Below are 72,089 nucleotides of genomic sequence, written 5' to 3'. Positions count from 1 at the left end.
TCCTCATATTTGGCAATTGCTCCGCCTCCACACCAATAACGTCCTCATACATGTCGACACACACGTACCGACACACAGCAGACACACAGGGAATGCTCTATACGAAGACAGGACCCACTAGCCCTTTGGGGAGACAGAGGGAGAGTCTGCCAGCACACACCAAAAAGCGCTATATATGACAGGGATAGCCTTATGATTAAGTGCTCCCTTATAGCTGCTTTTATATTAATATATATTGCCATTTATTTTGCCCCCCCTCTCTGTTATACCCTGTTTCTGTAGTGCAGTGCAGGGGAGAGACCTGGGAGCCTTCCTGACCAGCGGAGCTGTGACAGAAAATGGCGCCGTGTGCTGAGGAGATAGGCCCCGCCCCTTTTTCGGCGGGCTCGTCTCCCGCTATTTAGTACATTTAGGCAGGGGTAAATATCTCCATATAGCCTCTGGGGCTATATGTGAGGTATTTTTAGCCTTTTTAAAGGTTTTCATTTGCCTCCCAGGGCGCCCCCCTCCCAGCGCCCTGCACCCTCAGTGACTGCCGTGTGAAGTGTGCTGAGAGGAAAATGGCGCACAGCTGCAGTGCTGTGCGCTACCTTAAGAAGACTGCAGGAGTCTTCAGCCGCCGATTCTGGACCTCTTCTTGCTTCAGCATCTGTGAGGGGGCCGGCGGCGTGGCTCCGGTGACCATCCAGGCTGTACCTGTGATCGTCCCTCTGGAGCTTCATGTCCAGTAGCCAAGAAGCCAATCCATCCTGCACGCAGGTGAGTTCACTTCTTCTCCCCTCTGTCCCTCGTTGCAGTGATCCTGTTGCCAGCAGGAATCACTGTAAAATAAAAAAACCTAAGCTAAACTCTCTAAGCAGCTCTTTATGAGAGCCACCTAGAATTGCACCCTTCTCGGCCGGGCACAAAAATCTAACTGGAGTCTGGAGGAGGGTCATGGGGGGAGGAGCCAGTACACACCACCTGACCTGTAAAAGCTTTACTTTTGTGCCCTGTCTCCTGCGGAGCCGCTATTCCCCATGGTCCTTTCAGGAACCCCAGCATCCACTTAGGACGATAGAGAAAATGCATGGTTCTGATGAACTTGCAAAGATCTTACCTAGGGGCCAGATGTACTAAGCCTTGAAAAGTGATAAATTTCATGGTTACAAAGTGCCAGCCAATCATCTCCTAACTGCCATGTCACAGTCTGTGCTTGAAAAATGACAGTTAGGATCTGGTTGGTTGGTACTTTATCACCGTGAAATGCATCACTTTTCAATGCTTAGTACATCTGGCCCAAGTATTTCTCTCTCTCCCATTATGTGTCATCAGTTTCAAGCACTGCCTACTCTGCCCAGTGTAATCATATGTAGTGCACTTAACATGGCTGCCTAATCTGGATCCTTCGAGGGTAGGATGAATATAGTCTACTTGGCTGCCCCATCGTTTCTATTATATCCTTGGTCTCTATTTAATGCACAGCTAAACTTCTTTAGTATGTCCATAGTTTGTGTTCTGTACTTTGTTCTTACTATCTTTTAAGTGTTTTGATGGTAAACCAATGAGCCATGGGGGGTTTGCCACAGAGGGAATAGCTATGGGTTTTATGCCTGGAGCTATTCAATAAAACTGTCTTTTCCCCACATTATAAATATTGATTCTCATTGAAGCAGCAAGGAAGAGTACACCTTTGTTGCTTAACCCGCAGAGTGATCCCCACTAACTGAATCTCCCAACATGGGTAATTGGCTATGGGGTAAACCCTGTGGCTAACTGATCCCCTCCCCTCCCCCGTGAGTCCTATTTGAGAAAGAGTGCTATATAAATACAATTATTATTATTATTATCATCATCATCATCATCATCATCATCATCATCCATTCGCAGCATGCACCAGGGTTTGATTACCTACAAGCAGGGGCGGATTGGGAAAATTTGTACTAGTAGCACCACATGGGCAGCACCAGAGGGGTAAGGTCTAGCCATGTGCCATGGCAGCAGCACCCTCCCCCCAAGACTTTTCAGATAGTGGGCATGTCCAGCATCAAGGGGGAAGTTAAAAGGAAATAAAATTAAATATTATGAACACATTATATGATACACCTTCAGAATTTAGGAAACTATATCATTCTTTAGAAAGATATATTTTCATGCTTATTACACCAACCGTATCCCAATCACTATTCACTCAATCTTATATGTCAGCCAAGCAGGCAGACAGAGCATACACTAGATCATCTGCAATCACAGGATAAGTGGCAAAGAAATTTTCATATAAGCAAATTATTTTGCATCTTATTCATTATGTCTATAAATAGGACCTCATGTCCTCAAACAAAACAGGCCCCACGGGTGCGTCGGCCCACCGGGGATCTTCCCTGTAAGCCCTATGGCCGATCCGCCTCTGCCTACAAGTCAGGTGTATCTGTAATGTAAAAATGCACAAATGTGCAGAAAGAAAACTAATGCAAGTTGTATAAGAGTATTGAGATTCTTCATTTATTATTTGGCCAGATAATGTAGCTCAAAAAAGCATGTTGTCACAACCAACTCTTTTGCTTGGCTGATTTTTTCTAGAGAATTTTAAATCCGCCACTTTATCAATCAGCCAGTTGCTATTCTTTACTATTCATAATTCAGGACAGTGATTTGTATTGCAGCAGTTCCAAACTTTAAAATGTCTGTTTTTTACAAAAAAGCCAGAAAACCGCAGAAGAAACAATAGTTTTTGCAAACCACCCTTTAGGGGGAGATGTACTAAGCAGTGATAAAAGTGTAGAAGTGAGCCAGTGGAGAAGTTGCCCATGGTAACCAATCAGCATTCACGTAACATTTAGTATTTGCATACTATAAAAGTATACGGAGCAGCTGATTGGTTGCCATAGACAACTTCTCTACACTGATTCACTTCTCCACGTTTATCACTGTTTAGTACATCTCCCCCTTTATCCCTTAATGTGTTCAATGGCACATCATTATTTCTCCCCCCCCACCCCATCCCCCCTTCCCCACCCCACCACCCACATTTACCTTGAAGTTTTGGCTCCTTTGGACTGTTCCTTTATTTTTCACACACACACTTTTTCCCAGTATTATTTTTTATGACTCATGCAATTACAAATTGTTATTATGTTACTTTGTTTATTACAAGAATCTTTATTAACCTTAATTAGGGCAAGATGATAAGTACTTCCTTTTTAGTGGGTGTTATAAAACATATCACTTAAGTTATAACCTAGTTTCCAGCTAAAATAAACAATCTAATGTAACATCAATAGATACCTTCATCTAGGAAAGGGGAAGTAATGGGCAACTGACGGAGAATTATTTGTGCAGCTGAGTTATTATGTCTGGAGGAAGGTATGAAACAACAATATTACTGACATTTTAAGAAAATGACAAGATACTGCATTGTATTGCAGTTCCACCTTACTCCTTGCAATTGTGTCTTTGGTGTTAAAGACTCTCTGGTACTGCAACATTTCTAATGTTTCATACAAATTAGCCAGGGTGTAGAATTGTTTCATAACATTGGAACAAATAGCTGGATTAAGAAACATGCCCTTACACACATTGGCCCTCATTCCGAGTTGATCGCTAGCTGCCGTTCGCAGGAAGTGGGTGTTTCTGGGTGGTAACTGACCGTTTTCGGGGAGTGTGTTTAAAAACGCAGGCATGCCAGATAAAAACGCAGGAGTGGCTGGGGAAACGTAGGCGTGGCTGGGCGAACACAGGGCGTGTTTGTGACGTCAAAACAGGAACTAAACAGACTGAAGTGTGATCACTAGCTAGGAGTAAGTCTCGAGCTACTCTGAAACTGCACAATCTTTTTTGTAGCAGCGCTGCGATCCTTTCATTCGCACTTCTGCTAAGCTAAGATACACTCCCAGAGGGCGGTGGCTTAGCGTTTGCACTGCTGCTAAAAGCAGCTAGCGAGCGATCAACTCGGAATGAGGGCCATTGTGCATACAGTGTTCACTCTGAGTGATGTCAATTAAATAAATGGCAGATTGGCAGGTGTCTAAGTGGTTGGAAGAGGTATCACAGATGTTCAGTGGCTAGGTGATAGATCCTTTCCCCAAGATGTTTTCCCCCATACCTTGTTCGTTGTATCTGGTTCAGAGAGGTAGGATAGATTGATACATAACAGTGATTCACTGACAGCAATCTCCAACAGGAGTTTCTTTATTAGGCCGCAAAGACTTTTGGATTGAAGATGGTCATTAGTTATACAGCAAGAACTGGGTAATCACAATAATGAAAATGGAAGAAAACATTTAGAAAGATTACAAGAAAATCAAATTTAGATATAGCTCACAGTACACTCGGACATTCAAAAATTCAATGGTCTCAATGAATCTAATCACAGATATATGTATATTCCGATAAAAATCATACGACAAGAAAAACAGTGAAGAAGGTGATTAAGAATATGATTTTCAATATCAATTGCTATTTTTCTAAATATCCCTAATACTCAAAAATGTCCCAATCTTCACAAGCTATATATACGTTGGAGCTCATAGATCTTACAGTGCCACACTATTGCAATGGGGGCTGTGATGTAAGTCCACTTTTAAGAGAAAGATTGATACTGGGTTTAAGTTAGTAAATGTCACTGTACTCCAATGTTGCATAAGGTTGTAGACAACAAAGGTGTCTTAGAATCTCTATCAAGCACTGTCTCTAGTAATTATCTCTTGAAACAAATAACTTAGGCCCTCATTCCGAGTTGATCGCAGAGATTCATCGCATCGCAAATGTACGAAAACTAAGTGTCTGCGCATGCGCAAAAGCGTGAATACGCATGCGCGAGTACATTCGTACGACATTGGTGCAAAAATACCAAAAAAAAACCCACACGTAACTGGAAAACGAGGAGTGGCAGAGGAGTGGCGGAGGCGTGGCGGAGGCGAGACTTCGCAATGCTCCGACATGGGCGTGAAAGTGGGCGTACAGTGTGGGAGTATGCAACTCGCAATGGGCGTGTTTTTTGCAATTAAACCATGTCGCTGTTAAATCTAACATAGGAAACCGTAGCAACCTTCACGCAGCAGCCGAGTAGGTCTGCAGTTACTCTACATTTGCGAAGTACTGTTACAAGTGTGTATGCAGTAATTAGCTGTTAATTGGAGAGCACATTCATCTGATGGCCAATTACTTGTTAATTACTGCGCAGATGAAAGTTAGCAAACAGCAATTGTCTGAACCCACTTTACATGTTTATTCTACTCACATATAAATCTCACACACTGCCAAATAAGGTTGTTATTTGTGTTCAAGTTGGTGTGTAAACATTTGTTAAAATTGTTTTAATGTGTGTAAGAATAACAAATACAAACAAGTGAAATTTTTAAAAATTTAAATTGAAAGCTGCAACATTTTTGCAAAAGAAACCGACACCCACATAATGCAGCATACACTTTAATTTTTTCAGAAATGTAACATTAATATTTGTTTATAATATCTGACAATGTTTTAAATGATGTCCTGTTGACCATAGATAAATCTAAAAAGTGTTGTGTCAGTTTACTTAATATGGACATTAAAGTGTGGTGCAAAGCATACCTGTATTTTTTGGATGATGCAATTTTTTTGTATAAATTGCAAATTGGTCCACAAGTGTCTATATGCTGACCTAATCTTTCTTGAACTAAGATTTACCTAATGCATTACCTTGAATAAACTGCACAATTTTTATTTTAATATTTTTTATTACTGTAGTAATATTTCACAACATGAAAACAACATGGCTACACGTGAGTCTCACAGGCAGAGATGGACCAAGCAGCAAGCATATGGCACTGACACAAATGATATAGCAGAACTCAGTACTCTGCAAAATTCAGCTTCTGACTAAATTATAATTTGTAAGCAAAAATAAAACATATTACACACCCTGCCACACAAAAATTTTGACCCAACTGAGAAAGAATTAGGATCCACCACACAAACACAACAATACATAGCACACTAGTAAGAGGAAGATGGCTCTGGTGTTTATACAAAAAAACTCACAGGCTACAATACCTCCAAACATAAATAATACATTTCACTAAGAGGGAGTTATCCATTCTGGCCACACAAGCCAACTCCAAAATAACATAGAGGCAACATGAAAAACATGGGTGCTGCCCATCTGGAGAGACATCACTTTCTTTTTTTTCTCCCCGCCTGAGGCTGTTCTTCTTGGCTTGGTCTGCGGAGCGACCTTCGTTGGGCCTGCCCAGTGGGCTGTTCTTCCTGGGCAGGGGCAGGGGAGGGAGCCGATGTGGGTGGCTCTCTGCCACTGTGGGCAAGGGAGACAGCGATGGCCTGGAGCCCTTGCAAGATGTTATTTGCAAGGCTTTGGAATGAGGAGGCAAGTTGTTCTTGGCCCTGCCTGATCTCTGCCAGACCTTGGCAGAGTTGAGCAACACCTTGCTCAACACTGGTTCGGTGCTCAGTGAGCCGGACAGCTATCTGGCTTACCTCCTGGATGACCCTGTCTTGAAACGCATTTAGGCTCTCACCATACCTAGCGATTTCAAGCAGGATCTCCGGGATAGCAGAGGGTTGGGTGGGGGGGCCAGTAGGAACCTGCAGAGGTGGGATTTGTGGCCCCACACTGGCAGACCCACTAGGTCCCTCCACCTCAGCCTCAGCCACATAACCCTCCTGTGACTCAAACTGATCACCCCCCTGTGCTGTGTTTTGTGGCAAGCAAATAGAAGAATGTGTGGGAAAAGAGTACAATAAAAAATTAGATTTTATTTTATAAATACAGTTTAAATTGCAGACAAATACATGTGTAAACTTACCTGGCAAGTCATGTCCCGTCAGGATCTCAGGCAGGTCCGTGTCCATATTAGACACCCCTTGGGCCTCCTCATAACTGATACAGGGCATCCCCATCTCCTCCAAGTCTGTAAACTCCACAGCGACAGCTGGTCCTCCACCTGTAGCCCTTGAGGCATTCCACTCCGCAGACCTCTTTGCCTTCAGGCGGGATTTGAAGTCGGCCCACCTACATATGTATTGTGAAAGAGGGGCAAAGTAGAGTCTTATTATTTGAGTATGTAAATATATAGGACACATGTTCTGCTTGTGTTTGCTATACATAACATCACATATAACTACATTTTTAAGTCAACTTAGCACAGAAAAAGGACTGGCAAGATGCACTTTCCGTCGTCTAACTTCCTGCGATGTTCTGACGACAGAGCCAACTTCATTCACAGAATGTGTGATGTCCCTCCAGATGCGATCTTTTGTAGCAGCACCCATGTTTTTGGGGCCTCTATGTATTTTGGACATGGCCTGCGTGACCAAGACACGCAACTCCCTCTTAGTGAATGCTGGCTGTCTTTTCTTACGTCTGGAGGTAGCCTGTGAGGTTTCTTCGTGTTGCTCCTCACCATCTTCCTCCTCACTAGCAGCTTCTGTCTGTTGTGTTTGTGTGGCTAATGCTGATTCTCCCTCAGTTTGGCCAGTATGTGTGTGTGGCAGGGTATCCCCACTCAATTGTTGGGGCTCAGAAGCTGACATTTGCAGAGTACTAGGTCCTGACTCTTCAGAATCCGCAGAGGCGTAGTCCAACATCCGTCTCTGGCACTCTAGGCGTTTTTTCGCCAATGCCATCTGCTGCTGTGCAATGCGGTCCATCTCTGCTGCTAATTCCTCACGAGAAGCCATGTTGGAGATGACGTGTGTACGCCCAGGTGTGTGCCTATTTATACCTACGTGCGGCGCGTTCATTCACACAGGTGTACAGTATGGTAATCTTGCTAATGATTGCACTGCTTATTTAAGGGCCTAGTTTGCACGCTGTGAGTGTGTGTTTGGAGTTTGGAGTTTGGATTTTGGAGTTTGTGGCCCGTGCGTGAAGGTGCTATTGTGCTTTTCTGAGTGAGTAATTGTCAAGCATACATTTTCCCGTCTGTTTGCGTTTAGCATATAGACAGTATTGCATACTTTTTGTGAAGTTCCGTTTGTGAGTATTCATGCAATCGTCTTGTTGTTAAATAAAACTCTGTTGTTGCAATGTTTTTTTTTTTTTTACAATATTAAATGTTGTTAATCTATATTAGGATGTTAAATTTATAAAACAAAACATGTACTTTAGTGTTTCTGTTTTGTGGACTAATGTAAAAATGTTGTTCTTAGTGTCATTTTGTGTCTCTTGTAGGTGTCTTATTTTGGGAAAGTTATCCCGTTATTTATTTTGGAATCCATTAGTCTTTATTTGGTTGGTGTGCCTTACAACACTAATCTTCTGTTGCTTTTGGAGGAGCAGGTAAGTCCCCTTGGCCTGTGTTTGTGTCTGTTTGTGTTAATGGGCTCTATGTGTTCTTAGTGTCATTTTGTGTCTCTTGTAGGTGTCTTATTTTGGGAAAGTTATCCCGTTATTTATTTTGGAATCCATTAGTCTTTATTTGGTTGGTGTGCCTTACAACACTAATCTTCTGTTGCTTTTGGAGGAGCAGGTAAGTCCCCTTGGCCTGTGTTTGTGTCTGTTTGTGTTAATGGGCTCTATGTGTTCTTAGTGTCATTTTGTGTCTCTTGTAGGTGTCTTATTTTGGGAAAGTTATCCCGTTATTTATTTTGGAATCCATTAGTCTTTATTTGGTTGGTGTGCCTTACAACACTAATCTTCTGTTGCTTTTGGAGGAGCAGGTAAGTCCCCTTGGCCTGTGTTTGTGTCTGTTTGTGTTAATGGGCTCTATGTGTTCTTAGTGTCATTTTGTGTCTCTTGTAGGTGTCTTATTTTGGGAAAGTTATCCCGTTATTTATTTTGGAATCCATTAGTCTTTATTTGGTTGGTGTGCCTTACAACACTAATCTTCTGTTGCTTTTGGAGGAGCAGGTAAGTCCCCTTGGCCTGTGTTTGTGTATGTTTGTGTTAATGGGCTCTATGTGTTCTTAGTGTCATTTTGTGTCTCTTGTAGGTGTCTTATTTTGGGAAAGTTATCCCGTTATTTATTTTGGAATCCATTAGTCTTTATTTGGTTGGTGTGCCTTACAACACTAATCTTCTGTTGCTTTTGGAGGAGCAGGTAAGTCCCCTTGGCCTGTGTTTGTGGCTGTTTGTGTTTGAACAAAGTGTTTTGCTTATGTTTGTCATCCATCTTTTTATTAAATTTACTTTTTTGTCCCAGGAATGTTCAGCAAAGTAGTGCTGTTCTTGCCTGTAATAGCTACTAAAGGACTCAATTTTGTTTGGAATCTATTTTATATGTATAACCTATTTTTCGTAATTTATACTTAGGTGTTTGTTATGTCTTTGATGCTCTTTTTATGTGTCTGTTTGGTTGGTTGACATATTTGTGTTTGTTTTTAAATAAACTATGTAGGTTTCTCACTTTTAATTTGTGTTTTTCCTTTTTTTGTCTCAATTTCAAATTGTTCCGGAATTGAATCCAGAAAAAATGTCGTATGCTCCTGCAGTAAGTTTACACCCCGTTTATTTTTAAAAGAGTAAGATTTTTTTTATTTTTTATTGCATTTGTCTTATTCACCATATATTTTTTTTTTTTAAGTGTGTGATGTCAGTGTTTGTGGCTGCAGAAGCCCTCCCACCCCAACCCACGGCAGCACTCCCACCCCAACCGCCAGCCCCCCAACCACAACCGGCTCCTCATCAACCAAGGCAACGGAGGCGTGCTAGGCCACCAATTTTCCGCACCCGTGTCATACTTTTTGGGATGCCAGATGATGTGGTTGTGCGTAGATACCGGCTGCCACCACATCTAATCCTAGACACTCTCTCCATAATAGAGAGTGATCTGGAATCTTCAATTCGGTATCCTACAGCAATACCACCATTGACACAATTCCTTGCTGTGTTACATTTTGTGGCCACAGGCTCATTCCAGCATGTGGTTGGAGACCTGGTTGGCATGTCGCAGGGCCAGTTCAGTAAGGTCCTGCGACGTGTCAGCCAGGCTTTCCTAAAGCGTGTGAAGCAATTTATTGCTATGCCTTTGGATGCTGGTGCCCTAGATGTGGTGAAGCGGCAATTTGAGGAAGGTGGTAGTCACTTCCCACATGTTATTGGGGTTGTGGATGGCACACATGTAGCTATTCTGCCACCAAGACATAATGAAGAAATTTATAGAAACAGGAAAATGTTTCACTCTCTGAATGTAATGGTTGTTTGTGGGCCATCCCTCCAGATCCTGTCCCTGAGTGCTAAGTTCCCTGGGAGCTCCCATGACGCACATGTTATTAGACAATCAGGGATATGGCAGAGATTAAGATCAAGTCAACGCCAAGACATGTGGTTATTGGGTGAGTTATTGTATTTTTTTTTTTTTTAAATTGTATAAAGAAATAATATTATCATTCTAATTGAATGTTCTAATCCAACAGGAGACCGTGGATATCCTTGCACCCCCTGGCTCATGACTCCTTACCGTAATCCCAGGCCAGGACCACAGACGGCATTTAACTCCGCGCTTACTGCCACTAGACAGCTGGTGGAGCGCACAATTGGTGTGCTTAAAGGGCGATTTCGTGTGCTCCACCGCACTGGTGGCGATATCATGTATTCGCCGGAGATGGCAAGTAAAATAGTGGTCCTGTGCGCTATACTTCATAACATCGCGGTAAGGAGCCGCGTTGAGCTTCCTGAAACTGAGGAATTGCCAGATGAGGAGCCAGGGGTTGGGCGGAGATTTGGTGGTGGGAGTGTTTCCCGGAGGGGCAGCCAAGTAAGGGCAAGCATTGTCCAGGAATATTTCAGGTATAGTGTTTTTGGTTATCCTATAGTAAATTGTGTAAAAACACAGTATGCTTATGGTCATTTTGACCACATGTCATTTATTTTGTTCTTGTAAGGTCATTGTGTAATTGTTCAGGTGTGTTTTAATATATTATTCTGTTTGTGTTAATGTTTATTTAAAAAATGTAAGCTTACAATGTTTTTTCTCGGAATATAATAATGTGTCATTGGTTTTTTTTTTTTTTCATAAAATCATGTTTTGTTTGAATTTGGGAAAAAAAACATATGTTTCTAAATGATGAACATTTTGTGACTGTGCAGCTGATTATTCACAACAAATGTGGTGAGTACACTGTTTTATTTTATCTATATAAAAAGTGTGTGTATTAGTTTTTTTTTTTTTCTGGTTCTTCCGCGACTGCGTATTTCCGCTCTCGCGAAATAATGACTGTACAGTTCACAGCATTGCAAACATCAATAAAGTTTATTGCAATGACAGCATCGAAGTTACACCAATCGCATGCCAACACACACTATAAATATATGCCCAAAGAAGGAAAACGCCATTGCCATAATGCGTGCTGCCCCATTCACACGGCGGGAACTCCGCGTGCTGGTAGCGGTAATGGACCGACGCGTAGGCCGCGTTGGGCGTTTCATCCCAAACAGGGTAAAACGCGAGGCCTACGCGGAGGTCCGCCGCCTACTACGGAGGCGCCTCCGCAGTCGCAGGAGCATAATCCAGCTTGAGAGGCGGTGGAGCGACCTGCGGAGGCGCACGCCAGACCTCCTGGCGGAGCTCCGCCAACAGATCCGGAACCTACGTGTCCGCAGTGAGTAACATTTTTTGCACAGACAGAATTAACACAGAACCTTTGCATACTATCGTTAAGTGTGGTCGCTAAAATTTGCACAGAGAAAATTTTCATGAGTGTGTGTAGGTAAGTTATGCAGTGAGGCCTAACTCCCAATATGACCTTTTGCAAGAGTAACCAAAAGCTCTGCTTAGGTATTTGTAACTTAATTGGTAATCTCAAGATTTCTATGCACAAAAGATGGCAATCATACATTAAGAGTGAAGTGACGGAGCAGAACATTCTGTCCCTCCTGGCGAGACTCATGTTGGGAGGTATGGTACTGACTGTATGTTGTTGTTTTTTTTAAATGGCTAGATGGTATTTAATATACTTTATTTAGATTGTGTTTGTTTGATAAGGGCAACATCACCATGAAATCTATTTGAGTAACTTAGTCAAATTAACCCTGTTTCTTTAACATGGTACAGAACAGAGTAATAGGAATATTTTTTCATAAATTTTTGGCTTTGAACTAAAAAATAACATATGTCATTATAGGGCGAGCACAACGGCAAGGTGCTGGTGCTGGGAGGACACACCAGCAAGATTCTCCATCCCCTTCACGATCTCCCTCCCCCTCTCCTGCCACCTCACCCTCTCCAGCCACCTCCCCCTCTCCTGCCCAATCCCCCTCTCCTGCCCACACCCCCTCTCCAGACCAAACACCCTCTCCTGCCCAATCCCCCTCTCCTGCCACCTCACCATCTCCATTCACCTCACCCTTTCCAGCCACCTCCCCCTCTCCTGCCCACACCCCCTCTCCTGCCCACACCCCCTCTCCTGCCCAATCCCCCTCTCCTGCCACCTCACCCTCTCCAGCCACCTCTGCATCATTTTCAAAAAACCCCTCTCCAGCCCAAGCCTACTCTATTTCCCAATCCCCCTCTCCAGCCCACACCCCCTCTCCAGACCAAACCCACTCTCTTACAAAATTCCCCTCTCTGCCCCCCTCCCCCTCTGTGTCCCTAAAAAAAACACCACCACCCTCACCCTATCATTCCAAAACACCCTCTGAAAGTTCCTACCCCTTCCATCCTCTCACACAATTTGACCCTCCTTCCCCCATCCTGCCTTCTTCCCCCATCCAGCACCCATCCCCCATCCAGCCAACCTCACCCATCCAGCCTCCATCCCCCAGCCAGCACCCATCCCCCATCCAGCCTCCATCCCCCAGCCAGCACCCATCCCCCATCCAGCCTCCATCCCCCACCCAACAATCCTCGCAGACCGAATGGGCAGCAGAGGCCCCGGAGCCAGTAGAGGGAGGTGTCCAAGTGGCAGAGGAAAGTAAGTTGGCACACATTCCTTATTATTCCTTATTATTATTGGCCGCACAACAAGGTTTGTATGTGAAACATTATATGCAACACATTTTGACCAGAGTGTTTTTTGTGGTGTGTTTTTACTTTTACAATTGAGCTTGGGTCTTGCAATATTTTATTACAAAAGTTGCAGGAGTCACTTTGTTAGCCAGCCTAACGACACAATGATTTGTGTTGTGAAAGTTACACTCACAAAATACTTATTTGATTTATCTTAACCTGTTGGACCTTTTTTTGTTTTAAAGGCAGGCTTTCAGGGAGTGTGGGCATGCTAGGGTATGTTGTCCTTCTGAAGATGTTGATATGCAGTGTGATGATTCCGTTCAAAACAGCACAAAAAACAAGTCTGCCTCATTACAGATGTGAATGAATCCCAGTATGGGGTAACATGTCCTAATTTGGGGGTGTGATTCAAGATTGGATGTTTACCATAGCAAACAAACTATAACAAGATTTTTGATCTTTACAACCTTCGAGACGAGAAGTTTAAAGTGATTGGTTGCTATGGGCAACATCCCATATTAAATATAGCTCCCATTTTGGGAAATGTACATCATGGTGTGGTAGACTTTTACACATTGTAATTTTATAATGACAAACATTGCTGAGTATGCTTTTGTGTTGGTATGCTAGTGTTTTGTCATTTAAACATCCATGATGTATATCATTTTTTACGAAAGTATACTTTGTGAATTTGAGATGTAATAGCTAATGTGAGTTATGTTTTAAATATATTTTTTAATCTGTATTTCAGATGTTGCCATTGGAGATCCCACAAGCCGGGTAGCCATCGTGGCCAGAATGAAGGCCAATTTGGAGGCCATGTTGGCTGATATAAAAAATTTGAATGATTTAGTTTAAAAAAATAACTAAATTTATTATTTAAAAATGAAAAAAGCAAAAAAAAAAAAACAAAAACATTTGTTTAACAAATAAAAAAAAAAATTTGTACCGTTATGCGCTTGTGTTGTTTTTTTTGTCCATAAATTTAAGCATATTGCAAAGAAGAAATTGGTAAACAAAACTAAAACAAAAAAAAACACACGAGTATTAGTCTTATTTATTACATACAAATTAGGTTAGTTAGTAGCTTTTTTTTTAAAACAAACATGTAAACACATACATTCACACACTAAACATCCACACCAAATTAAGCTATTTTCATTTATGTCAGGCACAGTTTACACATCTCTTGCACTTCTTACCAAAAAAAACATGGTAATGTCCAATTATGCCTGCAAAGTGTTCTTCAGGCATTCTTTGCATACTTAATTGGTCATGCACACAATCAATTATTCCACTAATTGGATTTATAATTGATTGACGCTTGCTGAGATAGAGTTGCAAGGTGTCATCTAAATTAGCTTAAAAAAGCCATTGCTGTGCGTTTGATAGCAAAATACTTAGCATATTTAAGAGGAATGCGTATATATACGATGATATCGTGTTATTGCGATGAGGTATGTGTGTATGCGTTGGATTCACATAACTGCGTTGGAATATGGCATACGCCTACCTTGTGCAATACTGCGTACGAAATAGCAGAATTACGTTGGGGGCAGATGTTCGCAATTTAACAACATTATCGCAACTTTGCGAATATGTGGTGCGAACGACAAACTTAGCGATCAACTCGGAATGAGGGCCTTAGGCTTTTACTCTGTAAAACAAGTCAATGGGGTAAATTTACTAAGATTCGTGTTTTCCCGTTTGAGGTCAAAGTTCAATCACGAATGACATCGAAAGTGTAAATATGCAACTTTTTGAATTGATTACGACTAATTTACTAAGCTGCCGTATTCTGCATTTGCGGGTTTTCCGATGTCGATGCCATTCGTTTTTTTTGGCAGTGTTTTACGTGAGTGACTTGTAAAACACTGCCGACTTTAATACAATGAATCTCGGCCGGATCTGAGAGATCCGTGCTGAGCTTCATTGTGCACTTTGTTAAAAAAATAAATAAAGTTTAAATGTAAAATAAAAATTGCGTGGGGTCCCCCCTCCTAAGGCAAACCAGCCTCGGGCTCTTTGAGCCGATCCTGGTTGCAGAAATATGGGAAAAAAATGGACAGGGGTTCCCCCATATTTAAGCAACCAGCATCGGGCTCTGCGCCTGGTCCTGGTTCCAAAAATACGGGGGACAAAAAGAGTAGGGGTCCCCCGTATTTTTGAAACCAGCACCGGGCTCCACTAGCTGGACAGATAATGCCACAGCCGGGGGTCACTTTTATACAGTGCCTTGCGGCCGTGGCATCAAATATCCAACTAGTCACTCCTGGCCGGGGTACCCTGGGGGAGTGGGGACCCCTTCAATCAAGGGGTCCCCCCCCCAGCCACCCAAGGGCCAGGGGTGAAGCCCGAGGCTGTCCCCCCCATCCAATGGGCTGCGGATGGGGGGCTGATAGCCTTTGTGATAAGTGTTTGATATTGTTTTTAGTAGCAGTACTACAAGGCCCAGCAAGCCTCCCCCGCAAGCTGGTACTTGGAGAAACACAAGTACCAGCATGCGGCGGAAAAATGGGCCCGCTGGTACCTGTAGTACTACTACTAAAAAAATACCCCAATAAAGACATAACACACACACCTTGAAAGTATAACTTTAATACATCCATCCACACCTCCATATACACATACTTACCTTATGTTCCCACGCAGGTCGGTCCTCTTCTCCAGTAGAATCCATGGTGTACCTGTAAAAAAAATTATACTCACATAATCCAGTGTTTTCGGCTCCTCGGTAAATCCTTTTGTAATTCACGTACTTGAAAAAATAAAAAAACGGATACCCGATCACGAACTGAAAGGGGGCCCATGTTTTCACATGGGCCCCCTTTCCCCGAATGCCAGAAACCCACTCTGACTGATGTCTAAGTGGGTTTCTTCAGCCAATCAGGGAGCGCCACGTTGTGGCACCCTCCTGATCGGCTGTGTGCTCCTGTACTGTATGACAGGCGGCACACGGCAGTGTTACAATGTAGCGCCTATGCGCTCCATTGTAACCAATGGTGGGAACTTTCAGGTCAGCGGTTGACCGAAAGTGACCTCACCGCTGACCTGAAAGTTCCCACCATTGGTTACAATGGAGCGCATAGGCGCTACATTGTAACACTGCCGTGTGCCGCCTGTCATACAGTACAGGAGCACACAGCCGACCAGGAGGGTGCCACAACGTGGCGCTCCCTGATTGGCTGAAGAAACCCACTTAGATATCAGTCAGAGTGGGTTTCTGGCATTCGGGGAAAGGGGGCCCATGTGAAAACATGGGTCCCCTTTCAGTTCGTGGTCGGGTATCCGTTTTTTTATTTTTTCAAGTACGTGGATTACAAAAGGATTTACCGAGAAGCCGAAAACACTGGATTATGTGAGTATAATTTTTTCTACAGGTACACCATGGATTCTACTGGAGAAGAGGACCGACCTGCGTGGGAACATAAGGTAAGTATGTGTATATGGAGGTGTGGATGGATGTATTAAAGTTATACTTTCAAGGTGTGTGTGTTATGTCTTTATTGGGGTATTTTTTTAGTAGTAGTACTACAGGTACCAGCGGGCCCATTTTTCCGCCGCCTGCTGGTACTTGTGTTTCTCCAAGTACCAGCTTGCGGGGGAGGCTTGCTGGGCCTTGTAGTACTGCTACTAAAAACAATATCAAACACTTATCACAAAGGCTATCAGCCCCCCATCCGCAGCCCATTGGATGGGGGGGACAGCCTCGGGCTTCACCCCTGGCCCTTGGGTGGCTGGGGGGGGACCCCTTGATTGAAGGGGTCCCCACTCCCCCAGGGTACCCCGGCCAGGGGTGACTAGTTGGATATTTGATGCCACGGCCGCAAGGCACTGGATAAAAGTGACCCCCGGCTGTGGCATTATCTGTCCAGCTAGTGGAGCCCGGTGCTGGTTTAAAAAATACGGGGGACCCCTACTCTTTTTGTTCCCCGTATTTTTGGAACCAGGACCAGACGCAGAGCCCGATGCTGGTTGCTTAAATATGGGGGAACCCCTGTCCATTTTTTCCCCATATTTCTACAACCAGGATCAGCTCAAAGAGATCGAGGCTGGTTTGCCTTAGGAGGGGGGACCCCACGCAATTTTTTTTCTGAAAATTTAGAACATTTCCCCCCCCTTCCCACTGAAAAACATGCACGGATCTCATGGATCCGTGCATGCCTATACAAACACGGGATAAAAAAGCAGGTCTGTTTTTTTTAGCACTTTTTCACGATTTGTATTTTATCACGGCAGTGTTTGGCTATTGTCGGCAGTGTTTGTGTTTTGCACTTTTTAGTAAATTCCCGATTTCTACCAAATTGCAGGCGTATTTGACCGATGGTGTATTGATTCGTGATTTTTTCCTAGGACTTCCAAAATATTACGAATGCCCTCATCACTGCCGTGATTTTTGCTTAGTAAATTACCGAGATGACACTTTGATGAAAAAACGGCATCTCGGTCCAAATCGGGACCTTAGTAAATATACCCCAATGTCTCTTCTCACAAGTAATGCCTCTGTACGGGTTAACACTGTGTAAACAAGGGTCACTCTACGTGATTCTCAAGGGTCTGGCAGCACCCCTTTTCTTCATGTGTGAGGAGTATGTGTGTGACAATGGGCAATAGGGTTTAGCACTAACCCTCCTGCAGTCTGCAACAACAAACAGTCTCTGTTACTCACTGTGAACCTCAAAAGTTATTCCACTCTCCCACTGAATCTGTCTCAGCGGTCTCATCTCTCTCAAAAAGGCCATGGCGTCTGCACCTCTACATAGGCCTGGCGATCCCTGGTCCCCAGCTACAACATCTCACGTCCATTCTCCCAGTTCTCCACACTCATGGAAGCATCCCACTGCTTCAGCTCTGCAGTGCTGTTCTCCACTGCCCTGTGTGACCACCACTGACACACATCTAGCTCCTTCAGTGGCTTCTCTCCAACAACACACGTCACTGCCCTCTAATCCATTAAGACTACACTTGTTTTTCCCTTCATTATCCAATCATCTCCTGCCACCCCACAAACGGGACATGTAACCTGGCTCTGATCCATCCCTTAACCCCTGCTTTGCCAGCCAAATGAATCAACACATTGCAAACACTGTCGTTTATATTTAAAGGGGTACAGTATACACAACTATCTTCAGGGTGCCAGAATAAGTACTCTAGGGCTGCAATGGCAATGAGCCTGATTCAGATGTGGTTGGAGTTGCTATCTTTGAAAGCAGCCATGACAGCGATGTATGGTGATGTAGCAGGTGGCATCTATTACAAGCAGATGTCTCCTGCTGCAGTAGTGATCCAACCTGAATCCTAGGACACAGCACCATATCTCCCACCCACCATTGGGTGGCTTGCGGCATCCATGGTACTGCACAAGCCACCCATTGCAGAGGCTACTAAATCTGTGTCCTACTATGGAGATCCCTGGCCTCTTCTCTCCCCTAAATGGCCATTGCTGCCCCCTCCCCACCCCCAAGATGGCAGCAGACTGTCAGTCACTGACAGTCTGTTGCAACTCTGCATTCTGTGCCGCAGGACCCATTCGCGCACGTGCAGAACAAGTCCTGATCATGTGCAAAGTATCAAAAATTGGTAATTTGCAGCGTAGGACTGAGCAGCGACCTGACCTGAATAACCCCCAATATACTGTTCAGTGTAACTTGCACAACTGATTTTATATATGTTAGAATTTCCTGATACGAAGGACAGATCACAAAGTAGATTGTTGGATTTACCTTTTTCTTTTACATCTAGGGAGCATTGAAGCTACTTGTACACTCTGCAATATCTGGCAGTGTCTTCTACTCTCCTGATAACCTGGGTCCTGATTCAGATGCAGTCACAATGCCGACGAAGCAGCAATCATTTTCAGTAATGAAACTGTGAGGCATCACAAGTGTAGCAGCCACCCACAAGTGAACAGACACGCCCACTGATGTCATTGCAAAAACAATCTCAGCAACTGTGACGCAGATGCGAGTAACATTGACTCTCTGAGTGCCTCCATGGCTGCGCAGAATGGCAGCAGGAGCTGCAATGCTGATGCCATGTTTTAAGTGTATGAGATCACAGTCGCGTGCTGACACATGCCCTGAAAATGGTCGCCACATGCTTGCGTTTTTTTTACTGACACTCCCTATTACCTCCACCAAAAGGCCTCTTGCTGTCTGTCACTCACTCTGTGACTAATTCCTCGCTGCGAGTGCCATCGCAAAGGTACTTTGGCACATGCACACTGTTGCCGCGGTTCATGCACAGTCTGCTGATAATCACTCACACCGTCGTAGTGCACAGGTGGATCCAATTACTCCACCACTGATGCACCATCGGTCGCAGCATCGACTCCTCGAACACACTCTACCTGGCGCACAGCCTCCCTTGTAATTTTCTTAAGATATGGCAACTGTAGCTGCGGTGCTGTGAAACAGATTGCAACCACATGATGAAACATGCCCATGACACTCACTTAATATACCCATGTTACCACCTCCTTTTGTGAAGACTTTATCTCCGATTTTCCACCATGAAACCTCCACAAACCTTGGTTCATGCATACATTTACAGTTTAGCAGGTAGGTAGCTCTTAGCAGTGCCGTAACTAGGCATTTTAGCGCTGTGCGCAAGAACTGACATTGGCGCCCCCCCGTACAAGATAGAAAAATATATAGGGGCGTGGCTTCACGAGAAGGGGCGTGGCAACAAAATAATAGCAATTCATACTACGGTGCACAGTAGTCTCCATTATTCAAATTACGCTGCACAGTAGCGCCACTACACCAGGTAGAGCCCCTTTTATACATTACAGCAGACAGCATCCCCCTTTTTACACATTGCGGCAGCCAGTCCCCCTTTTTACACATTGCTGCAGCCAGGACCCCTTTTTAAACATTACGGCAGCCAGGACCACTTTTTACACATTGCGGCAGACGGGACCCCTTTTTACACATTGCGGCAGATGGGACCCCTTTTTACACATTGCGGCAGATGGGACCCCTTTTTACGCATTGCGGCAGCCGGGACCCCTTTTTACGCATTGCGGCAGCCAGTCCCCCTTTTTACACATTGCGGCAGACGGGACCCCTTTTTACACATTGCGGCAGATGGGACCCCTTTTTACGCATTGCGGCAGATGGGACCCCTTTTTACGCATTGCGGCAGCCGGGACCCCTTTTTACGCATTGCGGCAGCCAGTCCCCCTTTTTACACATTGCGGCAGACGGGACCCCTTTTTACACATTACGGCAGATGGGACCCCTTTTTACACATTGCAGCAGATGGGACCCCTTTTTACACATTGCAGCAGATGGGACCCCTTTTTACACATTGCAGCAGATGGGACCCCTTTTTACACATTGCAGCAGATGGGACCCCTTTTTACACATTGCAGGAGAGAGAGAGAGAGAGAGAGAGAGAGAGAGAGAGAGAGACATACTTACCTTCTCCCCGCTGACAGGCTCCTCGTGCATCTCCCTCTCGGTGCAGTGTGAAGTCAGTTGAGAAGGAGGAGGAGGGAGGGGGAGCAGAGAGCCGCAGCAGCGCTATTTGATTGGTAGTAAGCGCTGCTGCAGCATCCCCCTCTCCTTCTGTATTGGCTGCCCGGCGCTGCTGTGGATGCTGGGATGCATCCACAGCAGCGCCAGGCAGCCAATACAGAAGGAGAGGGGGATGCTGCAGCAGCGCTTACTACCAATCAAATAGCGCTGCTGCGGCTCTCTGCTCCCCCTCCCTCCTCCTCCGCTGCCCGGCGCTCCTGTCTTCTCTCCTCCAGTGCGGCGCACGGCGCAGTTCAGAGGCGGCATGTAATGAGTCAATTTGACTCATTACATGCCGCTGGCCGTGCGCCCCCAGGGCAACTGCGCTGTGTGCCAAGCCCCCTTGGCACACACGTAGTTACGGCCCTGGCTCTTAGCTTAGATATATTTAAGTAGGGAGCCATTATCATGTGGCTCCCTGCTGGTTAATCATAGACCCAGATTGGGGTAATGGAGGTGTGAGGTGTGGTGCCTCTGGGCTGGCTGAGCTGGATGGCTTAAGTGTGGCATACCCTTACATTCTATTAACACTTTTCACACACTAATTACTTTAACACTATTTCTCCATTTTAATTACATCTCATGTTTGTATCACCCTCTTCATAGTTTCGGCTTCCTAACATTAATTTTTTAACACTATAGTTTTTTCACTGGTATGCTGCCGTGGGCCTTCTGGCTTATGCTGGTATTTTGGGGTGCCACACCCTGCACCTAGATATAGCGCTAAGGACCCCAAATATACAGGGACGCCTTGATGCGGCTTTTGGGCTTAACCATACATTTGAGCAAATATATGTAACGAAGATCTCTGAATTCTATTATTATGTGGGATTTACATCTGGTTACTGTTATCATTCAGTGTGCTGGGGGAAACAAAATGCCTTTTTTTCATGCATACATTGTAAGGACTTCATAGACTTTTTACGCATGTGCAGTAGCAAATAATCCCTCAACTGTGCAAACATCAGCACTATGCCACCTCTGGCTCAGGCCCCATGTCTGCACCACAGGTGTGTTCTTGTATTTGCTTTTAAATAGGGATCTGGATATAAGAAAGGTATATTTTGGTCATCAGCAGTTTTTATTAAAATTTTTAAGAGTAACAAAAGCAAACAAAGATGGATGAGGAAATGATAAGGTACATAAAGAAAAGGGGAAATAAGTGGGGGAAAGGGTATAAAAGGCCAGATTCAGAGATGTATGCTAATGCAGTCACGGATGCAGATTTGTATGCTTCTGGGGGTAATTCAGACCTGATTGCTGCTAGAATTCGCACTGCAAACAGCGTTTTTTTGATAAATGCGCATGCGTAAAGTCATGAGTGCGCATGTGCTAGTTTCGCCAAGCAACAAAAGTGCAGCTATACACATGGAATTTGTGAACGCTGAAAGGCAATGACAAAGAGTCGTAGTGAAGGCAGTGTGGGGGCATGGCTTCGCAGGCTAGCGAAAAGGGGAGTGAAGGTTGGTGTCTTGTGGGGGTGTGTGCTAAGGACTGCAGGCCTGGTTTTAGCACCGCTGCAAAGCAAATCGCTGTCAGTGCACACTCTGCATTCGCAGCTGCTGAGTAAGTCTAAGCCTGCGCACAGCTTGCGAACAATCAGTACAGTTGTCCTGTCAGGGCTCTCCCAGCGACTAATTATACACCTGTTTGCAATGCAAACACCTCAACAGCTCATTGCATCTCTAGCTCTCTCTGAAATGGTATGTCGTTTTTCACTCTGTGGATATGTGCAACACACAATCTACACACGTTTCTTTACAACTACTACATGTGTACGGCATATGTACTACATGTGCTGTTTGTCAAGCAATTGTACACATTACACCCAACTGATTTTTTTTTAAAGGGCCACTGTCTATGTTCACATTGCTTTGAGCTGACACATTACTTTGAGTTGTCTATCAAGCTGCATTGTGCTTTCAAAATACACATACTCAATTCATATACCCAGGAAGTGCCCATGATTCCCACATGATCACGCAAACATGGATATGGCAAAAATTAAGCATGTTGAAGGCCAAGACGCGTGGATCTTGGGTGAGTTTGAGCCGCATCATGTAGTAAATGTTAAGTTTTGTGGGCTTGTAATTGTTAACCATATTTTTTCCTTATTTATTTATTTATTGTGTTTTTGCAGGAGATCGTGGATAACTTTGCACCCCCTGGCTCACGACTCCTTACAGCACACCAACACCAGGACCACAATCGGCATTTAATTCTGCCCTTACAGTCACTAGACAGCTGGTGGAGCACACAATCGGAGTCTTAAAAGGGCGTTTTCGTGTGCTCCACTGCACTGGTGGCGACCTCATGTATTCGCCGGAAATGGTTAGTAAGATAGTGGTCCTGTGTGCAATACTGCACAGTATTGCTGTAAGGAGGCGTGTGGGGAGCTGTCCCAAAATGAGGTCTTGGCCCCAGAGGATGAGAAGCTAGGGGTTGGCCAAACATGGAGGCGGGGCTCTGTGACACAGCATGGCCATGCCCTTAGGGCCAGAATAGTGGAACAATATTTCAGATATATTTGAGTTATGAGCACATCAGACAAGTGTTTATTGGTGTTCTTAAATCCATATTTGTGAAATGTATAACATATTTAGTTACTCTAAAAAAAACTACTTTCCATACAAAATTGTAGGCAGATTTTGAGTTGCTTACAAACATTATTACTGCATTTGTTTTTTTATTTAAACAATTACAGCAATGTTAGTGGTTGTACATAAAACATATTGTAAAGGTTTTCAAATACAAAATAAGCATGTCATGAGTTAATGAACATCAGTAGTGCTGTGTTGTCAACATATATATTGTTTATAAAAACAATGATGTTATGTGTTTCTGATAGTGATGAGCGAACTTCACCCATTTTACACGGTTCCGAGGCAGATTCGAATCTTCCCACCTTGCTCAGTTAACCCGAGCGCGCCCGAATGTCATCATCCCGCTGTCGGATTCTCGCGAGATTCGGCTTCTATATAAGAAGCCGCGCGTCGCCGCCATTTTTCACTCGTGCATTGGAAATGATAGTGAGAGGACGTGGCTGGCGTCCTCTCAGTTTTATTCAGGTGGCTGCAAATATCTGTGCTCACTGCTTTATTGTGGGGACTGGGGACCAGCAGTATTATATAGGAGGAGTACAGTGCAGAGTTTTGCTGACCAGTGACCACCAGTATTATACGTTCTCTGCCTGAAAAACGCTCCATATCTGTGCTCAGTGTGCTGCATATATCTGTGCTCACACTGCTTTATTGTGGGGACTGGGGACCACCAGTATTATATAGGAGGAGCACAGTGCAGAGTTTTGCTGACAAGTGACCACCAGTATTATACGTTCTCTGCCTGAAAAACGCTCCATATCTGTGCTGCATTGTAGTATATAGTAGGAGTTCAGTGCATAATTTTGCTGACCACCAGTATATAATATATAGCAGTACGGTACAGTAGGCCACTGCTCTACCTACCTCTGTGTCGTCAAGTATACTATTGACAATGTTAAATTCCTTTGTCGTATAAACAACCCTTAATGAAGTCTAAGAACACAGTACGCTGTTTACTTAAGAAGTACTGTAAGGGTACGCTAGTTGCGTAACGATCGCTTATCCGTAGGCGAGACGCTCAAGCGTCACGTTCGCTCACGGCCCAGTGATCACAGGACAGCACGTTATTGGTGATGACTAGAGTAATGATTCGCTATGGCGTAGCGGACGCTCGAGACCACGAGGAGATCACCAGCGGCGCAGACGCTCACAACGCTATACCTTTATGTCTAAACCTATTATTAATGAAATACACAGAATACCTTAATGTGAATACAGGGTGTAAGTGCAACCTTGTGTAACCTGATTAACTACAAAGCTGCTTGAGCGTCACCGACGCTCAAGTGAACACTTAAAACTATAGGAAATACACAGATACTGGTTTAGGGTCCAAAGCCTATTATCTGTATTATAACTAATATACTTGTAAAAAAAGAATCACAGTACAAATGATACACTACAATATAACAGAGACTTCCTAACCAAATAACTATACAAGAAATACAATACAATACTATGCTGATCTAATACAATACAATACTAGTCAATGGGAGATACGAGAGAAGGAGAAGGGAGAGAGAGAGAGAGAGAGAGAGAGAGACGGAGAGAGAGAGATTGGCTCACAATAAGACAATATGATTACGGAGAGAAACTTACGCACAAAGGGTATGATCGCATGCGCCTCTGGACATCCAGCTTCCCGATTATCAGCAATGAGAACCGTTTGATGAGAAGTGAAAGCTGGATGCCACAGGCCTGTCTTTTATGCTACTCACACAATGCAATCTAATGGTCCCTACAACCTCATTGTCCATTGGACGCAGGAATTCGGCTTCGCACTATAACAAAAGGTCATAGGGTGATTCATACAGGTGGGCTGTGACGATTTCAAACAGCTCAGGTGGGTGGGAAACTAGGTTTCCCGCCGCATACCTGAGTATGAGTAAATAATAGTAATGGACATAAACTTCTTATGTCCATAACTATTCGCACGAGCGATTAATACGCTCCAAACCAACACCGGAATATTGCTAATTAAATACTCTTCCGATGGGTACCAAACACTGCTGTATGATTCCTGTTAGACCCTTCGCACAATACAAAGAGGGATTCCTCCATTCAGGGACATTCTATATTAACCAAACTTTCAGAATCTATCAAAGGGACCATGATCTACAAACTACATTAATTGTGGAAATATGTAACAATTGGGTCGCACGCTACGACTACATACTCCTTACCGTAAATACGCATACCGATGCGAGCGGGTGCACGCATCAGCGGGTATGCGCTATCACGGGAAAGCGCACGCATGCGCAGCGCGGACCAGCGTGAGGTGCAAATATGGCAGCGTGTATAGGGATATTTTTCTGACTTTGACAGTCCACCCTTTGGCAGTCAATAATAACTGCCACCTTCTAAAACATTTCAAAAGGAGAAAAATATATGTCAGGGGTTAATTCATTTCCATGGTTGGGTGAGGGAGGAGAGAGGAGTAGGTGTGAAGAGGGTATGACCTAGTGAGAAAGCAGAAGCATGTGTGTATGAGTCCATGTTTGGAGGGTCATGTATCATCGTGCCGTACGTGTGGTAAATCAAGCTTCGAGGTATTGCGAAGTATACATTTGAATTCCTTCTTATCCCGTGGTACAGGTCTGTGGATGGGCTGTCAAACTTTACCGAGCTCTTTTCGGCTTTTGAACAAGATGGGGAGCACATTTTAGTTGATGATACATGAATGGGGGAATATGTGATTGCTGATATCTGTGCCTGTATTCCCTATACTATGTGTGTTATTACCTGAGGGTTGTAGAGATGAAGATAAAGAACACTGATGGGAAATGCAATGATATTCTATGTCAGGGAAATGTACATCTGTTGTTGAAGTTTTGTTCGGTATCTGTTGAGAGTCGTCTTCTTTGCGCTGTATTGCTCCTTGGGCATGAGCAAATAGCTTTGTCAGTGCCATCAGATTTACAAAAATGTTGGGCTAGCGTGAGTTTAAGAATACTAGGGAAGCTGGGGATCCATGGCAAAGTTCATCAAATGTCCATTTCTCAAGTGGTCAAAACTTCATCTTTGGTGCTTGTCTGTTGTCTGTATAGCGTCTCGTCAACTTCCTCGTCCAAGGGGGGGTCTTTGTATCTTGGAGAAAAGCAGAAAAACAGGTGAAAGAAACGGACCGTATAATCGCATTTTTCATCACATCCTGGTTTCTATCATTGGGTCATAAATCAAATCCAGGTTAATTACAGTTTCCTCACTCCTCAAGCTCATCACTTTTGTACTTTGTTTGCACCTCATTAAAGCCTGCCCGCATCTAAATATCAATCCAATAGATATAACAACACCTAAGATACATAGGAGGAACTTTCCAACATCCATTATGACTCCTTGAGCCCAGTCTCCTAAACCGGAGAACCAATTTCGCGGGTTCAACCATGACACCCAACCAGTCAGCTCATTACCTACAGCAGCAAGGGTGAGATTGTGTTTTCGACGAAATTCCCACTTCAATTGGAGAATATCGTCCATCTTTTGGTCTATGACCTCTACCGGATCCTCGGTGCTATTTGTGATATACGTGCAACACTTTATGCCGTACTGTGTTGCCAATGTAACACAATATCCGCCTGTTACTGCTGTAAGATAATTAAGAACCATCCTATGCTGAACTAGTTCTGTTTTATAAGCTTGAAGTTCTCTTCCAGTGTATCTGAACGTGTCATCATACATTTCAGTGATATTATCTAACAAATTGGCGAGTGCGGAAATGTATCTATAATTCATCACTCCTCGAGCGGTGCGAGTGAAATCTAACGCTACCAGAACCTGAATCCCGGTGGATTCATGGATAAGATCAGAGGCCGGATGCTCTAACCTTTCTGACAGTTGTCTTTTAACTCGGTGCTCGTAATGAGTGTGAGTATAAGGAGCTTGGGCACCACGGTGTATGTCCTTCATTTTGTCATGTGTAACAGTCATCACTTCAGGCAATACTTTTCCAATATAACACAATCCTTCAGAGTTTGGGGCAAGCCACTTGTACGCCTTTCTCCCGCATATGAAATATGCATCATCGGGGAGAACATATGGGACAGAGAAGGACATTACCATATTACACACCTTCCAGGTGAACTCTCCTGACCCTAATTCTTCCATCTGCTTAATGCACGTATCGGTTTGTACGATATGTGCACAGTATCCTGGTGATACTTCTCCAACTCTAGTAATCCTATTTCCTAAGGTATATCGATACCGGAAAGATTTTCCTCTACTGGCTATGTGGCGTACAAGCTCTGTATCTGTAGGCATTCTATCTGCTCTGTGTGAAAAGGTCATGGTAAGGTTGCTCCATGACACTTCCCAATTTCCCGGCTTACGGGGATTGGAGATATTAAAACATAAGAGGGACCTATCCACATGGTATTGGTGGAGCTTCAAACTAGGAGGGCTGGAGATGTTAAACCTCCGGTCCACCGGTCTCCCACCACTTAGCTCAAGTACCTCCCCTAACGTTAAAGGAAATGGTACTAGCCCTGATTTGCTATGACCCTGAGGTACTTGAGAGCATACCCAACAATCTGTTTGGTTTAGTACGTTACCCACTAAGGAGTGATAGTCACTCAATGGATGCCGGTCCATATGGATATTAAAACTGGATTGGCATTTCTTTATGCACCCATCCTCAATCAAATTGTCACAGAGCCTACAGATACAGTTTTCTTCAGCTAACAATCCATCACAATTTCTTCTATCGGATCGTTTTCTGATACTCGCCTTGGCTTGTTGGTTTGGTTGATCTTGGAAAACTGCGCCTCCATCATCATAATCGGAACCCATTCCAGAACCTCTCTCGACCTCTATGGTACTCTCGCCGGAACAGACTGCTCTGGTCAACATCATGGTTAACATCAAAATCCGGATCACAGTCTCTTGGGGCAAGTCCATCTTTGAGGAGGAAATAGAGAAGAATGAGAAGGGGGAAAAAGAAATTTTTAAGGGAGAGGGGATGGGAAGTGGAGAAAACAATAAAAGGGAGAAGGGAGTCAACAACTGCTTTCGGTCTTCAAGGCTCAGGTGCCGCCTCAGTCCTCCTGGAACAGACACTCCAGTGATACAACCTCTACCGTCTGTTCCTTATCACGGGACTTCTCTGGATCAGCAACCTTTTTGCAGTGGGATGAATGGACCCAAGTCTCTCTCTCAGCAACCTTCAATGCTGTGGTGCTAGTCAATAAGACCTGGTATGGTCCTTCCCATCTATCAATAAGACAACCTGAGCGTAGAAAATTTCGTATCATTACATAATCCCCAGGTTCAATGTCATGACAATTACTATCTGGTAAATCAGGAATCACCAACTTCAGATTATCATTTTGATTCCTCAACTGCTTACTCATGTTAATCAAGTATTTTACAGTCACTTCATTGTTACATTTCAAATCATCCTGAGGGTTAATCATGACATGCGGTTGTCGACCAAACAGAATTTCAAAAGGGGACAGGTTAAGAGGGGACCTGGGAGTGGTTCTGATGCTATACAAAACAATGGGTAAAGCTTCTGGCCACGTCAATCCTGTCTCTGCCATTACTTTACTCAATTTATTTTTAATAGTGCTGTTCACTATTTCGACCTTCGCACTCGCCTGTGGACGGTACGGAGTGTGCAGCTTGCTATCAATACCCATTAATTTACACATTCCTTGAAAGACATCACCGGTAAAATGGGTACCCCTATCACTTTCAATGATTCTAGGGATACCATATCTACATACAAATTCCTGCACAATTTTCTTAGCTGTAAACATAGCGGTATTTGTAGCTGCTGGAAATGCTTCGACCCAATTCGAGAAAACATCTATACAAACAAGTACATATTTCAAATTTCGACATGGGGGTAATTGAATGAAGTCAATTTGTATTACCTGGAAAGGGCCGCCGGCAGGTGGGACATGAGATGGTTCTGTAGGTATTGCTTTTCCAATATTCTTTCTCAGACAGGTAAGGCATGACATTGCTCTTTTACCCGCATGAGAGGAGAATCCTGGGGCGCACCAGTATGCTCTTACCAATTTGCACATCCCCTCCTTGCCTAGATGAGTCAGCCCGTGAGCTGCTTCAGCCAGACATGGAAGGTATGTCCTGGGGGCCACTGGTTTACCATGTCCATCCGTCCAGAGCCCTGAGGACTCCTGGCCATATCCCTTTGCCTTCCAGACTGCCTTTTCCTGTGTGGAACACAAATTCTGCATCTCACACAACTTCTGTGTGTTGATGGTATTAAATACCATCAGTTGTGTGGTGTCTGTCTGTATGGGGGTAGCAGCTGCAAGCTTTGCGGCTTCGTCTGCTCGGCTGTTACCAAGGGATACTGGGTCTTGGCTATATGTGTGTGCTTTACATTTGATAACAGCCACTCTGTCGGGTTCCTGTATCGCTGTTAGAAGCCTTTTTATATAAGCTGCATGCGCTATCGGTGTACCAGCTGCCGTCATGAAATTTCTGAGGCGCCATAGGGCTCCGAAATCATGTACTACCCCGAAGGCGTATCTAGAATCGGTGTAGATATTGGCTGACTTACCCTTAGCCAATTCACATGCTCTGGTTAGGGCGACCAGTTCAGCAACCTGGGCTGAGTGAGGTGGACCTAGCGGTTCCGCTTCTATGGTGTTTTGGTCATCTACGACTGCGTATCCAGTACACAAGTCTCCCGAGTCTGACTGTCTGTGACAACTGCCGTCCGTGTAGAACGTGAGTTCTGCATCTTCCAGTGGATTGTCACTGATGTCAGGCCTTGCGGTAAAATTTTGGGTCAAATATTCCATACAATCATGTGTATCTTCTTTTGTATTAAATCCTCCTTCCCCATCACTCTCACCTTCCACCCTTTGTGTCTGACCAGGCACACCTGGGAGAAATGTTGCAGGATTTAATGCGCTGCATCTCCTTATGGTGATGTTTACTGGGGCCATTAGTGCCAATTCCCATCTTGTAAACCTCGCTGATGAGACGTGTCTGGTTTGGGCAGAATTTAATAAGGCAGATACCGCATGTGGTGTATGGATTGTGAGGTTGTGGCCTAGCACGACATCTTCGCTTTTTGTCACTAGCAATGCTATCGCCGCAACGCTACGCAAGCATGTGGGGAGGGATCGTGCTACCGTGTCTAGCTGAGCGCTGTAGTATGCAACTGGCCTGCTGGCATCACCGTGTTTTTGGGTTAGTACACCTGCTGCGCAACCAGCACTTTCTGTTCCGTATAGTTCAAAGGGTTTCCCATAGTCTGGCATACCTAGTGCTGGCGCCTGCGTTAGGCACTGTTTGAGTCTCTCAAATGCTGTTTCGGATTCGTCTGTATGCGAGATCCTATCAGGTTTGTTTGAGGAGACCATTTCCTGCAAAGGTAACGCCAATATGGAAAACCCTGGGATCCAATTACGGCAATACCCACACATTCCTAAAAACGTCCTGATCTGTTGCTGGGTTTGTGGCAGTGTCATGTCTCTAATGGCTTGGATTCTATCAGCGGTCAGGTGTCTCAGTCCTTGTGTTAGACAGTGTCCCAAATATTTTACCTTAGCTTGGCATAATTGCAACTTGTCTTTGGAAACCTTATGTCCTGTGTCTGAAAGATGAAACAGGAGCTGTTTCGTATCCTTCAGGGAAGCTTCCAGCGAATCTGAACACAGTAGTAAATCATCTACATACTGTATCAATACTGATCCACTCTCCGGTTGGAAAGACTGTAAACAATCATGCAAAGCCTGAGAAAATATACTTGGACTATCTATGAAACCTTGGGGTAACCGAGTCCACGTGTATTGGACTCCTCTGTATGTGAATGCAAACAAATATTGGCTGTCAGGGTGCAGAGGTACCGAAAAGAATGCGGAGCAGAGGTCAATAACAGTGAAAAATTTGGCAGTGGGAGGAATTTGCATTAGGATGACAGCTGGATTAGGCACTACGGGGAACTGACTCTCAACTATTTTGTTAATCCCCCTTAGATCCTGCACTAGCCTGTAACCCCTCCCCCCACTCTTTTTAACAGGGAAGATGGGACTATTTGCTGTGCTGGACGTTCTTACTAGAATGCCCTGTTGTAGCAAGCGCTCTATTACTGGGAAAACTCCTAACTCCACCTCTGGCTTCAGAGGATACTGTGGGATTTTTGGAGCTATCCTACCATCTTTTACTTGTACAACTACTGGAGCTACGTTTGCCATTAATCCAGTGTCCTGTCCATCTTTTGTCCAAAGTGACTCTGGTATCTGAGATGTCATCTCTTCTATTTGGGATGGATTCCTATTTGTCATAATGGGATTTGACATTAATTTTGATGGGGAGTCTAACATGTCTCGTACTTCCTGAGCGTGATTCTCAGGAATGTCCAAGAATACACCTTCAGGAGTACAATAAATGACGCAACCCATTTTACATAGTAAGTCTCTTCCCAGGAGATTGGTTGGTGCCGATGCAGCTAGCAAAAACGAATGCTTGGTATGCAAAGGCCCTATTGTAATCTCGGCTGGTTTGCTAACAGGGTAGTGCTGGACTACTCCTGTTACTCCCATGGCTGGAACTGTCCTACCAGTGGTTCTCATGCCCACTGTCGAATTTATCACTGACTTGGCCGCCCCTGTGTCTACAAGAAAGTTTAAGGTTTTACCAGCTACATTGATTGCAATCTCTGGTTCACTTCCAAGACTGGCAATCAATTTAACTGGCTGCAGATTACAGGTATGGCCACACCCCTATTGGGTATGCTGACCTCCCTGAATCCCGCTGGCAGCGACTACTTGTGAGGGAGTTAGCTGGGAACTACCAGAGGCATGCCAATCTCTGTTCGGGGGGTATCTTTTTGTTTCCCCTGTATGTGGCTCAAAACTCCGCCTCTGTGGACCCTGCTCCCAATGTCGTGTGTCGTGTCGTTGTCTAGGGGGTTGAAAAGATCTTTGTACACTCTTTGTTCTACAGTCTCGTGCATAGTGTCCCTGTTTGTTACAAGAAAAACATGATATTACACTTGACTTACCCACAGGATTCGGTGGTACATACGCAGGCTGTCTTGTGGTCAGCGCCTGTATACTTACTGACATCAACTTATCACTTTGCGACTCCCTGTGTCTAGTGATGTTTCTGTCGTGATCAATAGCAGCCTCTCTCAATGTGGACACCGACAGACCTCGCCAACATGGTTGCGTGGTCTGAACCCTAGTCTTTAATGTTTCCTTTAAACCATCCATCAGTACAGATACTGCTACTTCTTGGTGGTTTGGGTTGGTCCTAATGTCTTCTATTCCAGTGTACTTTGCCATTTCTAATAGTGCCCGGTGGAAATATTCTGCTGCCGTTTCGGACTCTTTTTGTCTAATGGAAAATATCTTGTTCCATTTAACAATGGCTGGGAAATACTCCTTTAGCTGTAAATTTATCCTTTTTACGTTATCTTTGTTGTACACATCTGAAAGTGGTACATCTTTATCTAGTCCACAATCAGCTAAGAATTGAACTGAGTCGACATTTGAAGGTAAACAAGCTCTTAGCAGTATCTGCCAATCCTTGTTGTTGGGTTCTACAGTGTTACCTAGATCCCTGATGTATTTTTGGCTAGCAACTAAGTCTTTCCTGGGGTCAGGAAATTCGGACACTATTGTTCTTAATTCCATTCGGGAAAATGGAGTGTACATGGCAATGTTCCTTATGGGAGTGGCTCCTGATACATCTGTTTTCCCATTGGGAACTGCTATTACTCTAACAGGGTTAACTCTAACAACCTCATTCTGTGTAGATTCTACAACTTGTGGTGAAATGGTTTCAGTATAATGCATGGTGCCGTACTTACCCGTTGACACGACCTCACCTATCCCTCCGCTAGGGGCCTTCGCTAATCTCGTGGGTGTTGCTGTGCCTACTGTGGTCTCTGCTATGGTGGCTGCGAGAGAGAGAGCTGAAATTGTTGCCGGATCGTCTTCTTGATCACACTCCTGAGGAAAGTTCAAAACAGGGTACAACTTGCACGGGTTAATACTTGCATGGGTTACTTGGTTAACATCATTAACATTTACAGGGTTACTAAGTGTTTGTGTTTTACAACCCAGTGCGTTTCTCTCCGTAATCAACTTCTCTCCTGCTATGTATGGTGGTGGCGGGGCTGTGGCGATCAGTTTCCTGACTGCCCCAGATCCCGCCGCCAGAGCCAAACCTCTCTGTATCTCACCTTCCTGTTGCCACAACTGTAAATAATCATGATGCTGAATTCGTCTCTTTGTTGATTTTATGAGACATATCCTCCTCCTTAAATTTTGTAACACTTCTGGACTGAAGCTACCTATTCTTGGGAATTTCTCCCTGTCTTGTACAGTCATTCTCTCCCATTCATCACATAAAACCTCTGTGTGACTTCCGTATTTTTCACACATGATGTACCTTGCCGACCCGACTGGTCGGTTCTCTGAATCAACCCGAACCGAGGTTGATCGCCCCCTACCTGAACAATTGGCCCCCATACTCTGCAGGTGTTGCTTACTACTCCTTTGATCTTTATATCACGGTCTTCAGCGAACCCTTACAGCAAACCAAATTATTCAAAATAGGCCGGCGGTGGCGGTTTACCGAGTACCCCACTCACTCGCCCACCTCGACCAATACGACCTGATCACACCGATATGGTGCTGGCGTACTCGATACAGGGCCCTACCAGAAAAACCTTCTGTTTACTGGAACATATGAGGGTTACCCGCAGGACACTTACTCTTTCCAGTAAAGGTGGGGTTGTTAGATAGTTCCTGAGTGACCAGCGAACTTCCCTTAAAATTACACAAATCACGTCAGAATGTACAAATAGCGTTTGTGACCACTTTACTCTAATGGTATTAGGTCAGATTACTAACTACTGCACACAATTACGTGCGGTACAATCGTTCAGTACATAAGCACTACCTGTTATGTACTGAGAGATCAGTGGAATCGAAAATTGCGGCTGCGAATTCCTTCAGCCAGAGCTTCCAATGGCCTATATGGGTTTTAGCACCAACCCCCGGGGTTGTGCTTCTTGTACCTTTATAGCGGACCTTCCTGTACCTTGTGACCTCCTGGCCTTGTCCTTGTGACCTCCTGGTCTTGTCCTTGTGACCTCCTGGTCTTGTTACCTTGTGGTCCGCTATACTCTAATGCTCATATTTTATTTTACCAAGGATGCCTCCTTAGCCACCGTATATGTCACTTACACGTATGTCCTACCCGATTTCTTTTTGGTTCAACCTCTAAGTTATATAAACTTATGTGATAAAAACACACTCACTCAACACATGTACACTTTCGTTTCTATATCTATTTCTGCGCAGAAATTTTCTTTAGCCCAGCTGTGTTACCAATTAGGAGCAGGATCTGTTAAACTAAATTTCAAATTTTCCAAAAATAGATTTGCGTTATTTACCGCGTCGCGTTATCTACCGCTGTGCGTTACTTATCGCCTTTGCGTTACTTATCGCCTTATCACAACTTGAGCTACGTGGGCGTAACCGGACGCTACGTTGCGTAATGAACGCTGCGTGCGTCGGCCTTTGGATTGCGTACGCTAGTCTTTGTTAGAGACACGTGTACGCAAAAACAAAGATCCACCGTAACACAATATACTTTTATCAATGTAAACGATCCCTGATCATCTACCGCGTACCCCACTGGCTTTGCCTTATCTCCCAGGCAAACCTGTGTGTTTGTCTTACACTTTTAACTATTACCTCTATTCTTAAACTATGAAATAACAGCAAGTCTCTTTTAGCACTTTTCTTTCAACTATAAAAATTGGCAAACAGGAATAGTGATATACGAAATGGAAAAAGAAATGCAGATATATATGTATGCGTGCGTGTATACGCAAGACAGAAAAGAAATAAACAGTTTTAAAAGACACAAGCGTTTTGTTCTTACTTCCGGTTCCCGGATTCCTTCAGCACTCTTTATCTAAGTGAAGCAGACGCTTATCCCGTCAGCACTGTGAGACAACCTCCCACCCTTTGCTGGGGGATAATGTCTGCTGATCTACCTAGTGCAGATATGAGAAGGACAGGACGAGTCCCCAATTGACAATGTTAAATTCCTTTGTCGTATAAACAACCCTTAATGAAGTCTAAGAACACAGTACGCTGTTTACTTAAGAAGTACCGTAAGGGTACGCTAGTTGCGTAACGATCGCTTATCCGTAGGCGAGACGCTCAAGCGTCACGTTCGCTCACGGCCCAGTGATCACAGGACAGCACGTTATTGGTGATGACTAGAGTAATGATTCGCTATGGCGTAGCGGACGCTCGAGACCACGAGGAGATCACCAGCGGCGCAGACGCTCACAACGCTATACCTTTATGTCTAAACCTATTATTAATGAAATACACAGAATACCTTAATGTGAATACAGGGTGTAAGTGCAACCTTGTGTAACCTGATTAACTACAAAGCTGCTTGAGCGTCACCGACGCTCAAGTGAACACTTAAAACTATAGGAAATACACAGATACTGGTTTAGGGTCCAAAGCCTATTATCTGTATTATAACTAATATACTTGTAAAAAAAGAATCACAGTACAAATGATACACTACAATATAACAGAGACTTCCTAACCAAATAACTATACAAGAAATACAATACAATACTATGCTGATCTAATACAATACAATACTAGTCAATGGGAGATACGAGAGAAGGAGAAGGGAGAGAGAGAGAGAGAGAGAGAGAGACGGAGAGAGAGAGATTGGCTCACAATAAGACAATATGATTACGGAGAGAAACTTACGCACAAAGGGTATGATCGCATGCGCCTCTGGACATCCAGCTTCCCGATTATCAGCAATGAGAACCGTTTGATGAGAAGTGAAAGCTGGATGCCACAGGCCTGTCTTTTATGCTACTCACACAATGCAATCTAATGGTCCCTACAACCTCATTGTCCATTGGACGCAGGAATTCGGCTTCGCACTATAACAAAAGGTCATAGGGTGATTCATACAGGTGGGCTGTGACGATTTCAAACAGCTCAGGTGGGTGGGAAACTAGGTTTCCCGCCGCATACCTGAGTATGAGTAAATAATAGTAATGGACATAAACTTCTTATGTCCATAACTATTCGCACGAGCGATTAATACGCTCCAAACCAACACCGGAATATTGCTAATTAAATACTCTTCCGATGGGTACCAAACACTGCTGTATGATTCCTGTTAGACCCTTCGCACAATACAAAGAGGGATTCCTCCATTCAGGGACATTCTATATTAACCAAACTTTCAGAATCTATCAAAGGGACCATGATCTACAAACTACATTAATTGTGGAAATATGTAACAATTGGGTCGCACGCTACGACTACATACTCCTTACCGTAAATACGCATACCGATGCGAGCGGGTGCACGCATCAGCGGGTATGCGCTATCACGGGAAAGCGCACGCATGCGCAGCGCGGACCAGCGTGAGGTGCAAATATGGCAGCGTGTATAGGGATATTTTTCTGACTTTGACACTATCCATCCATACCTGTGGTGCATTTCAGTTTTGCACAGTTTGCTGACCACCAGTATATAATATATAGCAGTACGGTACAGTAGGCCACTGCTCTACCTACCTCTGTGTCGTCAAGTATACTATCCATCCATACCAGTGGTGCATTTCAGTTTTGCACAGTTTGCTGACCACCAGTATATAATATATAGCAGTACAGTACAGAAGGCCACTGCTCTACCTACCTCTGTGTCGTCAAGTATACTATCCAGCCATACCTGTGGTGCATTTCAGTTTTGCACAGTTTGCTGACCACCAGTATATAATATATAGCAGTACGGTACAGTAGGCCACTGCTCTACCTACCTCTGTGTCGTCAAGTATACTATCCATCCATACCTGTGGTGCATTTCAGTTTTGCACAGTTTGCTGACCACCAGTATATAATATATAGCAGTACGGTACAGAAGGCCACTGCTCTACCTACCTCTGTGTCGTCAAGTATACTATCCATCCATACCTGTGGTGCATTTCAGTTGTGCGCAGTATATATAGTAGTAGGCCATTGCTATTGATACTGGCATATAATTCCACACATTAAAAAATGGAGAACAAAAATGTGGAGGGTCAAATAGGGAAAGATCAAGATCCACTTCCACCTCGTGCTGAAGCTGCTGCCACTAGTCATGGCCGAGACGATGAAATGCCATCAACGTCGTCTGCCAAGGCCGATGCCCAATGTCATAGTAGAGAGCATGTAAAATACAAAAAACAAAAGTTCAGTAAAATGACCCAAAAATCTAAATTAAAAGCGTCTGAGGAGAAGCGAAAACTTGCCAATATGCCATTTACGACACGGAGTGGCAAGGAACGGCTGAGGCCCTGGCCTATGTTCATGGTTAGTGGTTCAGCTTCACATGAGGATGGAAGCACTCATCCTCTCGCTAGAAAACTGCAGTGCCACTCCTAGATGGGCCAGGTGTTTGTGTCGGCCACTTGGGTCGCTTAGCTTAGTCACACAGCTACCTCATTGCGCCTCTTTTTTTCTTTGCTTCATGTGCTGTTTGGGGACTATTTTTTTGAAGTGCCATCCTGTCGGACACTGCAGTGCCACTCCTAGATGGGCCAGGTGTTTGTGTCGGCCACTTGGGTCGCTTAGCTTAGTCACACAGCTACCTCATTGCGCCTCTTTTTTTCTTTGCTTCATGTGCTGTTTGGAGACTATTTTTTTGAAGTGCCATCCTGTCTGACACTGCAGTGCCACTCCTAGATGGGCCAGGTGTTTGTGTCGGCCACTTGGGTCGCTTAGCTTAGTCATCCAGCGACCTCGGTGCAAATTTTAGGACTAAAAATAATATTGTGAGGTGTGAGGTGTTCAGAATAGACTGGAAATGAGTGGAAATTATGGTTATTGAGGTTAATAATACTATGGAATCAAAATGACCCCCAAATGATTGAAGCTGTTTTTGAGGGTTTTTTGTAAAAAAACACCCGAATCCAAAACACACCCGAATCCGACAAAACATTTTCAGGGAGGTTTTGCCAAAACGCGTCCGAATCCAAAACATGGCCGCGGAACCGAATCCAAAACCAAAACACAAAACCCGAAAAATGTCCGGTGCATATCACTAGTTTCTGAACACATTACAATGTTTTTTGATTTCTAAAAAAAAATGCTGCTACATTTGTGTTGTTTGTTTGTCATGCAGTTATGTGTTTTAAGTGATGTTTACTAATTTATTTTTTCTTTTCTTTTTACATAAAATAAAATACACAAAATAACACAACAATCCTGCAATGTTTAGTTGAGTGAGGAGCAGAAATGTTTGGTAAGTGTTTTGCAAATTCTCCACTTACAGTAGCATACACTCGCAATTGCGTTCGCAACTGAGAACACGGACCAGACTGTCAATGTGCATTAACAGCAATAAAGCTTATTGGTATCTGGGAGCATCACAGCTGATGACCAATCAACAGTAGGCAGACAGTGCAAATATTAGCATGTATGATGAATACGCCATTGGCACCATGCGGCTCCTCGCTGCAATTATGGACCGCTCTGTGGGCCACACGGGCCCTTATGTTTCTAATGCCCATAAACATGTGGCCTACGCGGAGGTCCGCAGCAAACTGTGGGTGAGGGTCCGCACCCAGTGGACCTTTGTACAACTTGAGCGGCGGTGGTCTGACCTTCGCCGTCGTCAGCCACGTTTGCTGGCACAGCTGTGCCAGCAGATAAGAGAAAGTAAGTAATGCATACAGTATCATTTGTGTTTGCATAAGTGCATTTATTTAAGATTAATTGTGTAGTAATATTTGCATCCTTAAATGTGTCTATATTGTTTTGCTTGTAGATAGTGATAATGTTTTTTTGTAGGCATAGATGTTTGTATGCAGGTATACAGTATGTGTGTGGGTTGTATGTTCGTATGCCATATCCACTGTTTAAAAAGTAGTACACATACAACCCAGGGCCGGTTCTAAGATTTGTGGCGCCCCGGGCAAAATATGGGGGCGTGGCTTCAATTGGGGGCGTGGTCAACACGCTGAAAGAAAAAATAAAAATAAATAAAAAGTATACTTACCATCCCCGTTCCTGATCCAGACCCCCTCCGCCGGCGGCGCCGCTCTTCTCCTCTCCTCTTTTCTCTTCAATCTATGGGAGAGACGTTATTACGTCTCTCCCATAGAACAGCATAGACACTAGAGGTCAATTATGACCCATAGTGTCTGTGCCACTATGCTGTGCGGTGCGCGATGACGTCATCGCGCATCGCACAGCAAAGGTCCTCTAGACGAAGGGAAACTAGACCGTAGCGTCTAGTTTCCCTTCATGGAGAGGACCTTTGCTGTGCGGTGCGCGATGACGTCATCGCGCACCGCACAACTAAGGTCCTCTCAATGAAGGGAAACTAGACGCTACGCGTCTAGTTCCCTTCAAAGCGGGGGGGGGGGGGGGGGCACAGCAGGGCACTGCGGGGGACACAGTGGCGGATCTTGCCCTGGTGCGGCGCCCTCCGGATGGCGCCGGCGCCCTCCGGAAGGCGGCGCCCCGGGCAAAAGTACCGCTTGCCCGTGGCAAGAACCGCCACTGATACAACCCAAACACTTAGTGAACAGTGGATATGACATACTGTATGATCCTCTTATATTTAAAGAGAGTTTTTTTTGTAAATGTGGACTTTACAGTTACCTTTTTTTAATATTTATTTCACAATAGACGAATACCCACTAAATCACATTTCAATTTTTGCATTATCGAGTAGCGAATGTTTTTATTATTTTGTTTTCAAAATTTAAGGTAACAAAAAAAAATAAAACTGTTCCTCTCTCCTTAGGCAGAACATGAAGAAGGCAGCAGCAAAGTCAACAATTCCCTCAGCATAGACCCACACCCCTTCAAGACCCTTCCCCCCATCGAACTCACTCCCCCCTCAATCTTCCTTCCCCTCTGAACCTCCTTCTCCCCTCAATCTTCCTCCACTTCAGAACCCCCTTCCCCCCTCAATCTTCCTCCACCTCAAACTTCCTTCCCCCCCTCAATCTTCCTCCACCTCAGAACATCCTTCTACCTCAAGCTTCCTCCACCTCTGAACCTTCTTCACCCCCTCAAGCTTCATCCCCCTCTGAACCTCCATCCCCCCTCAAGCTTCATCCCCCTCTGAAACTCCTTCCCCCTTCAAGCTCCTACCCCCCTCTGAACCTCCTTCCCACCATCAATATTCCTCCACCTCTGAACCTACTTCCCCCCTCAAGCTTCCACCCCCTCTGAACCTCCCTCTACCACACATGCTCCATCCCCCACTCAATCTGATCCTCCTTCCCACATCCAACTTCCCACACCCCTTTCAAGCCTCTTCCCCCATCCAACCTCCCACTCCCTTTTAAGCACCTTCCCCCATCCAAACTCCCAACCCCTCTTCTGATGAGGAGGCTAAGTGGGCAGCTGTGGCCCCAGATGTAGAGGAGGATGAGTGGCTGGCACTGGTGGAGAGTAAGCATATTTGTAGTGTTCTTTTTTTTATTTTGTTAAATTTATATACAACATGTGTCTTCAACCTGTGTCCCTGCAGCTGCTGTGGAGAAACACATTCCAGCATTCCCTGCCACAGTTTGGGTAATAAGGCATGCTATCACTGAGGCAGGCCATGCTTGGATGTGTAGTTCCACAGCAGCTGAAGGGACACAGGTTGAAGAAACATGTACTGCAACGGATTACAGTAAAACATTCTTTTTAACAAAACAGGGATGGACAGTTGGCTTTTATGGAGCGACAGATCCAGCAAATGGACTGCATTGGCCGACAGCGCCGGAGGCTAAACAGAATCTCCTCTGTAGCCCAGGGGACCCGCACACGCATGTCTATGGACATTCAGATGCAGTTGTCCGAGCTGACCCAGTCCAACCGCAAGCAGACCATTGCCATCCGGGAGCAAACGGCAGAGCTTATGTCCTTGCAGCATGAAATTGTGGCACAAAGGGCTCTTCAGGAAGTACAAACTTCCTCTACAGTTAGCACCCAAGCCCCCAGACCGAAGTCACAATTACTCCACCAAGGCGAAGTGTGTGTACACGGGGGGTGGTGATGGGGTGGGACCTAAAGGGACAGGGAGGGGAAGAAGTTCTCTACCTCTAAGTGATTTTAAAACATTTTTTTTTGGGGGGGGGGTAAACATTCTCAGAGTTTGTAATTGTTTTGTTTAAAGTTTATGCTGAAGTAAAATATTTTTAACAGTTTATTTTGTTTCTGTCTCTATTTCTAAAACAACTTACATTGTTAGTGAAAATTGATTTTTCAGTTTCTGAAAAGGGTATTTAAAATTGTAGGATGTACTGTGTACATGCCTACCTTGCTGCACCCTCCTCCTGGAGATGGCAGCGTGGTAGGCTAATGGGGGCGTGGCCAGCAGCAATTGGGGCAGTCTGCGGGTGTGACCGGCAGGGAAAGTGGGCAGTGTGGTGGCATGGCAGCACGAACGCATCATCGTGGCCCTGCCCCCCACTAGAAAGTGCAGAGAAAACTGGCACTGAATAGCAGGGGGCGGAGTTATGATGATGCATTTCAGCGCGAATCACGTCATCATATCCCCCTCGGGCCGCCTACTTATTCTCTGTTGTGAGCGGCCGAGGGGTAGGTGAAGGGGGGCGGCCGAGGGGAAATGTGGGGGGCTGCCTTGGAAAGCAGTATACTTGCCCACCTTTCCAGAGGGCCAGGAGTTACACCCGATTTTCGAGAGCCTCCCGGCCATTCCCGGAGGGTAGGCAAGTATGAAGTACTGTAGGTACACTATTTAGGATGTTAATGTTAGGTTAAGGTGTTTTTGTAATGGGTTTTTCTATCACTTGCATTTAGTATCATTATTTAGGATTAAAAATACTTAAACTGTTTTTTTAAAGGTAGAAATGTATTTGGCATAGTTTTAAAAATGGAAACATGCTTTTACAGTGTGTTTATGTATTTTTCCACAGGGTGACACTCTCAACTCGCCTATCAGATCCATGTCTATTTTTTGGCGAGTTTTTGGTAATGTTTTAGGTGCAAGTTTAAAACTCACACCCTATTACAGTGTGTGTGCATGTGTGTAACTTCGGGGCAGCATGTGTGTGAGTGGCTGTCTATGGGGCAGTGTGTACATGTGTGTGTTTGGCAGTGTGTATGTGGCTATGGTGCAGTGTGTTTGTGTGGCTGGCTATGGAACAGTGTGTGTGGCAGCGTGTGTGTGGCTATGGGGCATCATATGTGTGTGTGGCTGGCTTTAGTGCAGCATGTGTGTTTGTATGTGGCTACCTATGGGGCAGTGTGTGTATGTGTTTGTGACATAACGTGTGTGACTATGGGGATATGGGGCATATGTGTGTGGCAGCGTGTGTGTGTGACTATGGGTCAGTGTGCATGTAGCTATGAGGCAGTGTGTGGGTGGTGCTGGAGCCCTGTCTATTTTGTCAGTCCTTGTCCCCTGATGGCAGCCCTGCACACACAGAAAAACAGCCTGTCGGGATTCAGAGGAAGAGAATAGCCCTGCTTAAGCTGAGTTATTATGGACTAACTAAGCTAATTGAAAACTTCCAATTAATTAATTAATTAATTAGACGTTAGGGGGGAGTGCCTTAGGGTTCTGAAGCAAGCCCCACTAATTTTTCCTTAAAATAAAGATTTTAGGAAAAATAAAACTTGCTCAGGAGGTGCTATAAAAAAAAAAAAAAAAATCAAGCGCCCCCAAAAACTCAAAACCCTGCAACCGGTTGGCTACTAAAAATCTTGCTCCTGTTGGGAAAACCCAGCAATGTGAGATTTTTGGAAACCTTGCACCTAATTAGATATGCGTCAGTTGAGATAAAGGGATTCTCATAGTTGGGGCATAAAGGTCCATTATACTGTAGATCAGTGTCGCATAAAAGTTAATATTGGGGTGGGGGGGGGGGGGGGGGAGGTAATAGCCTGCGAGAAGCATGAAGTGCAAAACTTTTTTTTTTCAAACTGACAATCATTTACATGGCAAAACCAGATCACAGGCTATTACGGAATATAGTTATGTTACCGGCTGGCGGTCGTCCCATACCCAACGCCCTTAAACTTGTTTGTTGCGCTATCGCCAAGACCATTTTGGTGGAGAGCAAATGATAGACAAGCACTTGACTCCAACAAAATGGCTAATGCATGGGAATATATGTTTCTAGTAGAAATGTGCGGGTTTGGTTTTCTTAAAACCGAACCCACACAAATGTTGCATATTCGAGTACTTCCGAGCCCAGGCTCAGGTTTTCCTGATAGACTTTGGATTGCAAAATGAGGCAAAACATCATCTTCCCACGTCAGATCTTGCCTGTTTTGGATTCTATAAAAGTCCCTCCCTCATGCAGGAACGGTGCAAGGTCTCTCTGCACGCTAGGGAAAGGTTCAGCCTAGCGCCCTCTAACCTGCAATCCCTACCACCACCTCTCGGATGGGAGATGCAGGTGGGCTGGGGTGAATTGCATCATTATACATATGATTAGACCTGCAGCAGCAGCCAGGGCAGTGTAAAAGGAGGAGACTGCATACAGAGACATCCTTCAGATTTTTACTAGATTGATTCAGTGGCACCCCCAGAAGGCCAGCGCCCCTAGGCAGCCACCTAAAGCCGCCTAATGGTAGAGCTGCCCTGTCCTCGTGGTTTGGGCTCCTTTTCACACAGTGTTAGGGTTGGCTGTGACCTGCAGCACTAAATCAATGTTCGTGAAAGGCTGTGGGGTGCAAGTAAGCTCTTCTGTAGAAGACTGTGAAGGGCTGTGGGCTGCAGCACTAAGGACTGTGTCAGTGAAGAGCTGTGGGGTGCAAGCACTACTACAGATCTAAATAATACCATTGTTCCAGCCCTTGTTATAATTTCAAACCACCATGCACTAACTCGTGATAGTCGCGGCAACACTTCTGGAATCCCATGACTGGTAGTGAAGACCACACTGGACATTACAGAAAGCAATACAGCAAATGGAGGTCCATAGAAGGACCACCTTGAAGAAGAGCTGTCTCAAAACCCGTCTGCGGGTTTGGGCTGTGTCACCTATATTTCTTACATTATTATTGGACCACCCACCTTGGGAAAAGCTTAGGAGCCACATGCAGGGCATTCCCAAATATTCTGCGTCTATCCTGTGGCTCCTCTGCATCAATCTGGGTATGATCCTTTCCTATTTTGATTATGAACTGAAAATTTGGACATCTATGGGACCCTGTTCCTGGCATTGCAAATGCTATAATCTGATTATCTTATATGTTTTTAATAGTGATGAGCGGGTTCGGTTTCTCGGAAACCGAACCCCCCCGAACTTCACCCTTTTTACACGGGTCCGAGGCATACTCGGATTCTCCCGTATGGCTCGGTTAACCCGAGCGCGCCCGAACGTCATCATCCCACTGTCGGATTCTCGCGAGATTCGGATTCTATATAAGCAGCCGCGCGTCGCCGTCATTTTCACTCGTGCATTGGAAATGTTAGGGAAAGGACGTGGCTGGCGTCCTCTCCGTGTATTGTTGATGCAAATATTTGTGCTTGCTTTACTTATTGCTTAACTGTGGGGACTGGGGAGCAGCTGTATATTAATATAGGAGGAGTACAGTGCAGAGTTTTGCTAATCAGTGACCACCAGTTTTATCCGTTCTCTGCATGAAAAAAATGCTCCTAATCTGTGCTCAGTGTGCTGCATATATCTGTGCTCACACTGCTTAATTGTGGGGACTGGGGAGCAGCTGTATTATTGTTAGGGTCTCCTGCTCTGTGCTGCCACGTCGTCATGGCAACTGGGAGACAAGTGCTAGCGGAGTAACCTGAGCGTAGCTGATACTCCGGTTCGGGTCTTTTGCTGTGCAGTGGTTACAGGCTCTGTGCACGGCAGGGGATCCGGTGCTGGTTTTTGTGCTCACAGTCTGTGAGGTCTGAGTGGGGCGTGGACAGCACCTGCTATATAAACCCTCTTCTCAGGTTAGGCAGATGCTGCTGAATCTTTGTTGGTTAGTCAGTTCCTGAAAGCTAGCTAGTACTGTGTAAACATTGTATTTGTTTGTTGCTTACTGCAAATAGGCCTTGGGATTTGGTATTACACTCTGCCAATCCAGACCTAGCAGTAAGACTGGAGTCAGTCGTTTAACCTGCTGGGGTTTTTTTGCTACTCTGTGAACCTAGCAAGTTTGCGGCTGTATTCTCAGACTTGCCTGCCAAAATCCTTTCTCACTGTGCAAGGTGTTCAGGTGTCAGTTTAGTGGCAGTAAGCTGAACCAGTGCACTGCAAGTGAGGACTAGGATTGTGGAGACTCTCCTTGTGTCTATTATTCCATCTCTGATCAAGGAGTTTACTGCCACACCCGTTGGTAACCCTTTAGGGTTTTGCTGTTGCCCTTAGCAACAGCATTTCGGGTTCTCTACGTATTAAATCACTACATCTTGCTTCTTTCCATCTGAGCATTCCTAATATTAGGGAGACACCCAGTTTCTTAGCCTTTGGGCTTCTCTGTTCACTTTGTGTTTATTTTGTTACCCTATCACCTTCTGTGTATGTAATGTCATATTCCCCAGTCTGTCTGTGAGTTCATTTGTTTTGCATCCCTCACCGTTCAGACACCAGTACATTCCTGCTGGCACTGGTGTGCATAACATATTCAGCAGCCTAATACTCCTGTTGAAATTTTGTGGGAATATGGAGCATACCCCTCAAAATACTTTGCAACAGGTGGTCGATCAGGTGCAGGTCCTGACTCGACAATTTAATGATTTGTCCATTAAAATGCACACCTCGCAGGCCGCTGGCGGAGCTCCCGCAGCAGCAGTACCTTCAGGGGTTAAGGAGCCGAAAGTAAATCTCCCGGATCGTTTTTCTGGAGATCGCTCGCAGTTCTTTTGTTTCAAGGAGAGCTGCAAGCTATATTTACAGCTTAGGCCTCAGTCTTCTGGGTCGGAGATTCAGCGGGTGGGCATAGTAATTTCCTTGCTACAAGGAGACCCACAGGTCTGGGCATATGGGTTGCAGCCTGACTGTCCGTCGCTTAAAAGTGTTGATGCTTTTTTTACGGCACTGGGCATGTTGTATGATGACCCTGCCAAGACGGCCTCAGCCGAGGCTCAGATTTCGATCCTTAAGCAAGGGCGAAGGCCAGTTGAGGTTTATTGTACGGAGTTTCGGAGGTTGGCCCATGATACCCAGTGGAATGACCCAGCCCTGAGACACCAGTACCGAAGAGGTCTTTCTAACCAGTTAAAAGACCAACTGGTACAATATCCCTTGCCTGATAGCTTGGATCAGCTCATGCAGTTATCCATTTGGGTGGATAGACGGCTGAGAGAGCGCAGGCTTGAAAGGGAGACCGAGGTATCCTTCTTTCCCAAGGGAACCTCAGACTCTGAGGAATTTTCCGAGGAGCCTATGCAGATTGGGGCTACCCGCCTCTCCTCGCGTGAGAAGACGCGGAGGAGACAGCAGGGGTTATGTTTGTACTGTGGGAATAAAGGTCATGTGGTAGTATCACGCCCAGAAAAGCCGGAAAACTTCAGGGCCTGAGGGTGATGGGAAATATCCTGTCAGGCCAGAAGTCAGAATTTCCCAAGAAGACTTTTATCATTCCGGTGACCTTGAAAATCCTCGGTCAAACTGTCAAGACTGAGGCCTTTGTGGACAGTGGGGCCGACGGGGTTTTTATGGACCGCCAATTCGCCCTGAAACACTCTGTTCCCTTAGTACCCTTGGCATCGGAAATTGAGATTTGTGGGTTAAACGGGGAACCATTATCCCAGGGTAAAATTACCTCTTGCACTAGCCAGATTTCTTTGTCTATTGGAGCCACACACTCTGAAAAATTGTCCTTTTATGTGACTGTCTGTACTTTTGCCCCATTGGTGTTGGGGTTACCCTGGTTAAGGGCCCACAATCCTCAATTTGACTGGGTCTCTGGGGAGATTCTTAGTTGGGGTACTGATTGTTTCAGGAGTTGCTTGAGCCTTCCAGTCAGGCTTTCGCAGCTAAGTTTGCCAGGATTGCCAGGATGTTATGCAGATTTTGCGGACGTGTTCTCCAAAAGAGTTGCAGAGGTACTACCTCCCCATCGACCCTATGACTGTGCCATTGATTTGTTGCCGAATGCTAAGCATCCCAAGAGCAGGTTGTACTCCCTGTCACGTCCTGAGACTCAGGCTATGGCAGAGTACATTCAGGAGAACTTGGCTAAGGGATTTATCAGACCTTCACAGTCTCCAGTTGGGTCGGGGTTCTTCTTCGTGGGTAAAAAGGACAGTTCGTTGCGACCCTGCATCGACTTCAGGGAATTGAACCGTATCACGATTAAAAACTCATACCCACTGCCTCTCATTTCGGTCTTGTTTGACCAGCTTCGTACTGCCACCATTTTTTCTAAGATTGACCTACGCGGTGCGTACAATCTAATCCGAATAAGAGAGGGGGATGAATGGAAGACTGCCTTTAATACCCACTCAGGGCATTATGAATATTTGGTGATGCCTTTTGGGCTCTGTAATGCCCCGGCAGTCTTCCAGGACTTCATGAACGATGTGCTCAGGGAATATTTGGATAGATTCTTAGTTGTACACTTAGATGACATCCTAATCTTCTCCCATTCCCTGGAGGAACATCGGAAGCATGTACGCTTAGTCCTCCAGAAACTCAGAGACCACCGGCTTGGGGCGAAGCTGGAGAAGTGCGAATTTGAAGTTCAGCAAATCGCATTTCTAGGATATATTATCTCCCCAGAAGGTTTCCAAATGGAGGGTTCCAAGGTACAGGCAGTCCTGGATTGGGTGCAAAGTCTGAAAACAGTAAAGCAAGTTCCCTGGGCGCAAAGCTGCCTGTACACTTCTGATGTCTAAATAAATGGCACCACATTTATCAAACACAGATATACACAAAAAAAATTGACACCAGACTGTGTCCTGGGCGCTTATAAAATAAATAATATATACAATACGTTCCTTTTAGAGATAGATGACCTCAGAATTGGTTCACTCCTTGAGGAAGAATCGTAATCTCATCCAGTTATATTGTATCGTGGTTAGTCGTACATAGGAAAAAAATAAAAATAACATGCAATGTGTAATATTGCTAATAGTCCAATGACAACAATACTAAGGAACAGCTGGTGTGAATGATGATCCTAAAATGTCTTGCGTACCCCACTCACACTAGGATAGATATTGATGTGCCCATAAAGGTATCTTTTATGTAGTGGTATTAACAGCATCCAGGTGACCAGACATCAAATGGTAACGGATCAAACACACACTGGCGTACCCAAGACTCACACGAAGAATATGGAGGGTACTCCTTAAAAGGTATCTTTAGGCTTTATATTCTTCATAAAAATGAGGCGTACCCCAACTCACACTGGAACTGGAAGTTATGTTCCTATCAAGGTTTCTTTATTCCATGATGGTGCTTCCAGCAGACTCCAATGATCTGATTCATTAGCTCATAAATATGCAGAAAAAAGGAAAACAATAGCAAACAATGTGTAGTATTGTTTTAAGCAAAAAAATGTGCACAAATTATAAGGCACTGCTGTTTGATAGGCAACTGATGTTTCGCGTACCCCACTCACATCAAAAGATAGGTGGCAATATGCCCATAAAGGTATCTTTTATATGGAGACTCTCACAGACCGTGAACTAAAATTTTATCCGGAATAGACTAATATACACAAGCGTACCCGAACTCACACAGGATATATAGTAGCCGTTCCTATAATGGTATCTTTTACACCATATTGCTCAAATGTAGGCGTACCCAGACTCACGTTGAAATGGCGTGGCTGAATCCTATCAGGGTATCTTTTCCAGACTCAAATGATTTATTCTGTCTATCCTGTCTTCCAAGATTTCACCAATTGGTGTGAGATAACGCAAGGAATCAGATAAAGTCTACTATACACAGTTGGTGATGTGTAATTTTTCCCAAAAAATTTCCAAGTGCAGACAATGGCATTCGTAAAAATAAAAACTGATTTTAATCCATTCCAGCAAAAATATTTATCAATAAAATTGGAAAATCCAAACAACATAGAAAAAAGTAATGTCCTGTTAAAAAAGCGAAAAAGAATTGGAATCTTGCTACTCACAGTCCAGATAATGTCTGGAAAATATTTTTGCTGGAATGGATTAAAATCAGTTTTTATTTTTACGAATGCCATTGTCTGCACTTGGAAATTTTTTGGGAAAAATTACACATCACCAACTGTGTATAGTAGACTTTATCTGATTCCTTGCGTTATCTCACACCAATTGGTGAAATCTTGGAAGACAGGATAGACAGAATAAATCATTTGAGTCTGGAAAAGATACCCTGATAGGATTCAGCCACGCCACTTCAACGTGAGTCTGGGTACGCCTACATTTGAGCAATATGGTGTAAAAGATACCATTATAGGAACGGCTACTATATATCCTGTGTGAGTTCGGGTACGCTTGTGTATATTAGTCTATTCCGGATAAAATTTTAGTTCACGGTCTGTGAGAGTCTCCATATAAAAGATACCTTTATGGGCATATTGCCACCTATCTTTTGATGTGAGTGGGGTACGCGAAACATCAGTTGCCTATCAAACAGCAGTGCCTTATAATTTGTGCACATTTTTTTGCTTAAAACAATACTACACATTGTTTGCTATTGTTTTCCTTTTTTCTGCATATTTATGAGCTAATGAATCAGATCATTGGAGTCTGCTGGAAGCACCATCATGGAATAAAGAAACCTTGATAGGAACATAACTTCCAGTTCCAGTGTGAATAGGGGTACGCCTCATTTTTATGAAGAATATAAAGCCTAAAGATACCTTTTAAGGAGTACCCTCCATATTCTTCGTGTGAGTCTTGGGTACGCCAGTGTGTGTTTGATCCGTTACCATTTGATGTCTGGTCACCTGGATGCTGTTAATACCACTACATAAAAGATACCTTTATGGGCACATCAATATCTATCCTAGTGTGAGTGGGGTACGCAAGACATTTTAGGATCATCATTCACACCAGCTGTTCCTTAGTATTGTTGTCATTGGACTATTAGCAATATTACACATTGCATGTTATTTTTTTTTTTTTTTTCATATGTATGACTAACTACGCTACAATATAACTGGATGAGATTACGATTCTTCCTCAAGGAGTGAACCAATTCTGAGGTCATCTATCTCTAAAAGGAACGTATTGTATATATTATTTATTTTATAAGCGCCCAGGACACAGTCTGGTGTCAATTTTTTTTCTGGATTGGGTGCAGCCCACTAGTTTGAAGGCGCTTCAGCGTTTTCTGGGCTTTGCGAATTTTTATAGACGATTTATCGCTGGATTTTCATCTATAGTGGCGCCCTTGGTGGCACTCACTAAGAAAGGGGTGGATGTTGCTCACTGGTCTTGTGAGGCCAAAGCGGCTTTTGCCCGTCTCAAAAGGGCATTTGTCTCGGCCAAGGTGCTGCGACACCCAGATCCAGAGTGTCCTTTTGTGGTGGAGGTGGATGCCTCTGAGATGGGTATTGGGGCAGTGCTCTCTCAGATGGGGGTGTCTGATAATCGCCTTCATCCCTGTGCTTACTTTTCCCGTAAATTTTCGCCTGCCGAGATGAATTATGACGTGGGTAACCGGGAATTGTTGGCTATTAAGGATGCACTCGAGGAGTGGAGACACTGGCTTGAGGGGGCTAAGTTTGTGGTCTCAATTCTCACCGACCATAAGAATTTGGCATATTTAGAGTCAGCGAAGCGCCTCAATGCCAGGCAGGCACGATGGGCTTTGTTTTTTGCTCGCTTTAATTTTTTGATAACATATCGCCCTGGGTCAAAAAACATCAAGGCTGATGCGCTCTCGCTGAGTTTTGCTCCAATCCAGGAGACCACCGAGGAGCCATTGCCCATTGTGTCCCCATCATGTATTAAAGTGGGCATTACCCAGGACCTCTTGTCATTAGTCCTTAGAGCACAGGAGCAGGCTCCTCCAGACCTTCCGGTAGGTCTTTTGTTTGTGCCTCCTAGGTTAAGACAGCGAGTTTTCCTGGAATTCCATGCCAAAAAGTCGGCAGGTCACCCGGGTATTGCCAGAACTCGGGAGTTGCTATCTAGGGCGGTGTGGTGGCCCTTGGTGGCTAGGGATGTGGATCAGTGGGTCCGGGCATGTGACATCTGTGCCCGAAATAAGACTCCTAGAGGGGTTCCTGTTGGCCCATTACATCCACTCTCTATTCCATCTAAGCCATGGACCCACATTTCAATGGATTTTGTGGTGGACTTGCCCAAATCCTCGGGGATGACAGCCATCTGGGTTGTCGTTGACAGGTTTTCGAAAATGGCGCACTTCGTTCCATTGGTTGGGCTGCCATCGGCCAGACGCCTGTCTGAATTATTTATGCTGCATGTTGTGCGCCTCCACGGGTTGCCACTTGATGTGGTCTCTGACCGCGGATCCCAGTTTGTGGCCAAATTCTGGAGGGCATTTTGTTCCGATCTCCAGATTTCTGTCAGCTTGTCGTCAGGCTACCATCCGCAGTCTAATGGGCAGACTGAAAGGGTGAACCAGTCCTTGGAGCAGTTCCTCAGGTGTTATGTCTCCAAGTGTCAGACTGACTGGGTTGCTCATCTGTCCATGGCGGAGTTTGCCTATAACAACGCGGCTCACTCTGCTACAGGGATCTCTCCCTTCCATTGTGTGTATGGGCATCATCCTAAGGCCAATTCTTTTGACCCCCTGGACTCCACGCCTGGTGGTTCCTGTGTGGTTTCGGTCCTTAGAGGTATTTGGAGGAAAGTGAAGAAAGCCCTTGTGTCTGTGTCATTAGTGACCAAAAGGGTTTTTGATAAGCGGAAAAGACCCTGCAGCTTCAAATTAGGGGACTTCGTCTGGTTGTCTACCAAGAATTTGAAGTTGAGACAGCCATCTCATAAGTTAGGCCCCCGGTTCATCGGTCCTTATAAGATCACTAGGGTTATCAATCCGGTGGCATTTCAGTTAGATCTACCCCGTTCTTTGGGTATCAATAAAACATTTCATTGTTCCCTTTTAAAACGGGCGATTAGTAATCCTTCTTCCAGTGGAAGACCTTCCCCTCTTCTGATACGTGGCCAGAGGGAGTTTGTTGTTGAAAGGATTCTTGACTCCAAAATGGTTCGGGGTCGGCTGTCATTTTTGGTGCACTGGAAGGGGTATGGCCCGGAGGAGCGGTCGTGGGTGCGCAGTTGTGATCTTCATGCCCCCAGACTGTTACGCTCTTTATTTTCGCAGTTCCCCAATAAACCCGGTGGTAGGGGTTCTTTGACCCCTCGTCAGAGGGGGGGTACTGTTAGGGTCTCCTGCTCTGTGCTGCCACGTCGTCATGGCAACCGGGAGACAAGTGCTAGCGGAGTAACCTGAGCGTAGCTGATACTCCGGTTCGGGTCTTTTGCTGTGCAGTGGTTACAGGCTCTGTGCATGGCAGGGGATCCGGTGCTGGTTTTTGTGCTCACAGTCTGTGAGGTCTGAGTGGGGCGTGGACAGCACCTGCTATATAAACCCTCTTCTCAGGTTAGGCAGATGCTGCTGAATCTTTGTTGGTTAGTCAGTTCCTGAAAGCTAGCTAGTACTGTGTAAACTTTGTATTTGTTTGTTGCTTACTGCAAATAGGCCTTGGGATTTGTTATTACACTCTGCCAATCCAGACCTAGCAGTAAGACTGGAGTCAGTCGTTTAACCTGCTGGGGTTCTTTTGCTACTCTGTGAACCTAGCAAGTTTGCGGCTGTATTCTCAGACTTGCCTGCCAAAATCCTTTCTCACTGTGCAAGGTGTTCAGGTGTCAGTTTAGTGGCAGTAAGCTGAACCAGTGCACTGCAAGTGAGGACTAAGATTGTGGAGACTCTCCTTGTGTCTATTATTCCATCTCTGACCAAGGAGTTTACTGCCACACCCGTTGGTAACCCTTTAGGGTTTTGCTGTTGCCCTTAGCAACAGCATTTCGGGTTCTCTACGTATTAAATCACTACATCTTGCTTCTTTCCATCTGAGCATTCCTAATATTAGGGAGACACCCAGTTTCTTAGCCTTTGGGCTTCTCTGTTCACTTTGTGTTTATTTTGTTACCCTATCACCTTCTGTGTATGTAATGTCATATTCCCCAGTCTGTCTGTGAGTTCATTTGTTTTGCATCCCTCACCGTTCAGACACCAGTACATTCCTGCTGGCACTGGTGTGCATAACAATTATATAGCAGGAGTACAGTGCAGAGTTTTGCTGACAGTGACCACCAGTATACGTTGTCTGCCTGAAAAACACTCCATATCTGTGCTCAGTGTGCTGCTTTATTGTGGGTACTGGGTACCACCAGTATAATATTATATAGGAGGAGTACAGTGCAGAGTTTTGCTGACCTGTGACCACCAGTATACGTTGTCTGCCTGAAAAATACTCCATATCTGTGCTGCATTGTAGACAGTATATAGTAGGAGTACAGTGCATAATTTTGCTGACCACCAGTATATAATATATAGGAGTACGGTACAGAAGGCCACTGCTGTACCTACCTCTGTGTCGTCAAGTATACTATCCATCCATACCTGTGGTGCATTTCAGTTTTGCACAGTTTGCTGACCACCAGTATATAATATATAGCATTACGGTACAGTAGGCCACTGCTGTACCTACCTCTGTGTCATCAAGTATACTATCCATCTACATTCTATACCTGTGGTGCATTTTAGTTTTGCAGTTTGCTGACACAGTGACCACCAGTATATATAGCAGTACGGTACGGAAGGCCACTGCTGTACCTACCTCTGTGTCATCAAGTATACTATCCATCTACATTCTATACCTGTGGTGCATTTCAGTTGTGCGCAGTATATATAGTAGTAGGCCATTGCTATTGATACTGGCATATAATTCCACACATTAAAAAATGGAGAACAAAAATGTGGAGGTTAAAATAGGGAAAGATCAAGATCCACTTCCACCTCGTGCTGAAGCTGCTGCCACTAGTCATGGCCGAGACGATGAAATGCCATCAACGTCGTCTGCCAAGGCCGATGCCCAATGTCATAGTAGAGAGCATGTAAAATCCAAAAAACAAAAGTTCAGTAAAATGAGCCAAAAATCAAAATTGAAAGCATCTGATGAGAAGCGTAAACTTGCCAATATGCCATTTACGACACGGAGTGGCAAGGAACGGCTGAGGCCCTGGCCTATGTTCATGGCTAGTGGTTCAGATTCACATGAGGATGGAAGCACTCATCCTCTCGCTAGAAAACTGCAGTGCCACTCCTAGATGGGCCAGGTGTTTGTGTCGGCCACTTGGGTCGCTTAGCTTAGTCACACAGCTACCTCATTGCGCCTCTTTTTTTCTTTGCATCATGTGCTGTTTGGGGACAATTTTTTTAATCTGCCATCCTGTCTGACACTGCAGTGCCACTCCTAGATGGGCCAGGTGTTTGTGTCGGCCACTTGGGTCGCTTAGCTTAGTCACACAGCGACCTTGGTGCGCCTCTTTTTTTCTTTGCATCATGTGCTGTTTGGGGACAATTTTTTTGAAGTGCCATCCTGCCTGACACTACAGTGCCACTCCTAGATGGGCCAGGTGTTTGTGTCGGCCACTTGTGTTGCTTAGCTTAGTCACACAGCGACCTTGGTGCGCCTCTTTTTTTCTTTGCATCATGTGCTGTTTGGGGACAATTTTTTTGAAGTGCCATCCTGCCTGACACTGCAGTGCCACTCCTAGATGGGCCAGGTGTTTGTGTCGGCCACTTGTGTCGCTTAGCTTAGCCATCCAGCGACCTCGGTGCAAACTTTAGGACTAAAAATAATATTGTGAGGTGTGAGGTGTTCAGAATAGACTGAAAATGAGTGTAAATTATGGTTATTGAGGTTAATAATACTATGGGATCAAAATTACCCCCAAATTCTATGATTTAAGCAGTTTTTTAGGGTTTTTTGTAAAAACAACCGAATCCAAAACACACCCGAATCCGCCAAAAAAATTTCAGGGAGGTTTTGCCAAAACGCGTCCGAATACAAAACACGGCCGCGGAACCGAATCCAAAACCAAAACACAAAACCCGAAAAATGTCCGGTGCACATACTAGTTTTTAATTGTCTGTGACATTAAATTTGTCTTTCTTATTATATTATCTCTCATATATATGTCAGATTCCGTAGGAGGTTCACACTAGACAGCGCCCAGTCTGTAACACACCTTTATATACTATTGGGGCACTACTGCTGTGGTTGTGTCAGACTGTGAAGGTCGACCCCAAATGCTCAGCATGCAAAAGTCCAAATGGTCAAAAGATCGACAGGGGAAAACATTGATATGGAAAAGGCAGACAGTAGAAAAGGTCAATAGGTACAAAAGGTTGACAGGGTTAAAGATCAGGGCATCAGCATTTACATACACAGTCACTTTTATATCATGTTTGTCTATTATTCATGTATGCACATTTTTTTTCACATACTCTTCACCTTTGAACACTTAGTAGCGACCTTCACACAACTATACCTTATATTACTTTACTATCCACTATCCTTTTGTGTGATGCCCTGAGGGGGTCCTTTGTTGGAACATGTTTTGGGGTTCCCTGTGTTCCGGATGTTGGCCCCATAGTATTAGGGACCTGCTCGACAAGAACTGACCTGGACGATTGGTGGGCAGGCCGATATTATTGGCCAACGATTTACTAACAACCTCTTATGATAGATTGTATTTTATTATATTGAAATGGAATGATCGCAAAGTGCATCTGCCCCCCCTTTGTCTGTGTATACTACTTTATTCTCAGCAGTATAGCACCTTTCATTACTGGAGGGTGTGCAATTTAGAGCCATTTCCCCTACTATGTATATGTGTAGAAATACACACCTGAGGTTTGAGAATGCCTCTGTCTAGATTGGCAACACTCCCCCCACCACCCTCTATGTTTTTAAGCAGGGAACAAGCATGGACTGCATTGTGACACAGGCATAATTCTAAGTAAGTCCTATTTATTTGTATATAGGGTCAGAAAATTTTGGGGTGGCATTTGGACGTGGGGCCCCCCGGGCTGTTTTGGTTGGGCTGTCTCAGGGCATCACTATTTAAATACACAGTCACTTTTATATCATGTTTGTCTACTAATCATGTATGCACATTTTTCTCACAAACTCTTCACCTTTGAACACTTACTAGCGACCTTCACACACCTATACCTTTTATTACTTTACTATCACTATCCTTTTGTGTGATGCCCTGGGGGGGGGGTCATTTGCTGGATCATGTTTTGGGGTTCCCTGTGTTCCAGATGTTGGCCCCATAGTGTTAGGGACCTGCTTGACAAGAAGGGACCTGGACGATTGGTGGGTAGGCTGATATCACTGGCCAACGATATACTAACAGCCTCTTATGATAGATTACATTTCACTATATTGAAATGTAATGATAGTGCATCTGCACCCCTTTTGTCTCTTTATACTACCTTATTCTCAGCAGCATAGCCCCTTTCATTACTGGAGGCTGTGCAATTTAGAGCCATTTCCCCTACTATGTATAAGGGTCAAAGATCGACATGACAATGGTTGACACAAAAAAGTTCAACACATTTTTTAAGTGGTTTTAGTGTCATTTTCTATGTTTAACCACATGTGACCCCAATTAGTTTACTGCAACCCTCTCATAAGGCTCTCTTTGCTAGCCATGCTTCGGGCAAGATAACTATTCCCAATTATAGTCCATGTGGATGGTAATGGATGAAAAAGTAGAAAAATATGAAAACATAATTTGAAAATTCTTGTGTCGATCATTGTCATATCGACCTTTTGAACCTGTCGACCATTTGAACCTATCAATGTTTATCAATGTCTACTTTTTACATGTCGACCTTTTGACCATGTCGACAGGTTGTACCTGTCGACCTAATGCATGTCAACCATATGGTGTTGGCCTATTACTATAAGTGCAGTGAGTCACAGCAGTGTGTAAAAGAAAAAGACTTGTGTTGTTCAGGAATTATGTTGTAAAATAATAACATTCATTAAGTGCCAGTGTGGCACCATTACTATAAGTGCAGTGAGTCGCAGCAGTGTGAAAAAAAGAAAAATATGGATATGGATCAGTCAGTAAAAGAGCAAGAGCAGCAACCAAGTACTAGTGCTGCGGCTGCACCAGTCATTATAGTATTTACACATCAACTAAAGTTGGTCCAGGGGACACTAAGTTTAAGAAAGAGCACCTGAAATCTGATTATTTCACAATGTTAAAGAAAGCATCCCCTCTAAAACTAAAGAGAATGTTTACTTCCAAAACATTTAAAATTTCCAACATGCTATACAACACATGCAGTGGCAAGGAAAGGCTCAGGCCACAACTTTGTTTGCAAGTGGTGGACCTACTACTGCTACTGCTGTAAATGCACTAGAAGTCGAAGAATGAGTATTGCGGAAGCCGAGGCCACACGCAGTCAGGCATCTTCTTCTGCAACCTCATATGATGATAATGCAACACCTTCTCGCTCTAAGTCTAGTAGAGGTGTCACCTTTAAAACTGACAAATCAGGGTCCAAACAATAGAGGAACACTAAGGGGTATATGCAATTGCGGTCGAATTCCCGAAAATGTCGAAAAACGGGACATTTTCGCCCCCCCAAAAAATTCGACAATGCAATTCAGTACTTTTCGTCAAAAAAACGGACTTTCCAAATTCGACTTTTTGAAATTCGACATTTGTCAAATTCGACATTTCTGCAATGGTACAAATGCGGCAATTCAACAAAAGTATATTCAATTGAAGTCTGTAAATTCGACAACAGTGCTTTTAGACAGTAAATTTGTCATTTTCAATCCGCCACACTTTGCTGGCGGAATCTAATAAAAAAAATTTAAAACATGATTTTTTTGTGTGTTTTTTTTAATGGGAAGAGCATATCTATTTATATTAGAAGGGATTAGGTACTTGGTTTGTCTATTTTGGAGGCACAAGTATTATTTATATATTTTTTAAAATATTATTATTATTATTTTTTTTTTTTAATGGAATGTTAAAAATCAGAAAAAAAATTGCTTGGGGTCCCCCCTCCTAAGCATAACCAGCCTCGGGCTCTTCGAGCCGGTCCTGGTTCTAAAAATCCGGGGAAAAAACTGACAGGGGATCCCCCGTATTTTTAAAACCAGCACCGGGCTCTGCGCCTGGTGCTGGTGCAAAAAATACGGGGGACAAAAAGCGTAGGGGTCCCCCGTATTTTTTACACCAGCATCGGGCTCCACTAGCTGGACAGATAATGCCACAGCCGGGGGTCACTTTTATACAGCGCCCTGCGGCCGTGGCATTAAATATCCAACTAGTCACCCATGGCCAGGGTACCCTGGGGGAGTGGGGACCCCTTCAATCAAGGGGTCCCCCCCCAGCCACCCAAGGGCCAGGGGTGAAGCCCGAGGCTGTCCCCCCCATCCAAGGGCTGCGGATGGGGGGCTGATAGCCTTGAAAAAATTGAAAGAATATTGTTATTTCCAGTAGTACTACAAGTCCCAGCAAGCCTCCCGCACAAGCTGGTACTTGGAGAACCACAAGTACCAGCATGCGGGAGAAAAACGGGCCAGCTTGTACCTGTAGTTCTACTGGAAAAAAAATACCCAAATAAAAACAGGACACGCACACCGTGAGAGTAAAACTTTATTTTACACATGTCGACACACACATACTTACCTATGTTCACACGCCGACCTCTGTCCACTTGTCCAAGTAGAATCCACGGTGTACCTGAAAATAAAATTATACTCACCTGATCCAGTGTCCTGTGGTCTTTTATTATAATCCACGTACTTGGCAAAAAAAAAAAAAAAAACGAAAACCCGGACCAGGCGGACTGAAAGGGGTCCCATGTTTACACATGGGACCCCTTTCCCCGAATGCAGAGACCCCCCCGTGACTACTGTCACAGAAAGGTCTCTTCAGCCAATCAGGAAGCGCCACTTCGTGGCACTCTCCTGATTGGCTGTATGCGCGTCTGCTGGCAGACAGTGCATCGCACAGCTCCCTCCATTAGTTTCAATGGTGGGAACTTTGCGGTCAGCGGTGGAGTTACCAGCGGTCAGCCGCTGACCGCGGGTGACCTCACCGCTGACCGCAAAGTTCCCACCATTGAATATAATGGTAAGGCTTTGCGATGCGCTGTCTGACAGCTCAGACGCGCATAGCCAATCAGCAGAGTGCCACGACATTGCGCTCGCTGATTGGCTGAAGGGACCCTCTGTGACAGGAGTCACGTGGGGTCCCGGCATTCGTGGAAAGGGGTCCCATGTGTAAACATGGGACCCCTTTCAGTCCGTTTGGTCCGGGATGCCGTTTTGTTGTTTTGCCAAGTACGAGGATTATTTAAAAAGATCCGGACACTGGATCAGGTGAGTATAATTTTATTTAGAGGTACCCCGGATTCTTCAGTGACGAGGGGGGCGTGGCAGTCGGCGGGTCAACATAGGTAAGTATGTATGTGTCGGCATGTATGAAATAAACTTTTACTTTCAAGGTGTGTGTCTCCTGTTTTTATTTGGGTATTTTTTTCCAGTAGAACTACAGGTACCAGCGGGCCCGTTTTTTCCACCCGCATGCTGGTACTTGTGGTTCTCCAAGTACCAGCTTGCGGGGGAGGCTTGCTGGGACTTGTAGTTCTTCTGGAAAAACAATATTCTATCATTTACTCAAGGCTATCAGCCCCCCATCCGCAGCCCTTGGATGGGGGGGGACAGCCTCGGGCTTCACCCCTGGCCCTTGGGTGGCTGGGGGGGACCCCTTGATTGAAGGGGTCCCCACTCCCCCAGGGTACCCCGGCTAGGGGTGACTAGTTGGATATTTAATGCCACAGCCGCAGGGCGCTGTATAAAAGTGACCCCCGGCTGTGGCATTATCTGTCCAGCTAGTGGAGCCCGATGCTGGTGTAAACAATACGGGGGACCCCTACGCTTTTTGTCCCCCATATTTTTTGCACCAGCACCAGGCGCAGAGCCTGGTGCTGGTTTTAAAAATACGGGGGATCCCCTGTCAGTTTTTCCCCCGGATTTTTAGAACCAAGACCGGCTCGAAGAGCCCGAGGCTGGTTATGCTTAGGAGGGGGGACCCCACGCAATTTTTTTTCGTGGTTTTTCCAGGTTTTTTTACATTTTTACAAGTCTAATCAAAATCCGTCAAATCGGCCGTTTTTCGACAGCGGGACTGGCTAATCCGTTTTTTATTGAATATGTTGAATTCCGGCACCCACTTGCCGGAATTCGACGGTCGAATTAAAAAACGGGCGAAAAATTGCCGCGATTCGCCGGCAATTGCATATACCCCTAAGGCTGAAGAACAAGTTGTGTGCATGCTCTGGGCCTTTTGACAAATATATATATATATATATATATATATAGTAAATACTGCTAGTGCATGCACAATAATTTACCATATTAATATATCAATGCACTATAGAAGGTACACCAAAGTCCTGTGCAGTATGATGTAACATATCTGTAATGTATAATTGAAATGCACAGTCTGAAAGCTGATCCCTAAAGGAGGGGCCCCAGGAAGTGGAGCTTACCGGAGTTTCCTCTGTAACCCTATAGGCCAGTCAGACCCTGGCTATGTGTGAGTCTGACATTTCTGCACCCTCTGCAAGTGTGGGGATGAGCAGTACAGGTAAAGATGGTGACAAAGACATTAAGGATGCTAGTGTGGAAAAAGTAGTGATGTGCACCGGAAATTTTTCTGGTTTTGTGTTTTGGTTTTGGATCCGGTTCCGCGGCAGTGTTTTGGATTCGGACGCATTTTGGCAAAACCTCCCTGAATTTTTTTTGTCGGATTCGGGTGTGTTTTGGATTCGGGTGTTTAAAAAAAAAAAAACCCTCAAAAACAGCTTAAATCATAGAATTTGAAGGTCATTTTGATCCCATAGTATTATTAACCTCAATAACCATAATTTCCACTCATTTCCAGTCTATTCTGAACACCTCACACCTCACAATATTATTTTTAGTCCTAAAATTTGCACCGAGGTCGCTGGATGACTAAGCTAAGCGACCCAAGTGGCCGACACAAACACCTGGCCCATCTAGTAGTGGCACTGCAGTGTCAGACAGGATGGCAGATTAAAAAAAATTGTCCCCAAACAGCACATGATGCAAAGAAAAAAAGAGGCGCAATGAGGTAGCTGTGTGACTAAGCTAAGCGACCCAAGTGGCCGACACAAACACCTGGCCCACCTAGGAGTGGCACTGCAGTGTCAGACAGGATGGCACTTCAAAAAAATACTCCCCAAACAGCACATGATGCAAAGAAAAAAAGAGGCGCAATGAGGTAGCTGTGTGACTAAGCTAAGCGACCCAAGTGGCCGACACAAACACCTTGCCCATCTAGGAGTGGCACTGCAGTGTCAGACAGGATGGCACTTCAAAAAAATAGTCCCCAAACAGCACATGATGCAAAGAAAAAAAGAGGCGCAATGAGGTAGCTGTGTGACTAAGCTAAGCGACCCAAGTGGCCGACACAAACACCTGGCCCATCTAGGAGTGGCACTGCAGTGTCAGACAGCATGGCACTTCAAAAAATAGTCCCCAAACAGCACATGATGCAAAGAAAAATGAAAGAAAAAAGAGGTGCAAGATGGAATTGTCCTTGGGCCCTCCCACCCACCCGTATGTTGTATAAACAGGACATGCACACTTTAACAAACCCATCATTTCAGCGACAGAGTCTGCCACACAACTGTGACTGAAATGACTGTTTGGTTTGGGCCCCCACCAAAAAAGAAGCAATCAATCTCTCCTTGCACAAACTGGCTCTACAGAGGCAAGATGTCCACCTCCTCCTCATCGTCCGATTCCTCAACCCTTTCACTGTGTACATCCCCCTCCTCAAAGATTATTAATTCGTCCCCACTGGAATCCACCATCTCAGGTCCCTGTGTACTTTCTGGAGGCAATTCCTGGTGAATGTCTCCACGGAGGAATTGATTATAATTCATTTTGATGAACATCATCTTCTCCACATTTTCTGGAAGTAACCTCGTACGCCGATTGCTGACAAGGTGAGCGGCTGCACTAAACACTCTTTCGGAGTACACACTGGAGGGGGGGAAACTTAGGTAAAATATAGCCAGTTTGTGCAAGGGCCTCCAAATTACCTCTTTTTCCTGCCAGTATACGTACAGACTGTCTGACGTGCCTACTTGGATGCGGTCACTCATATAATCCTCCACCATTCTTTCAATGGTGACAGAATCATATGCAGTGACAGTAGACGACATGTCAGTAATCGTTGGCAGGTCCTTCAGTCCGGACCAGATGTCAGCACTCGCTCAAGACTGCCCTGCATGACCGCCAGCGGGTGGGCTCGGAATTCTTAGCCTTTTCCTCGCACCCACAGTTGCGGGAGAATGTGAAGGAGGAGCTGTTGACGGGTCACGTTCCGCTTGACTTGACAATTTTCTCACCAGCAGGTCTTTGAACCTCTGCAGACTTGTGTCTGCCGGAAAGAGAGATACAACGTAGGTTTTAAATCTAGGATCGAGCACGGTGGCCAAAATGTAGTGCTCTGATTTCAACAGATTGACCACCCGTGAATCCTGGTTAAGCGAATTAAGGGCTCCATCCATAAGTCCCACATGCCTAGCGGAAGCGCTCTGTTTTAGCTCCTCCTTCAATCTCTCCAGCTTCTTCTGCAAAAGCCTGATGAGGGGAATAACCTGACTCAGGCTGGCAGTGTCTGAACTGACTTCACGTGTGGCAAGTTCAAAGCGTTGCAGAACCTTGCACAACGTTGAAATCATTCTCCACTGCGCTTGAGTCAGGTGCATTCCCCCTCCTTTGCCTATATCGTAGATAGCTGTATAGGCTTGAATGGCCTTTTGCTGCTCCTCCATCCTCTGAAGCATATAGAGGGTTGAATTCCACCTCGTTACCACCTCTTGCTTCAGATGATGGCAGGGCAGGTTCAGGAGTGTTTGCTGGTGCTCCAGTCTTCGGCACGCGGTGGCTGAATGCCGAAAGTGGCCCGCAATTCTTCGGGCCACCGACAGCATCTCTTGCACGCCCCTGTAGTTTTTTAAATAATTCTGCACCACCAAATTCAATGTATGTGCAAAACATGGGACGTGCTGGAATTTGCCCACATGTAATGCATGCACAATATTGGTGGCGTTGTCCAATGTCACAAATCCCCAGGAGAGTCCAATTGGGGTAAGCCATTCTGCGATGATGTTCCTCAGTTTCTGTAAGAGGTTGTCAGCTGTGTGCCTCTTCTGGAAAGCGGTGATACAAAGCGTAGCCTGCCTAGGAACGAGTTGGCGTTTGTGAGATGCTGCTACTGGTGCTGCCGCTGCTGTTCTTGCTGCGGGAGGCAATACATCTACCCAGTGGGCTGTCACAGTCATATAGTCCTGAGTCTGCCCTGGTGCACTTGTCCACATGTCCGTGGTTAAGTGGACATTGGGTAACACTGCATTTTTTAGGACACTGTTGACTCTTTTCTGATGTCTGTGTACATTTTCGGTATCGCCTGCCTAGAGAAATGGAACCTAGATGGTATTTGGTACCGGGGACACAGTACCTCAATCAATTCTCTAGTTCCCTGTGAATTAACGGTGGATACCGGAAACACGTTTCTCACCACCCAGGCTGCCAAGGCCTGAGTTATCCGCTTTGCAGCAGGATGACTGCTGTGATAATTCATCTTCCTTGCAAAGGACTGTTGGACAGTCAATTGCTTACTGGAAGTAGTACAAGTGGTCTTCCGACTTCCCCTCTGGGATGACGATCGACTCCCAGCAGCTACAACAGCAGCGCCAGCAGCAGTAGGCGTTACACTCAAGGATGCATCGGAGGAATCCCAGGCAGGAGAGGACTCGTCAGAATTGACAGTGACATGGCCTGCAGGACTATTGGCTTTCCTGTCTAAGGAGGAAATTGACACTGAGGGAGTTGGTGGTGTGGTTTGCAGGAGCTTGGTTACAAGAGGAAGGGATTTAGTTGGCAGTGGACTGCTTCCGCTGTCACCCAAAGTTTTTGAACTTGTCAATGACTTCTGATGAATGCGCTCCAGGTGACGTATAAGGGAGGATGTTCCTAGGTGGTTAACGTCCTTACCCCTACTTATTACAGCTTGACAAAGGCAACACACGGCTTGACACCAGTTGTCCGCATTTCTGTTGAAATAATTCCACACCGAAGAGGTGATTTTTTTTGTATTTTGACCAGGCATGTCAATGGCCATATTCGTTCCACGGACAACAGGTGTCTCCCCGGGTGCCTGAAATAAACAAACCACCTCACCATCAGAATCCTCCTTGTCAATTTCCTCCCCAGCGCCAGCAACACCCATATCTTCATCCTGGTGTACTTCAACAGTGACATCTTCAATTTGACTATCAGGAACTGGACTGCGGATGCTCCTTCCAGCACTTGCAGGGGGCGTGCAAATGGTGGAAGGCGCCACCTCTTCCCGTCCAGTGTTGGGAAGGTCAGGCATCGCAATCGACACAATTGGACTCTCCTTGGGGATTTGTGATTTTGAAGAACGCACAGTTCTTTGCTGTGCTTTTGCCATCTTAACTCTTTTAAGTTTTCTAGTAGGAGGATGAGTGCTTCCATCCTCATGTGAAGCTGAACCACTAGCCATGAACATAGGCTGGGCCCTCAGCCGTTCCTTGCCACTCCGTGTCGTAAATGGCACATTGGCAAGTTTACGCTTCTCCTCAGACGATTTTGATTTAGATTTTTGGGTCATTTTACTGAGCTTTATTTTTTTGGATTTTACATGCTCTCTACTATGACATTGGGCATCGGCCTTGGCAGACGACGTTGATGGCATTTCATCATCTCAGCCATGACTAGTGGCAGCAGCTTCAGCACGAGGTGGAAGTGGATCGTGATCTTTCCCTATTTTACCCTCCACATTTTTGTTCTCCAATTTTTAATGTGTGGAATTACATGCCAGTAATATATCAATAGCAAAGGCCTACTACTATATATACTGCGCACAACTGAAATGCACCACTGGTATGGATAAATAGTATACTTGATGACACAGAGGTAGGTAGAGCAGTGGAGTACTGTACCGTACTGCTATATTATATACTGGTGGTCAGCAAAATGATGCACTGTCCTCCTACTATATATATACTGTGCAAAACTTAAATGCACCACAGGGATGGATGGGATAGTATACTTGATGACACAGAGGTAGGTAGAGCAGTGGCCTACTGTACCGTACTGCTATATATTATATACTGGTGGTCAGCAAAATTATGCACTGTCCTCCTACTATAGCTATACTGTGCAAAACTTAAATGCACCACAGGTATGGATGGATAGTATACTTGATGACACAGAGGTAGGTAGAGCAGTGGACTACTGTACCGTACTGCTATATATTATATACTGGTGGTCAGCAAAATTATGCACTGTCCTCCAACTATATATATACTGTGCAAAACTTAAATGCACCACAGGTATGGATGGGATAGTATACTTGACGATACAGAGGTAGGTAGAGCAGTGGCCTACTGTACCGTATTGCTATAAATTATATACTGGTGGTCAGCAAAATTGTGCACTGTCCTCCTACTATATATATACTGTGCAAAACTCAAATGCACCACAGGTATGGATGGATAGTATACTTGACGACACAGAGGTAGGTAGAGCAGTGGACTACTGTACCGTACTGCTATATATTATATACTGGTGGTCAGCAAAATTATGCACTGTCCTCCTACTATATATATACTGTGCAAAACTTAAATGCACCACAGGTATGGATGGGATAGTATACTTGACGACACAGAGGTAGAGCAGTGGACTACTGTACCATACTGCTATATATATACTGGTGGTCAGCAAAATTCTGCACTGTCTTCCTACTATATCCTACAATGCAGCACAGATATGGAGCGTTTTTCAGGCAGAGAACGTATAATACTGGTGGTCACTAGTCAGCAAAACTCTGCACTGTCCTCCTACTATATAATACTGCTGGTCCCCAGTCCCCACAATAAAGCAATTAGCACACTGAGCACAGATATTTGCAGCACACTGAGCACAGATATGGAGCGTTTTTCAGGCAGAGAACATAGATATTTGCAGCACACTGAGCACAGATATTTGCAGCACACTGAACATAGAAACTGAGAGGATGCCAGCCACGTCCTCTCACGATCATCTCCAATGCACGAGTGAAAAATGTCGGCGACGCGCGGCTTCTTATATAGAATACGAATCTCGCGAGAATCCGACCGCGGGATGATGATGTTCGGGTGCGCTCGGTTTAACCGAGCAAGGCGGGAAGATCCGAGTCTGCTTGGACCTGTGCAAAAAAGGGTGAAGTTCGGAGGGGGGTTTGGATCCCGAGGAACCGAACTCGGTCATCACTAAGAAAAAGGGGGAATATTTGTGTACTTTTTGACGCTAATGTGGCTCTTAATGATAAGGATGTTGTTTGTGTAAAAGTTAATCAGCCACCAGTGGCAGCAATTCTTGCTTGTGATAAAAAGAAGACTATTGTGATGCCTGGGCATAAGACCAAAAAAATAAGAATTTACTTACCGATAATTCTATTTCTCGTAGTCCGTAGTGGATGCTGGGGACTCTGTAAGGACCATGGGGAATAGCGGCTCCGCAGGAGACTGGGCACATCTAAAGAAAACTTTAGGACTATCTGGTGTGCACTGGCTCCTCCCCCTATGACCCTCCTCCAAGCCTCAGTTAGGATACTGTGCCCGGACGAGCGTACACAATAAGGAAGGATTTTGAATCCCGGGTAAGACTCATACCAGCCACACCAATCACACTGTACAACTTGTGATCTGAACCCAGTTAACAGCATGATAACAGAGGAGCCTCTAGAAAAGATGGCTCACTACAGCAATAACCCGATTTTTTGGTAACAATAACTATGTACCAGTATTGCAGACAATCCGCACTTGGGATGGGCGCCCAGCATCCACTACGGACTACGAGAAATAGAATTATCGGTAAGTAAATTCTTATTTTCTCTAACGTCCTAAGTGGATGTTGGGGACTCCGTAAGGACCATGGGGATTATACCAAAGCTCCCAAACGGGCGGGAGAGTGCGGATGACTCTGCAGCACCAATTGAGAGAACTCCAGGTCCTCCTCAGCCAGGGTATCAATTTTGTAGAATTTTACAAACGTATTTGCTCCTGACCAAGTAGCTGCTCGGCAAAGTTGTAAAGCCGAGACCCCTCGGGCAGCCGCCCAAGATGAGCCCACCTTCCTTGTGGAGTGGGCATTTACAGATTTTTGGCTGTGGCAGGCCTGCCACAGAATGTGCAAGCTGAATTGTACTACAAATCCAACGAGCAATAGTCTGCTTAGAAGCAGGAGCACCCAGCTTGTTGGGTGCATACAGGATAAACAGCGAGTCAGATTTTCTGACTCCAGCCGTCCTGGAAACATATATTTTCAGGGCCCTGACAACGTCTAGCAACTTGGAGTCCTCCAAGTCCCTAGTAGCCGCAGGCACCACAATAGGTTGGTTCAGGTGAAACGCTGAAACCACCTTAGGGAGAAACTGAGGACGAGTCCTCAATTCCGCCCTGTCCGAATGGAAAATCAGATAAGGGCTTTTACAGGATAAAGCCGCCAATTCTGACACGCGCCTGGCCCAGGCCAGGGCCAACAGCATGACCACTTTCCATGTGAGATATTTTAACTCCACAGATTTAAGTGGTTCAAACCAATGTGACTTTTGGAACCCAAAAAACTACATTGAGATCCCAAAGTGCCACTGGAGGCACAAAAGGAGGCTGTATATGCAGTACCCCTTTTACAAACGTCTGAACTTCAGGGACTGAAGCTAGTTCTTGTTGGAAGAAAATTGACAGAGCCGAAATTTGAACCTTAATGGACCCCAATTTCAGGCCCATAGACACTCCTGTTTGCAGGAAATGTAGGAATCGACCCAGTTGAATTTCCTCCGTCGGGCCTTACTGGCCTCGCACCACGCAACATATTTTCGCCAAATGCGGTGATAATGTTTTGCGGTTACATCCTTCCTAGCTTTGATCAGGATAGGGATGACTTAATCCGGAATGCCTTTTTTCCTTCAGGATCCGGCGTTCAACCGCCATGCCGTCAAACGCAGCCGCGGTAAGTCTTGGAACAGACAGGGTCCTTGTTGGAGCAGGTCCCTTCTTAGAGGTAGAGGCCAAGGATCCTCCGTGAGCATCTCTTGAAGTTCCGGTTACCAAGTCCTTCTTGGCCAATCCGAAGCCACGAATATAGTGCTTACTCCTCTCCATCTTATCAATCTCAGTACCTTGGGTATGAGAGGCAGAGGAGGGAACACATACACTGACAGGTACACCCACGGTGTTACCAGAGCATCTACAGCTATTGCCTGAGGGTCCCTTGACCTGGCGCAATACCTGTCGAGTTTTTCCCAACGGTTTATAATCATGTGGAAGACTTCTGGGTGAAGTCCCCACTCTCCCGGGTGGAGGTCGTGCTGAGGAAGTCTGCTTCCCAGTTGTCCACTCCCGGAATGAATACTGCTGACAGTGCTATCACATGATTTTCCGCCCAGCGAAGAATCCTTGCAGCTTCTGCCATTGCCCTCCTGCTTCTTGTGCCACCCTGTCTGTTTACGTGGGTGACTGCCGTGATGTTGTCCGACTGGATCAACACCGGCTGACCTTGAAGCAGAGGTCTTGCTAAGCTTAGAGCATTGTAAATGGCCCTTAGCTTCAGGATATTTATGTGAAGTGATGTCTCCAGGCTTGTGAGAAGGGTAAATTTTGACATGAAGGTAAGCATCCTTGATGTCCCGAGACATCATGTAGTCCCCTTCTTCCAGGTTCGCAATCACTGCTCTGAGTGACTTAATCTTGAATTTGAACCTCTGTATGTAAGTGTTCAAAGATTTTAGATTTAGAATCGGTCTCACCGAGCCGTCCGGCTTTGGTACCACAACAGTGTGGAATAATACCCCGTTCCCTGTTGCAGGAGGGGTACCTTGATTATCACCTGCTGGGAATACAGCTTGTGAATGGCTTCCAAAACTGTCTCCCTGTCAGAAGGAGACATCGGTAAAGCCGACTTTAGGAAAACGGCGAGGGGGAGACGTCTCGAATTCTAATTTGTACCCCTGAGATATCACCTGAAGGATCCAGGGGTCTACTTGCGAGTGAGCCCACTGCGCGCTGAAATTCATTGAGACGGGCCCCCCACCGTGCCTGATTCTGCTTGTAAAGCCCCAGCGTCATACTGAGGGCTTGGCAGAGGCGGGAGAGGGTTTCTGTTCCTGGGAACTGGCTGATAACTACAGCCTTTTTCCTCTCCCTCTGTCACGGGGCAGAAATGAGGAACATTTTGCCCGCTTGTTCACGAAAAGACTGCGCCTGATAATACGGCGTCTTCTCATGTTGAGAGGCGACCTGGGGTACAAACGTGGATTTCCCAGCTGTTGCCGTGGCCACCAGGTCTGAAATACCGACCCCAAATAACTCCTCCCCTTATTAAGGCAATACTTCCAAATGCCGTTTGGAATACGCATCACCTGACCACTGACGTGTCCATAACCCTCTACTGGTAGAAATGGACAACGCACTTAGACTTGATGCCAGTCGGCAAATATTCCGCTGTGCATCACGCATATATAGAAATGCATCTTTTAAATGCTCTATAGGCAAAAATATACTGTCCCTATCTAGGGTATCAATATTTTCAGTCAGGGAATCCGACCACGCCAACCCAGCACTGCACATCCAGGCTGAGGCGATTGCTGGTCGCAGTATAACACCAGTATGTGTGTAAATACATTTTAGGATACCCTCCTGCTTTCTATCAGCAGGATCCTTAAGGGCGGCCATCTCAGGAGAGGGTAGAGCCCTTACAAGCGTGTGAGCGCTTTATCCACCCTAGGGGGTGTTTCCCAACGCACCCTAACCTCTGGCGGGAAAGGATATAATGCCAATAACATTTTAGAAATTATCAGTTGTTATCGGGGGAAAACCACGCATCATCACACACCTCATTTAATTTCTCAGATTCAGGAAAACTACAGGTAGTTTTTCCTCACCGAACATAATACCCCTTTTTGGTGGTACTCGTATTATCAGAAATGTGTAAAACATTTTTCATTGCCTCAATCATGTAACGTGTGGCCCTACTGGAAGTCACATTTGTCTCTTCACCGTCGACACTGGAGTCAGTATCCGTGTCGGCGTCTATATCTGCCATCTGAGGTAACGGGCGCTTTAGAGCCCCTGACGGCCTATGAGACGTCTGGACAGGCACAAGCTGAGTAGCCGGCTGTCTCATGTCAACCACTGTCTTTTATACAGAGCTGACACTGTCACGTAATTCCTTCCAACAGTTCATCCACTCAGGTGTCGACCCCCTCTATTACAGGCAATCTGCTCCGTCTCCACATCATTTTTCTCCTCATACATGTCGACACAAACGTACCGACATACACAGGGCCGGTGCTAGGGTGTTCAGCGCCCTCCTGCAAACTGTACATTTTGCGCCCTCCAACAGCTGCCCATAGTCATTGGCCCAAATTTATTAAGCCTTAAAAGGTGATAATGTGTAGACGGCTAAAGAACCAGCCAATCAGCTTCCTAATTGAGATGTTACAGGCTGTGTTTGAAAAATGAGAGTTAAGAGCTGGTTGTCTGGTACTTTATCACTCTTTATCCATCTCCACATAATCACTTTTAAGGCTTAAAACATTTGGGCCTATTAAAATGTAAAAAGAGTGATTGGGTGAGGGTGAGAGTCAGTGTGTGACAGAGAGAGGATGACAGGAGAGATAAGGTGACAGGTATAAGATTAGAGTCAGTGGGTGACAGGAGAGTCAGTGGGTAACAAGAGAGAAGTGACAGGGAGGGGGTAGCGGCAGGGAGAAGCAGTGAGAGATGGGCACAGAGTGACGCTGGGAGAGGCAATGGATGCCAGTGAGAGGTGGAAGGTGACAATGAGAGGTAGAGTGTGAACAGCAGAGGGTGAAAACAGAGGGTGACAGGGTGAGGGTGAGAGTCAGTGGGTGACAGGAGAGAGAGGTGACAGGGAAATGGTGAGAATCAATGGGTGACAGGAAAGATAGGTGATGGGGAGGCAGTGATGTGAAGAGGTGAGGCAGGAGGGCAGAGCCTTTCCTGTCATACTAACGTATAAGACAAAGGTTTGACTATACAAAGTACATGAAAAATACAAATAAGATATAAGAAATATCTTTTTGTATTATTCTAAGAATTTTTATAGTCAAAACTCTGAAGTAAAAAGTCTGTGACAGGTAAGACAGTGCCTCCCCTGCCTACCTTATCCGCACATCTCTGATCAAAGCTCACCAAATTTCCAGCAGTATATATTGCTGCACCCTTTGGCTCATATATTCTGTGTAAACCTTGCTCTGGTACTCAGGGGTGTTTCTACAGAGGAGGGAGCCCGTGTGCACCTCCGGGTGGGCCCTGTCCTCTGAACGGCGCTGTAAACTCTGGCATTGTGCCGGAGTCTACTGCGCATGCGAAGGTTTCCGGAAACATGGCGCCCGCCATGATCCAGAGACCAATTTGGCTACTGCCCATGCGCGGCAGTCATTTTGGTGGCGATTTCTGCCGTGAATGCTGCGCCCGCCACTGGACTCCGGTAAGGTAAGTATTTAAATGGGTGCAATGTGTGCGGTGTGGGCCCCCCTGGACTCGGGGCCTATGTGCACCGCACACATTGCACCCATTATAGAAACACCAATGCTGGTACTAGCTAGTGCCCCATGAGCCATTTATCTCACCACAGGTCCACATACGGGTGTCAGATTATACACACGAATATGATACTAGCCCCCTTCCCGCACACACGAACAGGATACTACCCCCCCTCCCCAGACACACGAATAGGATACTACCACCCCCCTCCCTCCCTAGACGCACGAATAGGATACTACACCCCCATCCCCAGACACATGAATAGGATACTTCCCCCCCCATCCCCAGACACATGAATAGGATACTACACCCCCCCCCCTCCCCAGACACATGAATAGGATACTACACCCCCCCCCTCCCCAGACACGAATAGGATACTACACCCCCCCCCCTCCCCAGACACGAATAGGATACTACACCCCCCCCCCTCCCCAGACGCACAAATAGGATACTACACCCCCCCCTCCCCAGACACGAATAGGATACTACACCCCCCCTCCCCAGACGCACAAATAGGATAC

The sequence above is a fragment of the Pseudophryne corroboree genome, chromosome 1 (assembly GCF_028390025.1).
Source record: "Pseudophryne corroboree isolate aPseCor3 chromosome 1, aPseCor3.hap2, whole genome shotgun sequence".
In the NCBI taxonomy this organism is placed as follows: domain Eukaryota; kingdom Metazoa; phylum Chordata; class Amphibia; order Anura; family Myobatrachidae; genus Pseudophryne; species Pseudophryne corroboree.
This window is presented reverse-complemented; position numbering follows the sequence as displayed.